This window comes from Talpa europaea (assembly GCF_964194135.1).
Source record: "Talpa europaea genome assembly, chromosome: 5".
In the NCBI taxonomy this organism is placed as follows: domain Eukaryota; kingdom Metazoa; phylum Chordata; class Mammalia; order Eulipotyphla; family Talpidae; genus Talpa; species Talpa europaea.
This window is the reverse complement of record NC_140071.1, coordinates 90006838-90078926: the sequence shown is the minus strand read 5'-3', so window position 1 is coordinate 90078926 and position 72089 is coordinate 90006838. Positions and strand designations below refer to the sequence as shown.

Genomic DNA, 72089 nt, shown 5'->3' with positions numbered 1-72089 from the left:
GATATACATAAAAATTCACTTTCCCTTCTAATTTAGAATGTTTGCCTGATAGTAGGAAAAAGCATGAACTTGATTTGTTAATAGATACCTCACCAGAACAGCCTCAGGGAAAAACATAGCATCGTTTTAGAAAGTGGAGGACTGAAAATTTATTTTATTCACTGTGTAACTTTTGGAAAATCATTTCACTTCTTTATACTGTATATCTCCAATTTTAAAGTGAAAATGACAATAACAATCTGAAACTTGTTGATAATGGGAGGGTAAACAAGAAGACAAAAACAAACTTCCAAAGTGCCACATATCTTCACAGCTTACATCCCAGAATCAGCCAGATGCCATTTTCCCAGATGGAGAAGGTGTTGAGTCCTAGTCACAGCCATCGGGTCCTGGTGACCACAGTGATGAACATAGCATGTTCCTAACTCTCCCCAATTCAGAGTCTAACAACCTACTTGGGAAAGGTAGACACTATGATAACACAAACAGTAACAGTAAAGCATGGCAAATCCTATAAAAGAATGTCTTGGAACATTATGAAGACAGATAAATTTGTAAATTATCAGATAAGGATTCAAATAATAGTTTTATTTGATCTGGGACTTGAACAATGAGGTACTTGACAGCGTATGTTTCTTTCTTAGTATTGTTTGGTTAGTTGTTCTCATAACAGCTCTCATCCAAAAGCTTTTTAAAACAAAATATTTAGGAGAAATAAAAGTCACCAAAAAACAAGATAATAGCTAGAATGAAGAACCCAGACAAATGGCAGTAGCAGTCCTTTAATATCTATAACCACTCTAAATATAATGGACTAATTCACCAATCAAAAGACACAGAGAGATAATAGCTAGAATGAAGAACCCAGATAAATGGCAGTAGCAGTCCTTTAATATCTATAATCACTCTAAATATAATGGACTAATTCACCAATCAAAAGACACAGAGTGACTGATTGAATCAGAAAACAAAACTCAACTCTTTTCTCTCTCCAAGGGATCCATCGAAATCTCCAAAAGTAAACATAGGCTCAAAGTAAGTGGTTGGAAAAATAATCTTACAAGCAAATTGGATCCCATAAAAAGAACAGGACAGCAATAGTTATATGAGATAAAATAGACTTTCAGCTAAAAAAGGTAATAAGAAACAGGCACTGACATTATATAATGATCAACACACCAGGAAAACACAATACTCATCTATATACATATACATCAAATTAACTAGAATAAAAATGTATACAGCACATATTAAGAAATGTGAGTACAAATTTTGGAGACAACATAATAGTTATAGGGGACTTTAGTACCCTACTCTAATCAATCAGACAGAAATTCTAGAAAGTTTAACTATAGCCTTACACAAGGTAATAGACTATATGGACTTAATAGATATTTATACGACATTGCTTCCTCAAAAGAACTAAGAACATGGTCTTCTCAGTTGAACGTGGACCACGTTGAGTCACAAATCAAGTGTTAATAAAGTCATATCAAATATCATATCATAATGGTATCAAAGTGGAATTGAAACACACACACACACATACACACAACAGGAAACCTCCAATATGTGGAAACTGAACAACATATTATTGAATGATTATTGGGTTAAAAAGGAAATCAAAAAAGAATTAAAAAATTCCTGAAGATGAATAAAATTAAGACATAACCTATTAGAACCTACGGGACACAATAAAAGCATACAACAATACAGGGAAGTATATAACAATACAGGTACAATCAAGACACAAGCGAGTTCAAACAAGTACTCAAACTGTATGCCTTAAGGAACCAGAAGAAGAAGAACATTTTAAACCAAAAGTTAGTAGAAGAAAGAAAATAATAAAAAAAGACCAGAAATAAATGAAAGAGATATTAAAAAGTCAGTCCAAAGCAGCAATGAAACCAAAAATTGTTATTTTTTTTTTAAATGGACAAACTTTCAACCTGGCTCACAAATCAATGGGAAAAAAACATTAACAAATAGAATCAGAATAAAAAAGAAGTAGCAATAGACACCTCAGAAACACAAAGGATCATGAAAGACCACTGTGAACATCTATCTGCCAACAAATTGAATAACCTAGAAGTAATTCTACTCTTAGCACTATTGTTGATGTTGAAAATCCATATAGTCCTCATTATAAAAGTCCATAATATATCCTGTTTCTATATTTTTAAGAAAGAAAACCTGTTCTTGGGGAGTTTAAGCAACTTGCTTAAGGTAATACAATTAAGAAACGGACACAGCTGGGATTCTCCAAGCAGTCCAACATGGATGTCTTTTCAACCAGTAAGTATATTTGGTTTGTTATTATGACTATGCAACAAAGTTCCCGAGGAATTTGTGAACAGGAAATAACTACATAAAATGATTCATGATGACAAAAATTACGGTGCTTTCTAGAGAATATTGGGAAAACTAATCTTACACAGCAGAAAAATAAAACAATTTCTTATTATAATTAATAATTTCCTGAGTTAAGAGAAAGGTCCTTTCTTGGTACATACATCTTAGATTTTATTGGTAGCATGCAAACCCAAAATCTTCCATATTAAGTCTCTTTGAAAGTACGTTTTGAGTGAAATCTTTGAGTTCTACTTGCAGAGCTCAATAGACTTAGAGATACTTATTTTACTTTGAAGTGGAAGCTAGAGAAAAACAGGATGAGGCATTTTGCTCTGACAATTAACAAGGGCTGAGTTTCTTTTAACACTGCCAACTCCAGCACTCAGTGAGGCTTGTTGCTGAAAACTGCTGTTAACAGTGGGATTCAGTTCTTACTAGTGAGCCTGGCCATGGTCCACTTTGTCTTTGCACAGAGGGGAGCACTTCAGAGCAAGTGAGGGCTAATTCTCTGGCATGCCAAGATTACTCTGCTGTGAGTTCACTAATGTTCATTATCAAGAATCCTGAAAAGAAGGTTGTTTTCTATTCCAAAAAGAAGTGTTTAGCAGGAAGTATCTGTGTCCCATGTAATCAATGATAATCTTCAACATGGAAAAATCTTCTTGTGAAGTCATCAGTGAGGGATGTAAAATTAAGGACAGTGCCTAAGTATTGGAGGATGCAGTGATTCTGTTTTCACTCTTGTCTACTATAATCTAATACCCACAATATAGTCAGAATGAGAATGAAGTCCGAAAAACCTGAGTTCACAATAGTTTATTTTCCTTTATTTTATTTTTAATTTTTAAAATAAATTAATTTTTTAATTGTTTACATCATTGTTCATTTTTAAACAATATTTGCTTGTCCCGACCCCCTCAGGTGTAGTCCCCATAGAGTTTCCTTCACCAATGTCCCCGTGCACCATCACCTCATTCCCCTGTGCTCCTCCCTTCCTCCTTCTGATCCCTCTCCCGCCTCCCCGCCTGCAGTTTGTCTCTGATTTATTGGGTCTGTTTTTGCTTTGTTGGGTTTTGTACTATTATTATTTTTATTTTTTTACACTGATGTCTTATTTGGTCCCCCTATATTCCTGCTATAAGTGAGACAGTGTGATATTTTTCTTTTTCCTTCTGGCTTATTTCACTGAGCATAATTCTTTCTAGCTCCATCCACATTGCTGCAAATGGCATGAGTTTATCTTTTTGGATTGCTGAATAATATTCCATTGTGTATATATACCACATCTTCTTGATCCAGTCATCTATTTTTGGGCATTTCGGTTGTTCCCAACTTTTATCTATTGTAAATAGTGCTGCAATAAACGTAGGGGTACAGGTGTTCTTTTGAATCAATGTTTTTGTGTCCTTTGCGTATATCCCTAGGAGTGGAATTGCCAGGTCATATGGTATTTCCATTTTTAGTAGACTGAGGAATCTCCAGACATCTTTCCATAGTGGTTGGGCCAGTTTGCACTCCCACCAGCAATGTAGGAGAGTTCCTTTTTCACCACATCCTCATCAACATTTGTTGTTGCTTGTTTTTTTGATATGTGCCATTCTTACTGGTATAAGGTGTTATCTCATGTGGTTTTGATTTGCATTTCCCTGATTATAGGGGAAATTGAACATTTTTTCATATGCCTGTTGGCCATTTGCATTTCCTCTTTGGAGAAATGTCTTTTAAGTTCTTCTGCCCATTTCTTGACTGGATTGTTTACTTTGTTTTTGTTGAGTCATGTGAGTTCTTTGTATATCTTTATGATCAGTCCCTTATCAGTTGTATGAGTACAAAGATTTTTTTCCCAATCAGTGGGGTGTCTCTTTGTTTTGGTTAATGTCTCTTTTGCTGTACAGAAGCTTTTCAGTTTGATGTAATCCCAGGACATTATCTTTTCCTTGACTTTCTTTGCTTTGGGTGATGAGTCTTTAAATATGTTTTTGAGATGTATGTCTTGTAATGTTTTACCTGTATTTTCTTCTATATATTTTATGGTTTCAGGTGTTATGTCCGTTCTTTTATCCATTCACAATAGTTTATTTTCCTAATGGATTTCTGTTACAGTTGAAATCCAGTGTTCTTACAATGGCATATAAGGTACTCCAAAACTCATCCATTGGCTGCATATATGGGCCCCTTTCCTACTTCTAGTTTCTTCAAGAACAAATTGTAAAGAAAAAAAAAGTTAGAGAACTATAAGTTTGAAAGAACTTAAGAGACCTCCAGACTTCATGCCATGCTGGATTCTAAATTGAAAAAAAAAAAAAAACAACAAAACATAACAGACAATTGGAGTAAACTAAACAAAGATTGGGTATTTGTATTAAGAATTATTGTTAATTTTTGGGCCTCCCTTGTGGCACAAGGGGTTAAGTCTCAGCACTATGACACTGTTAGCAGCCACTGCAGCACAGTTCGATCCCCAGCCAGGGAACTAACTTACATGGTACAGCTGACATCTTCTGTCTCACCCGCTGATCCCCTCAGCAGTGTATTTCAGTAAATTTGCTTGTTCTGCTCCCCACTCTATCTCTGGTGAATCCTCTCACCTCCACACCTCTGGCTTGCACCCAGCTCTTGTATGAATAAATAAATAAAATAAATCTTTCAATAAAAAGAATTATTGTTAATTTTCAGGTGCCTTTTAAAATCCAGGTGAAACAATACAATATTTGGGATTCACTTCAAAATAATTTAATGAATGGGGCGAGGAGTGTGGAGGTATAAATGAAACATGCTGGTTAAGGAGACAATGATTAGAGATGGATGATGAGTATGTTGGACTTGATTATATTATTTTCCTTTCTGTCAGACAGATTTCTTGCCCATTGGTAATTTCTATTTGTTATCTCCAAACACAGGCATATCATTTTTCATTTTAATGACTCAGAAGCTGTATAAAAGCCAGTTGATTGGGATTACTGAAAATTTCTACTTGACTGTTTTCATATCTTAAGTTATTCTATGTAATTTTCTAAAATGTTCTTACAGTTACAGACCCTAGGATTTTGTGATTCTCCTACTCTATCATATAATATGGCTTTCTACTTTACCATGGAAGAATTTAGTCATCCACAAAATCTCTTGCTTACCCTTTTTCTTCTCAAAATCTCTCTTTCACCATACTCTCTTGCATTATACCATTTTTAATTCTTGGATAAATTTTACTTTGGATTTTTTCATTTGATTGAACTTTACTACATTTAGTTATGCCCATTTCTAACACAATTCAGATACTATCAAAGTCTAAAATTCAAGGATAAGAAGTATATAACATTAAGTTTTTTATATACTTATCATGCAAATGTATCAAAGATCATAAAACCAGAACAAAATTAAAAATTTTCTTGAGTCTGTGTCTCCTGAGCTGCAGTCTTGAACCCCTCCTCTCACAAATAAATGCTTATGTTTTGTGTAAAAAAAATCAGAAACTAAACCCACACATAAATGGACAGTTAATCTTCAACAAAGGGGTCAAGAGGATACATTGAAAAAAAGGAAAGTCTCTTCAACAAATGGTGTTGGAAAAGCTGGACAGCCACATGCAAAATAAAGATCTAGACCATTGTCTCATACCATTTAGAAAAATTAAATCAGAGTGGATTAAAAACTTGTTGGACATATGACCTGAAACTAAAATACATAGAAGAAAACATAGACGAAATATTCCATGACATTGACTTCAGGAATATCTTTGGGAATTTGTTCACATCATTAAAGTAACTACAGAGAAAATAAACAAGTGTGATATCAAACCAGAAAGAATTTGTACAGTGAAAGAAACTATCATTAAGACAAAAAGACACCCTACAGATTGAGAGAAAATACTTGCATACCATACATATGACAAGAGGCTGATATTCAAGATCTACAAAGAGCTCATATAACTCAACAGGAAGAAAAAAACCCAATCAAAAAAATAGAAGAGCTAAATAGGTAGTTCTCTAAAAAAGCATACAGATGGCTAAAAGCACGTAAGAAAGTGATCATCACCACTTCTATCAGGGAAATGCCAATCAAAATCACAGTGAGATACCATCTCATACCTGTGAGAACAGCCCATATCAAAAAAGACCAGAAATTGTAAGTGTTGGCAATGATATGGGGGGAAAGGAACCCTCAACATTACTGATGGGAATGCAGTCTGGTCTTCCCCTGGGAAAAGTGTATGGACCTATATAAAAATTTTAAAAATAGGTATACCATATGGTCCAGCAATTCCATTCCAGGTATCTACTCAAGGAATGCAAAAACACTAATGTGAAAGAAGATATGCACTCTTGGGTTCATTGCAGCACTATTTATAATAGCCAAGTTATGGAAATAAACTAAGTACACAATATCAAATGAGCAAATTAAGAAGATATGGAATAGTACTCAGCTGTTACAAAGTATGAGGTCTTGCCATTTGTAACAACCTGGATGGAACTGGAGAGTGAATAAGTCAGAAGGAAAAAGACAAATACTGAATGGTTTCACTCATATGTGGAATATGGAGAAATAAAGCAAAGTGTTAGACAAAACCAAACCTATAACAAACCCTACACATCAGACTGCAGAATTGAGATTAACAGTGAGGGAGGTGGAAGCTGCAGAGCAGAGTGTAGAGGGCAGCCAGTGGCCTGGATGACTATGGGTGCCTTGGTGTAGATGTGGTGTTACAACATACATCTCAAGGGGTGTGCTTTTATACCTCTGAGTCATATCCAGTGTTGTAAACCAAGTAACCTCGATAAAAAATAAAAAGAAAAAAAGATCATAAAAATTTGTTTTGTTAGCAGATGTGGAGTATGGTCACAATACTTTCCCAAAAGAAGAAAACACTTGGGAAATTGCATCAGGAAAAAAAAAATCAATAAGAGGGGAAAAAATCAGTTTACACAATGGGGAAGTATCTTTGTATTTAAGTTTTGTTGTTAATTTGGTTCCATATTGGTTTAAATTTTGATTTAACAATTCTTTTCTGAAGATGGTATTTCCAAGTTGGTACTTGAAGATTTTTGTAAACTTGAAAACAACAGTCCTTTGTTTGAGATGAAATTAAGGCTGTAACTTAACTTATGTTCATTTTTGTGTCACCAATGTTTAGCATATAGTAGATGAGAAGAAAATACTAGCTGCATTAATTAATATTTGACCAGCTCTAATATTGGCCACATTTTTCTTTATTCATTTAGGAAATATTTATCCTATTATGTTCTAATTTATTGTGGAAAAGGGTTGGAGTGAGGGAGTTGGAGAGTTGAAAGTGTTGGAGCTAGTGGGCAATGCACATTTAAAGAACTGCTGGTATGAAGAAACTTGATGTGCTGAGCAGCAGAAAAAAAGGCAAATTTAACTGGAAGGTTAACACAGTAAGAGTGAAGCAGGAGAGGAAGTCAGATACATATTCAGGGGCCAGATTCTGTGTGACTTTATAAGCCATTGTTAAGATGAAATTTTATGGATATTGGAGTGTCATTCAGAAGCAAAATATTATGATCTAGCTTTTTTCTACCCTCATTTACTTTCTCCTGTGTAGACAGTAGATTATTATGGGACAAAGTGGAAGAAGGCAGAATTCTTCCTGCCTCCAGTTAGGCATTGACCTTAATCTTGTGTCCTTCTTATTTAACGTGGTGATTTTCCTGTTCTCAAAATAAACTTGAGTCATAGAGAAAATTATACCTGAGGGAGTTAAGAATGCTTAACTATACATAACACACAAGCCAGGGGAAAAGGAAAACCCAGGAGAGGCAAGAAGAGTTGAAATATGAAGTAAATAGTATGTCTCCATTCATTAGTGTTTAATTTGGCTGGGTCTTCTTTGAATCAAATTAGTCCCTTCTAGAAATTTTGTAATAGTCCCAAATTTTATAATTCTAAAGCGTTTCCTTGGCTCATTGTTGGTTATGATAATGTCCCACTCCTTAAACTGTTAGATTCAAACTTCCAATTGTAAGTAGTTTTTTAAGAAGTTCCACTGGTTTTATTTTCTGTGTCATAATCCAGTTTGTTGAAAAACTGGCAAGGTCTTTGATAAAACATTAAAGAGCTGTGAGAATGAAGTGAAAGTCTGAAGTTAAACCACATGTTTAAGGTATATGTGACAAAAGAAATGAAGGCTCTGAAAGTAGTGTAGTCCGAACTTTTTAAAGAACATTACAACTAGGATCTTTTTAATTAGTAATAATATTTTAGTTAATATTAAGTATTTGGAAAATTCTATAGACTATTGTAGAATTGAATATTTGGTAAACATATAACTAGATTTCTTTAGAAATGAAATATATATTGACAAGATTCTGTACTTTTAATTATGAATCAATGAGCAATAAGCAGGATAAACTTATAGTGAACTGTAACTATTTTACAGTTCATTTGTATTGTCAAAGACTTAAACAAAATGGTAATACTTAGTGTTTATGAAAGTATAGGAAAACTAAGCTTGCACTTAAACACTGTCAATTGGGAAATTGCTACAACCTTTTAGGAAACACTTTAGCATTATAGATTAAAAGATTAATGTACCTAGTCTTTGATCTTATAATTCCGCTTCTGGGACTTGAACCCATAAGTGTTCCTCTGCAGAAACACATCCTTATTTTTGCAGCATTATTTACAACAGTAGAGAAACATAGCAAGTAATTTTCAAGACAAAATTTGATAAGTAAATAATGATATACAAACATAATGAAATAGCATGCAATGACTAAAACACAATAAAGCAAGTCTGTATACAATGACATGGAATTATACCTGCAATCTATTTTTGAACTGAAAAAAGCAGTGTCAGAATGTAATGTATGTGTAAAAGTAATAATTACACATACACACACACACATATATATATATATTTGGATTTATATAGATAATGACTCTTCATCCAGGCCTACTCTGGACACCCTGTTTAAAACTGAACCTCACCCAACTTTGCATTTCTAAACACCCCTTGCTCCTCTTAAGATGGTTTTTCCACAGCACTTAGCACCTTCTAATATTCCACCTTACTTAAATATTGATTATTTGTGGCTTTTCTACCTCTACAATGTAAAATCCATGAAAATAAAGATATCTGTCTGTTTTGTTCATGGATTTCACATAGCCTGATGCAAGTAGGCACTAAATAAATATTTGTTGACTAATGAATGAATGGAAGGATCCTAGGAGAGTAGCATGAAAAATGGGGTGCTTTTACTTTAAATGTATTTTTATTGCTAGAATTTTTACATGATTATGTCTTAGCTTTTTTTTTTTTTTTTTTTAAATTTATACAAGCACTGGGTATATCAGAAGCGCAGGAGGGAGAGAGAATTCACCAGAGCCAGAGTGGGGAGCAGGCAGACTGAAGTACACTGCTGGGGGGAGCAGCGGGCAGCAGGAGAGGTCTGCGCGCCATGTGGGACCCTCCTCTGGTGGCTGGGGAGCAGCCGGGGATAGAACCAGCGCTGCAGAGGCTGCGGACAGCTTTGCAAGCCAGCGCTCAACCGCTGGGCCACCAGGGAGGCCCTGTATTACCTTTGTTATTTAAAATATGTATAGGGCCTCCCCAGTGGTGCAGGCGGTTGAGTGCCACACTGTGAAGCTGTCCATAGCCTGTGCAGCACAGGTTTTATCCCAGCCAGCCGGCCAGAATCACACATTGAGAAGCAGACCTCTCCTGTCTCGCCCACTGCTCCCCTCAGCAGTGTATTTCAGTCAGTCTGCCTGTTCTGTTCCCCACTCTGTCTCTGGTGAATCGTCTCATCCTCCCCGGCATCTGACCTGTACCCCAGTTCTTGTATAAATAAATAAATCTTAAAAAAAAATATGTATAACAGAATTGCAAATATTGTATTTAGTTTTGAATAGATATCTACAGAAGTATAGTATTACTGATCTTTTGGGTTATTAGAACACTAGTTTACAATTCCCAGGAAAATGAAAGATATGTTGAATATGATCATAGCCATCCTTAGGATCTTGCCTGAGGTCAAACATGACTAACTATAGAACCCATATTTCAGATATGTAAAGGAGGGAAAAACTAGTTAAATTCTAAATGTCTGTAACATGTATAAATGTCCATTAATTTACATCTTTTTTTAAAGATTTATTTATTTATGCATACAAGAACTGGAGTACAGGCCAGAGGTGTGGGGGTGGGGCGGGGAGTGAGAGGATTCCCCTGAGACAGAGTGGGGAGTAGAACAGGCAGGCTGACTGACTGAAATACACTGCTGAGGGGAGCAGGAGAGGTCTACTGTGGTAGCTACCTCACAGGAGAGGTCTACTGTGGTAGAGGCCATGTGGGTAGCTCTCTGGCTGGCTGGGGATCAAGCTTGTGCTGCAGAAGCTGCAGATAGCTTCATAGTGCTGTGCTTAACCCCTTGTGCCAACAGGGAGGCCCCAATTTGCATCTTTCTCCCTTGATCAACTGTTAGCAACTTGAATAGAAGGGTTGAATCTTACTTCATTTTAGATTCCTCAAGTTATGGTTAAAACTCCTGCCTTCCATGAAAGTTCCCTGCCCATCTTTAATTAACCCTTCATCCTTTAACATGCACACTGAACAGTGAGCACAAATTTTCCTGAGTAATCCATATTTGAAATTCTTGGACCACTTATTCCTCATAAATTTCTCAAAATGTCCCAGTAATTCCAGAATTTCATTATCTAAGCTACATTTCCTAAATAACTCAGGGGCCTCCCTGGTGGTGCAAGGGGTTAAGCACAACACTGTGAAGCTACCTGTGGCCTCTGCAGCTGAGTTCGATCCCCAGCTGTCCAGGGAGCTGTTCCCCTCAGTAGTGTATTTCAGTCAATCTGCCTGTTCTGTTCCCCACTCTGTCTCTGGTGAATCCTCTCATACCCTGCACCTCTGGCCTGTATCCCAGTTCCTATATGCATAAATAAATAAATCTTTAAGAAAAAAAGGAAGAAAGCATATGATCTTTGAAGTAAAAAAACAGGAATCCTAAACTCTGGCTTTAACTAACAATATCACCTTGAGTAACATCTCAAAATATCTGCTTTATTTTCTGTAAACCTATGGATTATAAACCTAACTTGAAGCAAAATTGTGAATCCTAATGAAATAATGTAAATAAATTACTTACAACAATGTCTAGCACATAGAAGCAGTTTAATAAATGGACTATTTTGCTCTTTATTAAGAGACAGTAAGTATAGTAATTTACTCCTGTTATAAGCTTCTCGGTTCCTATCTCTCTGTTCTGTTATTTAATTTCTCCTGTTTATTTTTTCCCCTTGCAGACCAGAACAAAAGTTTCTCAAAGAAGTTTTAATTTTTTTTGTATTGTTTCCTGTACCTGGAACAGTGATGGGCATAATAGATAATTAATGACTGATTGAACAAAGTAAAAGAAGAGGTTTAGCTTCTGCATTTGGGTATCAAGAACTACATTGAGGGCCTCCCTGGTGGCGCAGCGGTTGAGCGCTGGGTTGCGAAGCTGCCCGCAGCCTCTGCAGCGCCGGTTTGATCCCCGGCTGCAACCCGGCCAACGGAGGAGGGTCCCACATGGCGTGCAGACCTCTCCTGCCGCCCGCTGCTCCTCTCAGCAGTGTACTTAGGTCCTTCTGCCTGCTCTGCTCCCCACTCTGGTTCTGGTGAATTCTCTCACCTTCCCGTGCTTCTGACTGTACCCAGTGCTTGTATAAATAAATAAATAGATAGATAAATAAATAAATAGATAAATCTTTAAAAAAAAAAGAACTACATCGAATTATTAACATTAATAATGTCCATGAAACATCAGTGCTTTTAAAACTCATGTTATTAAACACTTATTGAGTGCTCAATATGTGCCAAGCTCTGTTCTAGGTACAAAGAAGTACTGAAAGTTGGAGGGAGAGAATTTTTAAATACTGGTTAAGATTATGAGATTAGTTGTATTAACTGTATTCTATAATTTTTGTTAATATAAATAGTAACACTTTCTAATTTTTGCTGCAGTTCTTTCATGTTTTGTATTAAGAGCAATTTACTTGACATTGTATGTGCTTGGCATTAAAAACAGGGTGAGAATTCTGTTTTCAAAAGGGGCATAGTTAACTGTTAGATTCTTTGCCAAAGCAATGTTCCCTTCCAATTTAACCTCCCAAGGAGACAATTGGTTACATTCTAAGCAGATGCTTGCTCAGAGAGTGGGCAGCAAGCAGTGGGCAGCCTGCTGGATTAATTTTAAACAAGATCTTTGTAGTTTTTATTATATTAATTAGTGTATCAATGGGGTTTTTAAACCAGCAGGGGTTTTGCTGATCCCTTAATTTGCAATTTGCAATGGTTCTTTTGTTTTTGTTTTTATTTTTCCACTCCTTAAACACTTAAGTCTACATTAGCTGTAACTCCCTGTAATTCTAGATCTTTTTTTAAAAAAGATTAATTTATTTATGCATAGAAGAACTGGGGTGCAGGCCAGAGGTGCATGGGGGTGAGAGGATTCACCAGAAACAGAGTGGGGAGCAGAACAGGCCAACCTACCGAAACACACTGCTGAGGGGAGCAGCAGGCAAGACAGGAGAGGTCTGCTACGCCATGCGGGTCACCTCCCTGGCTGGTTTTCGAACTCGAGCTGCAGTGGCTACGGACAGCTTCACAGTACTGATGCTCAATCTCTTGTACCACCAGAGAAGCCCTCATTCTAGATCTTAAGGGAGTGATATATGAAGATGGTTGGAAGCTCTGGTGAGGAAGGCAAAGTGCACTTTCTCTTTGGTACTGCTTTGGAAGTGGGCAGCTCCACTTGTTTTCCACACACAAGCATTTAGTTATAGGAATGAACTCTGAGAAAGATGACACTATCTCCTATGTGCTTTTTAGTGAAGTGTGGAACAATTCTTCATCCTTTTATTTAAGCTTTAGATTATTCAAGTGAAAAGCACCTGATTTATATATCCTGGATAGGCCGAGAGAAGACTTTAGGAAACACATCAGGAAGGGATGTTTGAGGGTTTGTGTACTGGATGTTTGAAAAAATGCTAAGGGTCAGTGCCCAGGTGGGGGACAGGTCTCTGTCAGAGGGTTCACACCCATGCATGCAGTTGAAAGATCACTCAGACTCAAAGTCGAGCAACAACAGGGTTTATTTAATAAACAGGAGATTGAGGAAAAGGAGAGTTTCTAAGGCCACAAGTGGCCAATTATTTCAACCTAGATAGTGTCTACAGTGTCCAGAAATCCCAACTACGGGCCACTTGTGGAAGATGAGGTGACACATCACTAGCTCAGCGCAGCAGACTAGTAGCCACGCTGCATGCCAGAGCAGACAACGATGGACTCAACAGCACCAGGAAGTGGTGCCGGAGAACAAGAGGCTGTGGTTAGCTTTTTGAGAGACTGGGCCAAGCCCAATGGTGCTCCTTGCAGGTGATGTCAGAGGCAGGGCCAAAGGCAGGTGCAATGGCTGAGTCTCTGCACAGAGCTAAAGTGTGGAGGCCTGGAGGTGTGGAAATTATCTAGAGTCTATGGAAGTCTACTGAATCCCACAGAGGTCAATTGCTCAATGCTTCTCTCCCTTCAGAGGTTGTCTGTTCAATCCTTCTTCTGTCTTTGGAGACCATAAGACTTCTTTCTTTGATGGTGGACCAATAAATGCTTTCTTTTTGAATGCCGGCTGCTGACTGACTCAAGCTGACTCTTGCTCTGCCTTATATTCTCTGCAGGGTTCCCTACCGTATACAAGCCTGATTGGACCATTTTCAATCCAAAGTGTCAGATTGAACCATTTAGTGCCAATCAGCTTATTTTCCATTTTCAATCTAAATAAATTAACTCAAAGCTGAGTAACATCTGGAGAGCTGGAACCTGATTGGCCCATTTAGGATCCATTTAGAGTCAGATATAAAAAGGGTGAAAGCCCAGCCTTTGTCTGGACAGGTCTGCTCTCCTGTCAGGGCTGGCTTGTGTGCCTTTTGGCTCCAGAGAGCCATGGCCATATGGGATTCCAGGTCTGCTGAACGAGTCGAGTTGGATGCATTTAAGAATTTATCTCCCTCTTTTCTCCCTGAGTTGTACATTTCCTCATTCTCCCTCCCTTGTAAATAAACCTTCTGTTAACCTTTTGTGCATGCCTGCAGGGTAAGTCCCTTTAAAACGCGCAGGTTGAGGACCCACAGTAAGGCAACCGGATTTATATTGGGGTTGCTCTGTAACAGCTGGAGAAGAAGGGATACTTAATCATCATTGTTATTTTCCTATATTTGTTTCAAAGTCAGTAGGAAGGATTGGAGATCTTCGTTCTAGTCCAGGAAATCACATATCCTCTAAAATAAAATTAAAAACAAGTTATTAATCATGATTTTAGTAAGTGAAAATGAGGACAAACTATTAATAGATTCTGTGGCCAAGAATGGATTATAAAGAAATGCATTCCCCACCCCCATTTTTATTGCATTATTAATCATGGAAGGGAGGATAGGCGGTCCTTTCTTCCGTTCATTCCATTATTCCTGTTGGAGAATCTGTGTGTCTTACTTATTTTGTCAAAATGTAAATGAAGGCATTTAAAGAACACATTTTTCATAAAAATAGAGAATTTACTGACTTGTTTTCTGTCCTGGTATTAAATCCATCCCAGGTGGGACTTCAGAGAGTGATTTACTCAAGGTTTATATAAAAATATAACAAAAATTGTCAAGTGTAAAAATTATGTTTAAAGCACATGCTTTCTCTGTGTGTTTATAATGCTTTGCAAATATTTAACTTTGCTTCTTCTCATTTCTTTGACACCATAAATTTTATACCATTTCCCTTTTAGAAAGGAAGAGAAATATGAATACTAATCCTGCTGCAAAATGATTCAGATTTTTCTTGCAAACATGAATTCCAGGAAAGCACAGTGTGCCAGGAAGGCACATAGCAGGTTTTCTATGATCTGAGCAGACCAAGTAAAGGAGAGTCCTGGAGCCCTCGGTGGCTTTCTCAGGTTTTTATTGAGCTTTTACGTGTAGTGCAGCAACCAAGCACATGGAAGGCAGGAGTGCCGGGGGCGGGGGGAGGGGAGGGCAGGAGGCTGGTAGGCCTCCCAGCCTCTGGCGAACCTTCACTCTTTACTGGGCTCTCTGGCATTCTCTTGCCTCTTCTCTCTCTTGTTCTCTCTCCTGTTTTGCTTCTTGCCTCTGCTTCTCTTGGCCAATATATTAATACTGCAGCCATGGCCTACAGAAATAAACACCACCACTAAAAATAACAATGTAACAAAATGCGGTGCTGGCCATCAGTCATGCAATCCTAATGGCAGGAGGGCAGAAAAGCCTGAAAATCATTTACCCTGCACATGAGAATTAGAAACCATGAACAGTAGGCCTATCAAAACCTTAAACTATGATGTACTGTAGATCCAAGGTCTTTTTTTTTTTTTAATAGAGGCATGTTTTTTATTTGTTTGTTTGTTTGTTTGTTTTGTTTGTACATGCACTGGGTACAGTCAGAAGCGCGGGAGGGTGAGAGAATTCACCAGAGCCAGAGCGGGGATCAGAGCAGGCAGAAGGACCGAAGTACACTGCTGAGGGGAGCAGCGGGCGGCAGGAGAGGTCTGCGCGCCATGTGGCCGGGGAGCAGCCGGGGATCAAACCGGCGCCGCAGAGGCCACGGGCAGCTTCGCAACCCAGCACTCTACCGCTGCGCCACCGGGGAAGCCCTATATACATTTCCTAACATGACAATTGGTACTCACTGCATCATAGAGGTAATAGATGCCAACACTACCACTGCTGAAAGTCACCAGAGCACATTTGTTTTAGAAGTGCTGGGCTGGCACTGTGACTGTTTAGCCCTTGTCACCACTTTTTCCTGTGGACTCAACTGGATTTTTATTCCTGAATGCCCTCCAGATGGTAACTGAGTGGAAAATCTCTGTTACTGGCTCACTGAGACAAGGACCCATGGTTCTCACCTCAATATCATCATTGTGGCTGAAGATGCAATTGATAAAATAAATATGGAAAATCAATCACCTCAGAAGACCCTGAGAACACTATAGTAAAGCATCTGGAGTGTGACATATAGGTTACTGTCTTGCGAATGTGTAATGGGTGGGACTCCATCAGCCTTTGTCTCAATCCTAGACAAGAGGATGGTGTGGAGGCAGTGATGGCATTATTGGAGGGGCCCAGACACCCCAGCGTGTGTGGTGAGCCGCTCTGGTAACCTGGCTGCATGCCTGCCCCTCATGAAATGTGTCCATGTGAACAAAGGTGTGCCCATAGTGACAGATTAGAAGAAATTTGACTGTGATTGCTATTACTATAAAAGATTTCTGCTACAGACTGAATGTTTGTGTCCTTCCGAAATTCTTATCTTGAAAACTATACTTCAATGTGATGGTATTTGGAAGTAGGTCCTTTGGGAAATTGATTAAGGCAGGTCATGAAGACCTGCCCTCACAAATGGGATTAGTAAGGGAAAATTACGAGGGGAAAAATATTCCTTTCTTTTTCATGTGTCAAGGAAATAAGACATATTTTCATTTTGGGGCCTCCCTGGTGGCACAAGGGGTTAAGATGCAACCTATGGAGCTATCCGCAGCCACTGCAGCAGCATGAGTTCGATCCCCAACCAGGGAGCTAACCACATGGCACAGCAGACCTCCCCTGTCTAGCATGCTCTTCTCCTCAGCAGTGTATTTCAGTTGAGCTGCCTGTTCTGCTTCCCACTCTGTCTCTGGTGAATCCTCTCACACACACCCCCATCTCTGGCCTGTACCCCAGCTCTTGTATGCATAAATAAATAAATTTTTACAAAAATATTTTCATTTTGCCCACAAAGAATAAACTGAGAGCAACATGAACATCCTCCATCAGAGCATAAATCATAATAAATATTTTTTCGATGACAACTTGTCAGTCTTTTCTTAAAATTTTAATGATTTTATCCTTTGACCCAGTCTAACTACATTAAGTGCTTTTATAAAATATTTGCACAAAATTTCAAATATATATGTGAAAACATGTTTGTTGCATTTCTACTTGCTTGTCTAATAGGCATCTCAATAAACATATCAGAATCACATTCTTGATTTCCCCCCATCTGATTCCCAAACACTGCCCTTTCAAAACCCACTTACTCTTTGTCTTTCCTCAACTCGGTAAATAGCAACTCCGTTTTTTAGTTGCTTAGGACAAAACTAGAACTTACCCTTAACGTCTTTCTCCATTACCCCATTTTCAGTCTATCAGGAAGCTCTGCTTGTTCTGATTTAAAAAATATGTAATTTATACAAATGTTTATAACACTTCTATAGATATCTAATTGGGTCACCATCACCTATCATCTATACTATTAAAATAGCTTTGAACTGATCTGTTTTCTCACTTGCCACTTTACTGTAAGACAGAAGAGTCTTTTCTTAAATGTAAAAGCCAGTTTTATTGCTCTGCAACTCCTCTTTTTTTCCCTATGTGATTTTAAGGACAAATGTTTGTTAAAGACAAACAACAATCATAAATCTGTGTTAATGAGCACACAATGCATAAAGATGTAATCTGTGAAAATAACAATATAAAGTAGGAAGGAAAAGAGTGTATACTATTGAAGATGAGTTTATATTAATTCAAACTTGGTTATTATAAATTGAAGATGTCTTGGTTTTATAAACTCCAGAGAGAACACTAACAGAATAACTCAAGCAGGGGCCTCCCTGGTGGACTAGGGGTTAAGTCTCAGCACTATCACCACTATGTTGGGTTCGATCCCCAGCCAGGCAGCTAACCCACATGGCAAAGAAGACCTCTCCTATCTCTCTGGCTGTTCCCCTTTGCAGTGTATTTCAGTAAATCTGCCTGTTCTGCTCCCCACCCTGTCTCTGGTGAATCCTCTCACCCCCTGCACCTCTGGCCTACACCCCGGTTCTTCTATGCAAAATAAATGAAATCTTTAAAAAAAAATAACTAAAGTACATGCAGAAAAAGGAAGGGAATTAAAAGAGTATTGTCCAAAATCAATTAAACACAAAAGAAGACAGTAATGGAAGACTTTCAGGGAGAAAGAGATGTATAATATATAGAAAACATTGTGCTCATCATATCTTGTCTATAATTACATCAAATATAAGTGAACTAAATTTTCCAATTAAAGGGCAGAGATGGGCAAAGTGAATTAAAAAAGATAAAAGCAAGATTGGACTATATGATGTCTACAACAAGAGGATTCTTTTTAAAACATAAATCAGATAAGGTCGCTCTTCAACTTAATTTACTTAGAATTCTCTCACTAGAGAAAAATGAAAACTTTTTTTTTAAAAGACTTATTTATTTATACATACAAGAGCTGGGGTGCAGGCCAGAGATGCAGGGGGGGGGGAGAGGATTCACCAGAGACAGAATGGGGAACAGAACAGACAGATTGACTGAAATACACTGCTGAGGAGAGCAGCGGGCAAGACAGGAGAGTTTTTCTGTGCCCTGTGGGTTACCTCCCTGGTCGGGGATCAAACTCATGCTGCAGTGGCTGCAGATAGCTTCATAGTGCTACGACTTAACTCCTTGTGCCACCAGGGAGGCCACTCCCCCAAAATAAAAACTTCTTACTTCTCTTAGTGTAGTATCTACAACCCTGGCCACTCAATCCTCCACTCTGGCCTCAGTAACCCTCATACAGTTCTTTGGAGAAATTTGATTCTTCATCAAAAAATTTGCACTGTCCTTTTCTCTATATATTTGCATGGGCTGTGCCTTCCTTCCACACTTTTTTATGACAAAATGTTCCTCTCTCAGCGAGTTCTTCCCTGACTTTAGAGTTTAAAACACTCATAATATTTACTATCTTTTTATTGTTTACTAGAATGCAAGCTCTAGTAAAGCATGGAGTGTGCCTTAGTCACTGATGCTTTTCCTAGGCCTGTAACTGTGAATGACAACAAGTATTTTTTAAGTAAATAAATAAGGTGAGAAAAACTGTAAACATCCTAAATGTTTATCATGAAGGCATAGTTAAATATAGTATAATTCAGTACTGTGTACCCATGAAAAAGGATGAGGTTAAACTCTACATACTAAAAGAAAAGACTGGTAAGTTTGTAAATTAAAAGAACAAGTTACAAAATATAATGCATGTTATAATCTTCTTTATGCAATACAAGAATATAACGTATTTGTCATATATGTGCTTACATTTGCATTAAAAATATTGGAAGATTTTATATTAAAATCTTGATCTCTGAGGACTTGGTAGATGGGGGGTAGGCTTATATTTTTACATTACACATTTCTTTTTCAAAAATTTATTTTATTTTATTTTTTATTTATTTATGCAAGCACTGGGTACAGTCAGAAGCATGGGAGGGTGAGAGAATTCACCAGAGCCAGAGCGGAGAGCAGAGCAGAGCAGACAGACTGATGAAGTACACTGCTGAGGGGAGCAGCAAGCACTGCAGGAGAGGTTTGCGGCCAAGTGGGACCCTCGCCCGGTGGCTGGGGATCAAACCGGCGAACCTGCGTTGCAGAGGCTGCGGGCAGCTTTGCAACCCAGCGCTTAACTGCTGCACCACTGGGGAGGCCCTCTTTTTCAAAATTTTTAACGAAGCTATTAAAACATTTTAAATTTTCATATAGTTTTTAGTTTTAAGGCAAGGAATTAAGAGTATCATGAACACAAATTATTGCCAAGTAAGTAGGATAAAAAAAATCTCAAAACAATAGTAATATGTGTGGTGCCATTCATGTTTCAGTTGAAATACCAACATTCCTACAGTCAAAAAAGCCCCAGAGGACTCCAGAGCCTCCTGAATATCTGTAAGATCTAGCGTTAGCATCTAGGTCCTTACCTCTCGAAGGAGATTCACAGAGACTCCGAAATTAGAAATGAAACCTTTTTATTTTATAACTACAGGAAGCTATTTTTAAAGGCATAACATATTTACCATATGTTCTTAAGAAATTGTTTTTATTAGTAGTTTTAAGTAAAAACAGGATTGATAGCTGATGTAAATGTAGTCTATATTATCCATGAAAAACACACAAAACAAGATTAGTCTTGATGGAGAGGGAGTCGGATTTTTCTTTCTATTGAGAAAAGACAGGGCCTCCTCGGTGGCGCAGCGGTTGAGCGCTGGGTTGTGAAGCTGCCCGCAGCCTCTGCAGCGCCCGTTCCATCCCCGGCTGCTCCCCGGCCACCAGAGGAGGGTCCCACATGGCGTGCAGACCTCTCCTGCCACCCGCTGCTCCCCTCAGCAGTGTACTTTGGTCCTCTGCCTGCTCTGCTCCCCATTCTGGCTCTGGTGAATTCTCTCACCCTCCCGCGCTTCTGACTGTACCCAGTGCATGTATAAACAAACAAAGAAATAAATAAAACATGCCTCTATAAACAAACAAACAAACAAACAAAACCAACACTCTTCTCCCTTTCTGTCTTATATTTTTTTGACCAGTACTAGGTAGCCAGCCTGGTTCCTTTTTCTGTGCTAGTTTTCATTTTTGGAGTTCAAAACTAAACAGCCCTGGGCCCAATGATTAGTGAAAGCATAAACTTCAAAGACAGAGGTTATCATGTAGGTGAAATCTCAGACACACTTCAATTTAAGATTTACTTTTTTGCAATGCATTAGTATTTTAAGAGATTATGAAAAGGGGTGAAAGCATGTGGGGGCCACTGTTGGTGAAATAAGGGCTACACAAAAGATAGATGAGAAAATTCAAAATACCACAGCCCTGTTAGGAGCTGATGACAAAGAGAGCGGTTAGAGAAAGCTTCCATGTGTTGAAGTTGATAGAAGTACGCTGCCTGCCCTCTGGAGTGAAGCTTTCCTACTTAAACTTTGATCTCAAATTGTTAACTCACACTGTGTATTTGTTGATATTCTGTAGTCTGGCTACAGAGTAGAAGGATACTTAAAAAAAAATTATTTATATGTATTTTACATCATTGCTCATTTTTGTACAATATTTGCTTTCTCCTCTCAGGTGTAGTCCCGGTAAAATTCCCACTACCAATTCACTTGTGCACCATCACCGTAGTCCCTTGTGCTCTTCCCTTCCCTGTTTTGCTGCCTCTCTCTAGCAAAGTGTCTCTTTTTTATAGTTGCCTATTAATTTTGTTTATTTATTATTGTTATTATTTTTTTCTGATCCCTTACTGGGTTCCCCAATATTCCTCCTTTAAATGAATGAAACCATCTGATATTTTTCTTTTTCCATCTGGCTTATTTCACTGAGCATAATCCCTAGTAGGCTACTTTTGAAAGCAGTCTTAAATCTTCCTTGTGAAAGTAAGTTCTCTTTGTATTTATTCCCCAAAGGTAGCTTTGTTCACCTTTGATGGAAAGAAATAGACTATATTAAAGAAAAATGACCTTTTAAATATATTTATGTAAGCTTAGACGCTTTTAAGAAGCACGGAATGAAAAATGGACGTGACTATTAAAATTACATTAGTATTCTTGAGAAGTAGAAAAACAAGTAATTAGTCTTGTTTGGCTGCTGCTAATGCCAAACCAATGTTTTCAATATTAATAACACTGAAAAATGTGAAATAAAGTTTTGAAGCATTAACTCTAAACTTAGATCCATATAATTAAGGTACATGTATCTCCAACTGGAGCTCATTAATTCATTTCATTTTTGTTTTGTGGCCAATAACTGCTTCAAACTGAATATTCTGTACATGATTTATAGCTGCCAAGGCACGTTCAGGAAGAAATGTGTATAAGGAAAAAAAAACTTTTTAATTTAAAACTGTTGATTGATGTGTAAAGCTATACTCCTGAAATAACATACTTTGTTAGTGAATGGTAAACAAACTTTGCTTAAAAATAATTATTGACACCAGAGGTTTTCTTTGTTATCAGTTCAAACACCCTGCAAGCTATCCGATTTGCATTTTCTTTTCTTTTTTCTTTATTTCTTTTTAAAGATTTATTTATTATGTATACAAGAACTGGGGTACAGGCCAGAGGTGTGGGGGTGAGAGGATTCACCAGAGACAGAGTGGGGAACAGAATAGGCTGATTGAAATGCACTGCTGAGGGGAGCAGCAGGTGAGTCAGGAGAGGTCTGTTGTGCCGTGTGGGTAGCTCCCTGGCTGGAGAGCGAACACATGCTACAGTGGCTGCTGATAGCTTCATAGGTTACGTCTTAACCCCTTGCGCCACCAAGGAGGCCTGCATTTAATTTTCCTCTCTTCTTCCTTTCTTTCTTCATATTCATTCACTCTCTTTTTTGTGCATGAATTTTAATACTCATATTTCAAATTGTATGCAAATATAAAGAAAGCACGAGAACACACCAATCTTTCCTTCCTTTTATATAAATAAAATCTTAAATGAGTGAAGATCTAATACTGAAAATCTGCAAATAAAACTGTTTGAAACTGTTGAAACTGTCAATTAATGCTGATACTAAGAGCTCACAAAGAAACACCACCAAAATCCGTCCTTCAGTATTCACTGAACATGTAATATGCATTCTATAAAAAGGTAAATGAAAGTACTTTTTAAACAGTTACTGCCATAGATGAGCTTATTGTTTAGCTCATCTTAACAGGTTGAGATGACTATCTTGAAACAATTATTAAGAAATATTACCATTTCTAATTCAGGACTACAATTGAGGAGGGCTAATGTGGACTAGAATTCTGAAGAAAGCTTCAAAAGGACAGTAGGGTGTCAAGCATGCTAAGATTCTAGTAGGCAGATGACTGGAAGAGAGCAAGAATGAATGTAAGGGGGACAGACATAAGACAGTCAGTTTGTTAACAAGATTGACTTCCTCCTTGTCTTTGAGGGGAAGTAGTGGGAGGAAGATGGAAGAATCAGCAAAGGGGCAGGAAAGATGTAGCTCAGAGAAAGACAAGAACAAGGAGACAGCACGTACAGGCTTTTAACCATCCTCCCAAAGAAACCTTCATGTTAATAGTTGCATTCGCTCACTAAATTGCCTATCTCCTTTTCGGCCACTAAAGGCCCAAAGAACTAGGCAGCATTGGCCATGCAGGGAGGGTGATGGTGCCAGCAGGACCATTGCTGGGCTCTTGGATGTGAAACAGAGCCTACGAATTTTGAAGATGTATGAAGGTCGTGATGAATCTTTTCCAAAATTTGTCAAAGAGGATAATGGAAATCAAAACAAAACAAAACCCAGTAGGAAAACAGCTACATGCAATGAGGTAACCACCTGCCAATGAAAGTTCTAATCCCTAGCTGTGGTGTTTAAAAATTCTCCTTTGCCTCAAAGGCATGGCATGCAACATTTGGGAAAGAGAATGAAGAAGTAGTCAAGAAAACTTGAAGCAAATGACAAAAGTTAATATTTTATCTGATGCTGATCATCTCACAATAATTATGTAGAAAAAAATTAAATTTCTGTCTCTACAAAGGGAATTAAATACAAAGAGGATTAAAAATAAGTCCCTGTTGGGGAGTAGCAAATAGCCATGACATCTCCACAATACCAAAGATATTGGGACTCTGTTTGCTATACAGGGATACCTGTTTTCCAACTTTGGCAAATATTATGTTCATTATGGGTTTTTTTAAAGATTAATTTTATTTATACAAGAGCTGGGGTACAGGCCAGAGGCCCCAGAGGGTGAGAGGATTCACCATAGACAGAGAGGGGAGCAGAACAGGCAGATGGACCGAAAGCACTGCTGAGGGGAGCAGCGGGTGAGACAGGAGAGGTCTGCCCTGCCATGTGTTGATCACACACAGTGTTATGATTTTAGATATTTGCAACATTCATACAAGAGCACATATACACTATGAGGGTAAGAGGGTGCACAGTTGGTGGTTAGAACAGAGGATGCATGACTGGAGAACTACAGGGCTAGGGGCACAAAATGATGATTACTGACTTGAGCCTGAGGTTCCCAATATATTAAAAAAAAATTCAAAAATTGAAAATAGTGGGTAGCCCAAAGAAAAATGACATCAGTACCATAGGGTTCTCAGAAGGAAAAAAGAAAGATGTGAAAAATGTATTTAGTGAAATAATTGCTGCCAACCATCTCAATCAGATATTCTGATCGAAGAATTTTAAATAAGAAAATGCCAGATTGACACACCTCAAGACACATTATAGTTAATCTGTTGAAATCCAGGGACAAAGCATCAAAAAGAAGAGAATAAACTATGAGAGAAGACCTGTTAGACTACTGATGGACTCTTCAGTGAAAAGTTTACAGGCAAGTTTACAGAGAAGGGCAGATGATATTCAAAGTACTCAGGGAAAATAATTCCAACCTAGAATGTTATTCTGAAAGATTATCATCCAAGACAGAAGAAAAGGCAAGGAGATTTACTGAAAAATAAAAAATTAAAAGAATATATCAACACAAAGCAGAATATGAATGAAGTATTGAAGGGGTTATTATAAAGATGCCAAAAAATTAAATACAGAAGTAACAGGCACACATACTATACAATCCAAGAAGGAGCGGAGGAAAATGTGGCCCATAAGAATCAATTTCAGACCAAACCATCCAATGGGCTACACAAGTAGTCCCTCATACACTGGCCTCAATATATCCTTCCAACAAAAATCAGAAGATACTGGGCTTCTCTGGTGGCCTAAGGGTTAAGTTTTAGTGCTATCACCACTATGGCCTGAGTTTCCTGCCAGGGAGCTAACCTACATATGGTGCAGCAGACCTCTCCTGTCTCTCCTGCTGCCCTCCTCAGCAGTGTATTTCAGCAAATCTGCCTGTTCTGCTCCCCATTCTGGTGAATCCTCTCAATCCTCCCCACCTCTGGCCTATATGCTGGCTCTTCTATGCAAAAAACAAACAAACTAACTGACAAAAAACAACAGAAATAACACATAAGACAATAGAAATGGGACCTAAACAAAGCATAAAAAGATGACAAAAAGTAAGGGCCTCCCTTGGCACAGGCCATGCTACCCACGCGGGCATGGGGGAAATTTCTGGAAAGTCAGAAAGCTCCATAGCTGGCTCCTGCTGCTTCCTTTTATTTGTTTGTGCCAGTTATTGAAACCATGGAAATTTTCTATAAGTTTTAAACTAACACAATGAGTGTTGGCATCAATGCCAGTTTCGGTAATGCACACCTCAGTAGTTTGAGAAAAGTACCTTCTAACATGATTGATAGTGAAATGGTTCCCAATTTTCTTCCACGTCCTCCAATTTATAATTCTGTTACTTTGAGTAACACTGAGTTCTTTAGCAAGCCACGCTTGACAAAGCTCTCGGAATCGAGCCCAGCAAAAGTCCCTCACTAGACAAGGCCCTGAAACCCCCTGGTAGGCGAAATGGCCTAGGAGAAACACACCACATACTGTTCCCATGGCACCGGGACACTTTGGTTCTATATAGAAAATAGAAAGCCGCCTTCGATTTCACAATGCCTGCTTAGCTTTGTTTTAGTTACCTAGCTTGACTGCATAAAGCACCTGTTTCTATTTTCTGAATAATATACATCACCTAGGAAAATATGTACCCAAGTTAATGTAACCAAGTGACCAAGTTAATCATAGACTAGGAAAAATAGAAAAAGGACTGTGCACTGTTAATGATCATTAATAATTTCTGAAACAACGTAAAAGTAAAATCAATCATGATTGCATGATGTAATGATCACATAACAATTTCTGATGTTATAAATAAAGCTCCGCTGACGCTATTAGTGGGAGATGTCTGCACCCTGATCAAGTGTCAGTGTCTCCTCACTACCTCATTTACCTTATCCCCCTCCCCTCATCCCTCCACGACGCCTCTGGTGGCCGGGGAGCAGCCGGGGATCGAACCGGCGCCGCAGAGGCCGTGCGCAGTTTCGCAACCCAGCCCTGGTCAGAGCTGGACTCCGGCACTCCCTGGTGGTGCAAGGAGTTAAGCACTGCACTATGAAGCTGTTCGCAGCCTCTACAACATGAGTTTGATCCCCGGCCAGCAAGGGAGCAACCCACATGGCGAAGCAGACCTCTCCTGTCTCACCCACTGATCCTTTTAATAGTGTACTTCAGTCAGTCTGCCTGTTATGTTCCCCACTCTGTCTCTGGTGAATCCTCTCACCCCCCCCCCCGCAGTTCTGGCCTGTACCCCAGCTCTTGTATCCATAAATAAATAAATCTTTTAAAAAAACACTTAAAAAAAGATGACAAAAAGTAAAAAGACAAACTAAAAAAGCAAGCAAACAATAAAACAAAATGGGAAGAGGTACTTAATATTTCAATAGTTACTTTAAATGTAAATGAGCTGATGGGCCTCCCTGGTTCTTGTATGCATAAACAAATAAATCTTTAAAAAATGTAAATGAGCTGTATTCACGAGTTAAAAGGTATATGAATGAATTTCAAAACAAAGACCAACCATCTACTGTTCATAAGAAACCCATATTGTTAACAAAGACAGAAGACATAGATTTAAAGATTGGAAGGCAATCCTACAAGCGAATGGCGATTTAAAAAAAAATAGCCAGGAACAGCTTTACTTACACCAGATAAAATAGACTTCAAATTAAAAAAAAGGTAATAAGAGATTGAAAGAGATAGAGATGGACGTAATACTATGATTGAAGGTCTAATAAGAAGAAATGACCCTTTTAAACATATATGAACTGAATGATAGAGAACCAAGATATATAGGACAGTTACTAACAGAACTAAAGAAAGATATTGATAACAACATAATAATACCAAGGGATTTTAATAGTCCATTTATAACTATGGATGCATCAGCAAGATAGAGAATAAATAAGGAAATGATAGGCCTACATGAGGAGCTGGACCAAACAGACTTAACAGATATTTGCTGCTGCATATACTTATTTTTTCAAGTGCACATGGAACATTTTCAAGAATAAAGTATATGTTGGGACACAAGACAACTGTTAATAAGACTACAAAGATTGAAATCATTCCAAATACTCTTTCTGGCCATAATTCCATAAAGCTAGAAATAAACTATATATATGTGTATATATATGAATGATATGGTATAAAAATGAATCATGTTATTTTTATAGATCAAGCAAGGCAAGAATAGAGAGAATGTGACCATTTTTTCCCAGACATGGAGAGTTTCCATGGTAATGCTCACAAGTGAAAGATTCTCTACAATCCTAGCTCTATTGGTGTTTTAGTATTTTAGCAGTTTGGGCAGGACTCACCTCACTAGTGTTAGGCAGATATTGAGATATGATGGGACAAATATCATTTTCTTATTGGTAAGTATCCCATCAATCAAGCTTCTTGCAACTTCATCTGTCTCCAATACAGGCCACAGTCTGTGAATCCAAAGAGAAAAAAAAGTTTGGTTCTAAAGCTGTGGTTAGAAACTGTCTTGCAAAGCTCAAGCCTGTCTCACCAGAAATTGTCAGTACATGCTCATTGTTCTCCTTTTCTGTGTATCTCCCTTTCCGCCTCTACCACAAACATTTGCCAGCTTGTTTTTGCAAGGTCAGCAACGGCTGATGTAGGGGCAGGATGGGCACAGAGCAGGATATCTAGGATCTGAGCAAATGGGGTAAAGGAGAGTCGTGGAGTCTCGGTGGCTTTCTCAGACTTTTATTTTTATTTTTTAATATTTTATTTTATATAATTCTTACATCATTTTTCATTTTTTCACAATGTATGCATTTTCACTTTGGTTATATTCCCCATACAATTGCACCCCCCTTATCGAGCTTTACATGCATTGTAGCAACCAGGTACAGGGCACGCAGGCATGACCCGGGGCCAGGAGGCCAGCAGCCTTCCAGGCCCCAAGCAAGTCTTCACTCTGGGCTTCTCTGGCCTTTTTCTCCCCTTTCTTCTTCCTCTTCCCCTGCCTCTGCTTCTCTTGGTGACTATCTCAATACGCCTCCCATGGCTCACAGAAGTAAAATAAGACAGCTTGCAACAATGTAACAACTACAGGTGCCCCATCAGGCAGGGCAATCCTAATGGTGGGAGGACAGAAAAGCCTGAAAAACCATTTACCCTTCACCTGAAGAAATAGGTAGAAGCTGGTTCTAACAGGTTATGGAGAACCTCTGTTCTAGGGTGCATGGATGAAACCAGAAGAAACAATCCCCCTTAGAGCACATGTAAGCCCCCCAAAATGAAAATGCGACCCATGAAGAGACAGGCGCAGCCACTGCATTTGCACATTGGGAACTTTCCTCCTCCCTTCTTCCTTCTCTCTGACTAATCCAGACATTTCTTTGCCCTCTACTCACCCTTTAACGACCCTAGCCCCACAAGGATTGAGGGGGAGGCAGATTTGGACTACTTCCTGCCTCCATACTTCACCTGTCATGTATTAAATCATCTTTCTTTGATGTAAAGGTTGTCATCGCAGCGTCTGGTTGTCAGTTTGCAATGGACAGTGAGCCCAGATTAGATCTGATTAATTATTTTTGTTGTTGTATTAACCTATCTTTTTACGAAATTAGGATTTAAAATATTCTGGCTTCACTGCACAGATGCCACATCCCATATTGGTACATTTTTAGCATAATCTGATACTTTCTTATCTAGTAAATTTGCTTCATGGCTTCTTAAGTCAGAGTATCAAAACGGCAGAAAGGAATTAGATGGCAGGGGAGGAGAGGAGCCAGCTGCTGCAGAGAAGTGCTAGGATTGATTATGAAACAGAAAGGAACCATCTGGCTTCTCTCCTCAGTGCTTGCTGGCTGCAAGGAGAGAGCTCCATGGCTAAGTATACTTTCTTGTGAAGGCTTCTCATAAACTGGATTGTTTTGAGGGCATTCAGGACACGGGAGTCACCTCTGACTCGTCTATGCTGTAATATAATGAGAGTTCAAGATGCTCATGGACTCTATTGCTGTACAACTGGAGGGATGACCTGGTTTATACCGAAGACTGTGTACATGGTTCCTGAGAAATATTCATAACCACAGGGCACATAGAATGCCTATTTGTGCAAAATGATGACAGAAAATTAAAATGTAAATGGATTGACAGTGTTGCACTGACATTAAGATGGATGACCTGTGAATGAAAAGGTTGTGTAGAGGAGTTAAGCAGCCATTATTAAAACCTCTTTCTCTAAGCTATGCTGTCATTTACTGCAAATTATTATGCATTTGAGATTTCAGTAGCATAGAGTAGCAGATCAGCAGAGACAAGTGCAAATGACCACTTTCTAATTATTAGGTTCTGTCTCTGATTTCTCTCACCTGGATCTATAATAGACTCAGTCAAGCCTGACTTTAGCATATGATCATTTAAGCTGTTGCCAAGGAAATTCAGAATCCAGCAGCCAGGGAGACCAATCACAGGCATCCACACTACTCACTGCCCAGGGTCATATTAGCCCTTTTTTTTTTTCTCAGTTATTGTGCTTTCCCCACTGGGTGGCCTGGTACTCTTGGCGCACACTGAGCCTTATTGAATAAAATTGGGCCACAGTAATGAGTTACATGTTATGTACTTGTTAAGTACCGTTGATCTAACATTGTTAAGGGATCCCTAGAGACATACAATACCACTGATTCAGAATTTCAGAGTTGATGGATTCAAATGAGGCCAAGGCTAAAGCTAATGTGTTCTTTTGCATTATAATATATTTAGAACTAATTTCTTTCCACCTCAGATTAGCAAATTTAGTGTTTTGTTGACATGCAGTAGCACACATACTTGATTAAAGCAAATTTGTGAAACAAGTGGCTTAATTTTAATGCCCTGTCCTCACCTTTTAGTTTCTCTCCTCTCATTCCAGGAACAATTTTTCCTCTCTTACTGTCACAAATCCTCCCTCACAAGAGATAACGTTCTTGCATAAATTCACTTTGACTAAGGGATTAGGGATTCAAATTATTGTTGCTTCTAGTAATATTGCATTTTTAAGGAGGACAAGTGGCTACTAATGATTAAATGCAAGTGGTTATATTTACTTTATCAATGTTTTCCAGATCTGTGTCCCTTCCCACCTGGCTTGCTTTTAACAAAACTAAACAATTCATTCTTACTGAATCAGATTCTTTAAGGAATCAGATTCTGAGAACATTTCTTTTTTATGCAAACTGACTTTAGGATTAGCAAATTTGGAAACTATTGGAATCCATTGTGGCCAGTACCATGGAAGATAAAAACGGGGCATACACCTGTACCTCTCCATGCTGAGGGGAATGAACCACTAACTTGAGAGAGGGATCATAGGTATCATTCATTTTAGGAGTGTAAATGGATTAAAATGGCTTACAGGAGGGGACACTCTAAAGAGAGGACATGATTCTCAGGCTATCTTGCCTCCACACCCTTTTTTAAAATTAATTAATTTATATTTTAATATATATTTTTTAAATTTTTATATTCCCCATGCAATTGCGACCCCCTTATTTTGACCCCAATCTCTCCCGGCCCCGCTCCCTACCCCCCACAGAGTGTCTCTGGTTCATAGTTGTTGATTTTTTTTTTTTTTTTTTTTATAGAGGCATGCTTTATTTATTTGTTTGCTGGTTTGTTTGTTTGTTTTGTTTATACATGCACTGGGTACAGTCAGAAGCGCGGGAGGGTGAGAGAATTCACCAGAGCCAGAGCGGGGAGCAGAGCAGGCAGAAGGACCGAAGTACACTGCTGAGGGGAGCAGCGGGCGGCAGGAGAGGTCTGCGCGCCATGTGGGACCCTCCTCTGGTGGCCGGGGAGCAGCCGGGGATCGAACCGGCGCCGCAGAGGCCGTGCGCAGTTTCGCAACCCAGCGCTCAACCGCTGCGCCACCGGGGAGGCCCCATAGTTGTTGATTTTGATTTTTACTTTCTTATAGTTATTCTTTTTCCTGGTCCCTTATTTAAGTTTTCTAGATTCCTGCTATGAGTGAGGTCATCCGGTATTTTTCTTTTTCTTTCTGGCTTATTTTGCTGAGCATAATTCCTTCTAGCTCCATCCATGTTGCTGTGGATGACATGAGTTTATCTTTTTTGATTGCTGAATAATATTGCATTGTGTATATATACCACATCTTCTTTTTTTTTTTTTTTTAAAGATTTATTTATTTATTCATACAAGCACTGGGTACAGTCAGAAGCGTGGGAGGGTGAGAGAATTCACCAGAGCCAGACCGGGGAGCAGAGCAGGCAGAAGGACCGAAGTACACTGCTGAGGGGAGCAGCGGGCGGCAGGAGAGGTCTGTGGCCATGTGGGACCCTCCTCCGTGGCGGGGGAGCAGCCGGGGATCAAACCGGTGCCACAAAGGCTGCGGGCAGCTTCGCAACCCAGCGCTCAACCGCTGCGCCACCAGGGAGGCCCTATACCACATCTTCTTGATCCAGTCATGTATTTTTGGGCATTTGGGTTGTTCCCAGCTTTTACCTATTGTAAATAGTGCTGCAATAAACATAGGTGTACAGGTGCTCTTTTGAATCACTGTTTTTGTATCCTTTGGGTAGATCCCTAGGAGTGGAATTGCTGGATCATATGATAGCTCCATTTTTAGTAGACTGAGGAACCTCCAGGCAGCTTTCCACAATGGTTGGACCAGTTTGCACTCCCACTGGCAATGTAGGAGAGTTCCTTTTTCACTGCATCCTCGCCAACATTTGCTGTTGCTTGTTTTTTTGATATGTGCCATTCTTACTGGTGTAAGGTGGTATCTCAGTGTGGTTTTGATTTGCATTTCACTGATTACAAGGGATGTTGAACATTTTTTCATATGCCTGTTGGCCATTTGCATTTCCTCTTTGGAGAAACATCTTTTGAGTTCTTCTGCCCATTTCTTGACTGGATTGTTTATTTTGTTTTTGTTGAGCCGTGTGAGTTCTTTGTATATTATTGTGATCAGTCCCTTATCAGTTGGATGGAGTGCAATCAGTGGGGTGTCTCTCTGTTTTGGTTAATGTCTCTTTTGCTGTGCAGAAGCTTTTCAGTTTGATGTAATCCCAGGTGTTTATCTTTGCCTTCACTATCACTGCTTTGGGTGATGAGTCTTTAAAAATGTTTTTGAGATATAGTTGTTCATATAAGTGCAGCTTTATTTCTGGGATCTCTATTCAGTTCCATTGGTCTGTGTGTCTGTTTTTGTTCCAATACCAAACTGTTTTAATTATTATGGCTTTGTAGTATAGCTTGAAGTTTGGAAGTGTGATACCTCCTTTCTCCTTTGTTTTCATCAGTAGGGCTTTAGCTATTTGTAGTGTTTGTGGTTCTGTTAGGGGGAAAAGGATGTCCTAAAGCTAATTCCATACAGGCTTTGTGGACTCCACCCCCAATCCAGACCAAAGCCAAAAGACACTGGGAACTACAAATCCCATCACCATCAAAGGGAAGGTTGCTGGAACCTGAGGGTGAGGTTAAGCAGCCAGGTTTGGTATAAAACCAGACACGTGGGCTTCGGGGGCTTCCCTTTTTGGCTCTACACCAGCTCGCAGCACTCAGCCAGCTCTGAGAGTGCCTTTGGGTTTCCAGGTTGGTGGATCGGGTAGGACGCATTAAAGACTTTATTTCCCTATTTTCTCCCTGAGTTGTACATTTCCTCAATTTCCTTTCCCTTGTAAATAAACCTTTTATTAACCTTTTGTGTGTGCCTGCAGTGGAGTATTAATAAGTCCCTTTTAAGCACGTGGGTGAGGACCCACAGCCAGGCAACCCATTTTATATCGGGGCTGCTCCGTAACAGTTCCATATGAATTTCATCAGTATTTGTTCTATTTCTTTGAAGAATATCATTGGGATTTTTGTTGGAATAGCACTGAATCTGTATATTGCTTTTGGGAGGATGGCCATTTTAATAATGTTGATTCTTCCAGTCCATGAGCAGGGGATGTCTTTCCATTTCTTTGTGTCTTCTTCAATTTCTTTTAACAGTGTTTTATAATTTTCTTTGTATAGGTCTTTCATCTCTTTTGTTAGGTTTATTCCCAAGTATTTGATTTTTTTGGTTTCAATTATAAAAAGGATGTTTTTTTTTTTTATTTCTTCTTCTTCCAATTGACTGTGTACAGGAAGGCTACTGATTTTGTGTGTTGATTTTGTATCCTGCTTCTTTACTGAACTGGTTGATTTTTTTGAGTAGTTTTTCTGTGGTGTTTTTAGGGTTCTCTATGTATATTATCATATCGTCTACAAATAGTGATACTTTTACTTCTTCTTTCCCTATCTGGATTCCTTGTATGTCTTTCTCTTGTCTTACTGCCCTGGCTAGGACCTCCAGTATTATATTGAAGAGCAGTGGTGAGAGAGGACATCCTTGTCTTGTTCCTGACTTAAAGGAAAGGCCTTCAGCAAGAATAATGTTGGCAGTGGGTTTGTCGTATATGGCTTTTCTCATGTTAAGTATTTTCCTTCCATCTCGAGAATTTCAAGGGCCTTCAGTTGGGTGTATAATTTACAAGTATCTTCTCCCATTCAGTAGGTTGCCTTTTTGTGTTAATGATGGTTTCTTTACATATCAGTTTTCATAATTTATCCTAAACTTCTATATAAATCCTATAAATCCAATGTGCCCTGCTATGGGGATTGGAATATGAAGTCTAATAAAACCCTAGACTTATATAAATAAGTAACAGTGCAACAATATAATACCCACCAATATGGAATAAGGTAAGGAATCACTCCATGGCACACTGAAGCCACAGTGACAATGTGGCCATGATTTCTTTTCATCATGAGGGAAGAAGTGCCTTTGTAATCCTAAGGATCATTGTCAAAAAGTACAAAAAAACAAAACAAAACATGTAAACAATGACATTGATGCTGTTCCCAAATCAAGTAATGTTGTTTGTGTTAGGATAGATGACATTTGAGACAATTTATGGGATAAAAGGAGATAGATGCCAAGATTTCATGATTACTTGTATGCAGGTGATAGAAATGAAAAATATTTGCTCTGTATGTCACCTGCCACAAACCACCCTAATATTTCTCCTATCCCCTTCAGTGGGAATCAAATACCTCTTTTTTTGAATATGTCATAATTGAAAAAATTACTTAAGGTAATCTAGTATATAATATTTTTGGTTTAGAGCTTTTTCTTTCAAATGAAAAGACTTGAAATCTTGTGTAGCTATATCAAGACAGAGGAGTAGGGCAAGCTAAGAGTTCTGCAATATTGTGCATCATATGTCTTTACAGGGAACAAAAAGTGTTTATCTCCAAAAAAACTTTATTATTTTGCAATAAATATTAACACTATTTTATGAGAATTACATAGACCCACCTTATGAGACTTATGCAAATTATGAGTCAAAAATGTCAAATCAAAACACCCCCAAAACAAGACACCCTCTCATAGAAGTTGTGAGAGGAAAATGAACATTTACTGTTGCTTTAAAATTTTGGTATAATTCATTATGTAACTACATGAGGTTCTACATAGTTTGGAAGGCATAACCAGTTCTTATTTGCATGAATGAGGGTCTGAGCAAGATGGGAGGGGGACTCATCTCTTTTCTTCTCTCTTCCAGAATCATGATTTTCCCTCAGTTCTAAGTTAATGTTGAGGCATTGGAAGATGAATTCATACAAATGCTCACTACAAGGGCATATTTCAGTCTTCCAGAAGACTGGAATGTAGACTTCTAAAATGAAGAGCCATTTATTTCTAAGTTCCAGCATGTGCCTAGAGCTGTCTCAGAGTCCCATCTAGAAGAGTTCCCAATTTCTATGTATATCCAATATTGATTTCTGTTGTCCTTTCAGTTCTACAATCCATAACATGAGGTCACAAGTAAGGTAGACTGTATATATTTCTCTAAAACACTGAAAAGATGTACATTGATAATACTTAGCAAACCCTCACAAATATTTTTTTAGCACCTGGTACTGCCAGGTCTTATATTAGATACTGGTGGATAAGACCAGCCAGCTCCTCGCCTATTTTCTGTGAGTCTCATGTCCTCTTGAACTCTTTGCTCTTCTGTCAGAGATGTTTCTACTTAACTAGTTTCCTAATTCTTCATTTAAGGCAAAAATAATGACAATCTCTTACTCAGAAGATTGTGAATTCAGTTATGAACTTCATGTCATTAAGAGGAAGTGCCATAGAATCACAAACCAGAGTATTTTCTGACTCACCCCAAAATGTTCTAGGATGTTGATTTCAAATGTTTTCTTAATTTTCATTCTTGGTGCTAAGATCAGCTGGATATATTGCCCCAGCATTATTCACAAGGATGGTTATATCACCTACTTCTTTCTTTACCTTTGAAATGGAATGAGCACATACATTATGTGTGTTAGAGAAACTCAAAGTTTGGAGGTTGATATCCAACAGTTAGATCCTTTATTCTATGTGATGAGATATCTGAGTTCAGGCAGGATAGAGCTTTGGGCCAAATAGTGGCTGCAATAAGAACACTGCCAGAAAACGTGGACAAAATTATTTTTTTAACATCTAAATTTCAATACTTAGCATATCATGAATTTTTTTTTGAAGATTTATTTATTTATTTATACAAGCACTGGATATAGTCAGAAGCACGGGAGGGTGAAAGAATTCACCAGAGCCAGAGCAGGGAACAGAACAGATAGGCCGATGAAATACACTGCTTAGGGGAGCAGTGGGCATGGCAGGAGAGGTCTGCATGCCATGTGGGACCCTCGCCGGTGGCCAGGGATCGAACCGGTGCTGCAGAGGCTGTGGCAGCTTCTCAACCCAGCGCTCAACCGCTGCGCCACCAGGGGAGGCCCCATATCATGAATTTTTAAAGTGAAATTAATATTTGGGTTAACTTAATGATATATAAGGTCTGACTAAACATTTTAAAAGTGTTGATTGAATAGTCCTGGTTTTGCCACCTACCAGCTGTATTGCCTTGGTCTAACATGATCTCTCTGAGCCTCAATTTGCTCATCTGTCAAATGAGGTTAATAGGGTTTTTGTAGGGAATTTAAGAATGCAATCATTTATCAGAACACTTATTTCAATGTTTGTTATTTATCTTTATAAATGTTATAATTATTAATCTTACATTTCCTATAGAAGACTAGATTAACACAAATAGAAATAAAATTGCAAAAAGGAAATACTTAAAGATAAAAAAAAATTACCACAAAGTAATTGGACTAAAATGAAATTAGTGATGCTTTTCCTGGTGATAATTCTTTTCTCTGTCACTCTGTACCACTGCTTAAACTTGTGATGAAAATGAAATTGATTAATAATATAAAACAGTAGTAATAGGCAGAACTGAGTGGGTTTTATGCAACGAAAAAGCATATGCCCCACTTTGTTCACACAACTAACTCAGCAGAAGGTAAAAGTCTAATTTAAATCAAGCAATCATAGAGAAACATTTAATGTTCCACATCAGTGGGTACAAAATTATTTGAAGAAATTTGTATCGTGAAGTCTCACCTGGCTTACAGATTTGTAAATCTCCGTTGCTGCAGCCTACCACATATGCATGCTCCTTCGCCCCCAGTTTTCCACATTCGATGGCAGTTTCCTCAACACCATGCTGTCATGGAAAGCACATTCAGAAAATGTAGGTCAGCTAGGGGGTAAGGGTCGGGAGAAAAGCATTGGAGCAGACAATTGTTTTAAAGATTAAAATTCAAGTTCTAAACGCCTCCTTATTTGTAAGAAAATTTCATGAGAGACATTGCTTGCCTAATCCACCTAATTCATGGAGATTATACTTGGTTTTTCTGCCAGGCAATGCTTCAGTGTTTTTCACTATGCTTTGCTACATTTCAAAAGCTATTCTGGACCAAAGCAAATTTCCAGCTTTCAGGGGTGGAAAGCAGGCTATTATTTAGCCATTCTTTTCACTCCTTGAAGAATATGCTTGAAAGATGTTCTTCGTGGTCATGGAAGGAAATGTTTAAGTATGGACAGGGAAACTCAACAATTCATTTAACATACATTTTATAGTATCACGGAATATAAGAGGCAGTAAAACACTAAGTAGCACTTATAGTGGTAATTTTAAACTACATACCTCGGTCCATCCTACTTTTCTTAATCTCAATGATTTTGATTTAACTCACTAAGAGGGAAGGGAAAAGAGGTTTTTATTCGAGGAAGACTTTCATAGGGACACATTGCTAATACCCTTGGGGATATATTATATATATATATATATATATTTTTTTATTTTTATAGAGGCATGTCTTCCTTCCTTCCTTCCTTCCTTCCTTCCTTCCTTCCTTCCTTCCTTCCTTCCTTCCTTCCTTCCTTCCTTCCTTCCTTCCTTCCTTCCTTCCTTCCTTCCTTCCTTCCTTCCTTCCTTCCTTCCTTCCTTCCTTCCTTCCTTCCTTCCTTCCTTCCTTCCTTCCTTCCTTCCTTCCTTCCTTCCTTTCGTTTATACATGCACTGGGTACAGTCAGAAGCGCGGGAGGGTGAGAGAATTCACCAGAGCCAGAGCAGGGAGCAGAGCAGGCAGAAGGACCGAAGTACACTGCTGAGGGGAGCAGCGGGCGGCAGGAGAGGTCTGCGCGCCATGTGGGACCCTCCTCCGGTGGCCGGGAAGCAGCCGGGGATCGAACCGGCGCCGCAGAGGCCGCGGGCAGCTTCGCAACCCAGCGCTCAACCGCTGCGCCACTGGGGAGGCCCGGGATATATTATATTTTTAAAAAATACTCTGGAGTGAAAATGGGTAAGGGCGGGCCTCCCTGGTGGTGCAAGGGGTAAAGACGCAACCTATGAAGCGATCGGCAGCCACTGCAGTACGAGTTGATCCCTGGCCAGGGAGCTACCCACATGGTGCAGCAGACCTCTCCTGTCTCACCTGCTGCTCCCTTCACCAGTGTATTTCAGTCAATCTGCCTGTTCTGTTCCCCACTGTTGTCTCTGGTGGATCCTCTCACCCACCCACCCCCACACACCTCTGGCCTGTATCCCAGTTCTTTATTTATGCATAATAAATAAATCTTTAAAAATAAATAAATAAATCTCTGAAAAAATTAATAAATCTTTAAAAAATAAATAAATCTTAAAAAAAACCCAACAGGTAAGGGACCGTGAGTGGAATTTTATGTGTGTAGAAATATTGTACTTGACTCCAGAACATGGAGACAGAGAAACTCACTTTTTTTTTTTTTAAGATTGAAGTAACTTCACTTTATAACATTGGATAAATTTCAGGTGAATCACTATGTGTATAAACCACATTAAGCTCACAGCTAAAAATCAAAATCTGTCTTCTCACACCATTGTCCCCTTTTCTGGATTCACTCATCCACCTTCCCCTCTGACAATCACCACCTGGTCTTATAGTCCATTTTTGTTTTCTTTAGTTAATTTCTTTGTTTTCTCTATATCCTACACATGACTTTAATCATATGATATTTATTTTCTCTGTCTTGCTTATTTCACTAAACATAATTCCCTCTAGGTCCATCCATGTTGTTGCAAATGACAGTATTTCAACTTTTTTATAGTTGAATAGTATTTCTTTGTGTCTGTATACCACATCATCTTTATTCATTTGTCAATTGATGGACACTTTATATTATTTTCTATATTATTTCCAGCTTTTGGTTATAGTAAATAATGCTGCTATAAACATGGGGATACATATAGTTTTTGAATGCATGTTCTCATATTTTTTTTTGGTAAATATTCAGCAGTGAGGTAACTGGACTGTATGGGATTTCTATTTTTAATTGTTTGAGGAATCAAAATTGGCTGCACCAATTTACATTCCCACCAAGAGTGTATGAAGTTTCTCTCCTCTCCATGTCCTCTGTTAACATTTGTTGTTTCTTGTCTTTTGGATACTAGACATTCCCACAGGAGTAAGGTTTTATTCTCATTCTCTAATAATGAGAGATGATAAACATCTTTTTCAATGCGCCTATTGGCCATCTATATATCTTCTTTTGAGAAATATGTATTCAGATCCTTTGCCTTTTGGTTTTTTGTTGTTGAGTTTTATGAGCACTTTGCATATTTTGGATATTTGCTCCCTTTTGGATGTATGATAGGTACATCTCCCATTCAGTAACTTTTTAAAAAATATTTATTTTATTTATTTATGCATATAAAAACTGGGGTGTAGGCCAGAAGTGTGTGGGGGAGGGAGTGAAAGGATTCACCATACAGAGTGGGGAGCAGAACAGGTGGATCTACTGAAATACACAGCTGAGGGGAGCAGCGGGTGAGACAGGAGAGGTCTGCTGTGCCATGTGGTCACCTCGCCAGGGATCGAACTCATACTGCAGTGGCTGCTGAGAGCTTCATAGTGCAGAGACTTAACTCCTTGTACCACCAATGAGGCCCCATGTCTTTTTTTTTTTTTTTTTTAAAGATTTATTTATTTATTTTTTACAAGAACCAGGGGCACAGGTCAGATGTGCGGGAGGGTGAGAGGCATCATCAGAGACAGAGCGGGGAACAGAACAGACAGACTGATGAAATACACTGTTGAGGGGAGCAGTTGGCGAGACTGGAAAGGTCTGCCGCGCCCTGTGGGACTCTGGCCGGCCGGCCGGGATCCAAACGGTGCTGCAGAGGCTGCGGGACAGCTTCATAGCATGGCGCTCAACCGCCTGTGCCACCAGCGGAGGCCCTTTGTCTTTTTGTTTTGATACAAGTTTCCTTGCTGTGAAACAACTCATTTTAAGCCTAAATGCAAAGATTTCTTTCCTATAATAAAATTGATCTTATGTTTCCACATTTCTGAACAATTAGAATTCTTTGCATGTTTTGACATCTGTTGACTTTTATAAAGGTTACAAGTCTTCTAAAAATTACACTTTTTCCTTTCACAATTTGTAAAGTCTTCTCTGTGTTGAAGAGGCCAGACACCTGAAAACTCTTTTTACACATTGGGGTGTTAGTGGTGTGAATGAATGAGTGGTCAGTCAACTGGTTTCCCTTAGCGGGCGCTGTCTCCCTAAAGTCCTTTGATTTTCACTAGGGCTACACTCAGGACCCTGAAACCCCAAGAACAGACCCTAAGAGATTAGGATTCTTAATGTTAGAGCCATTGTTCCCTCAAAGCCATTTGTGAGGTTACAGAGTAAAAGAGGGAGAATGGGCGCCTCTTTCACCAATTCAGGCTTCAGCTGGTAGCTTGTTCATCATGAGATTACAAAGAACCACTATACATCCTCTTTTGTCTTTAGATTCAATTGAGAACATATGGTTAGAGCTTTCATCCCATCCTTTGATTGAAGAATTAAAAATTATTCAGTTTTATAACTTAGTGGAAGCACCACAAAATGTAGTGCCCTGTATTCTTGCAATCAAAATCCTTGCTTTGGCTTTAATTCCAATATGCTTCCTCAGGTAAAAGAAAAGTGTGTTACATGTTTAGCCTTAGATGGAATCATTTAATACCTTGAATGTTTAACCATAAAATTCAAAGAGTAAACAACATCCTATGAGGTTTGGCGACCCATCCTTCAGGCAGAATCTTAATTAAGTCATGTTTATTTCTTGTCACTGGAAAGTTTAAAATAAAATAAATAATGAATATTATATTTCTCCCCAAAAATACATATCTGGAAAAAGATGAAATGGTTAAACTTCATCAAGACTTTTTTCAAGAATTTTTATTATTTATATTTTTTGATAAATGCCTGAGAAAGGTAGAGAATATTTTTTCTCAATTTGTAAATTCTTGTTCTCTTCTAGAAATCTCATTGGAATCTCTTCAAGTACCAAATCGATACCTAATCACCTTCAAGTATATCAATTCATGTAGTAGATAAATGCATACATCTGTTATATAAAAATGTAACAGATGCATACATCTGTTATATAAAAATTTTTTCTTGCGTAGCAGTCTTCATTTTCTAAAAAGATTTTTTTAAAGATTTATTTATACATGCATACAAGAATTGGGGTGTAAGTCAGACGTGTGGGGGGTGAGAGGATTCACCAGAATGGGGAGCAGAACAGGTAGATCTACTGAAATACACTGCTGAAGGGAGCAGTGGGTGAGACAGGAGAGGTTTGCCACGCCGTGTGGGTTGCTCCCTGGTCAGGGATTGAATTAGTGCTGCTGTAGCTGGTGATAGCTTGATAGCGCTGTCTTTAACCCCTGCACCAACAGGAAGGCCCTCTAAAAAGAATTTAATTTTCCAAGTTCAAGAGACATTTTTGAACACTGTAATAAAAAGGTGCCAACTAGATATGACAGCAAGGAGTATGAGGGAATGATAATAAAATGGCAGTTAAAATCTTACTATGATTTGTGGAAAATACAATTCTCAAAAAAATTTCATTAATTTTTCCATCTTAAGGTCCCATAAATATTTTTATATAGAGGGCCTCCTCTGGTGGCGCAGTGGTTGAGCGCTGGGCTGCGAAGCTGCCCACAGCCTCTGCAGCGCTGGTTTGATCCCCGGCTGCAGGGGACGGTCCCACATGGCACGCAGACCTCTCCTGCCATGCCTGCTGCTCCCCTCGGCAGTGTACTTCGGTCCTTCTGCCTGTTCTGCTTCCCGCTCTGGCTCTGGTGAATTCTCTCACCCTCCCATGCTTCTGACTGTACCCAGTGCTTGTATAAATAAATAAATCTTGAAAAAAATATTTTTATGTATATATTCTCATGGTCTTACTGGAATTAATAAGTTTAGGGAAAATAAAAATTTTCTGTAACTTTAGTTTTATTTTGATAAGTTAATTTAGTTTTACAACTAACAATACAAGAAAAATATGAATGCCCAAGAGAAAGCCTGATTCACTGACTGTAGATTTTATGAATATAACTAATATTTATATAGATAAACATTGTTCTTAGCATTAAAAATTTTCACTCGTTTCGGGAGCCTCCCAGGTGGCACAAGGGGTTAAGGCTCAGTATAATGAAGGTATTGGCAGATACTGCAGCACCAGTTCGATCCCAGCCAAGGATCTGATCCACTTGGCACAGCAGAACTCTCCTGTCCCGACCAATGCTCCCCTCGGCAGTGTATTTCAGTAGATCTGCCTGTTCTGTTCCTCTGTCCCTGGTGATCCTCTTACTCCCACCCCACACCTCTGGCCTACACACCAGCTCTTGTATGCATAAATAAATTAAATAAATCTTTTAAAAAAAATATTCACTCATTTAATCCTCTTGCCCAAGAGTCAGCAAACTTTCTTTTCAAAGAGCCTGATAGTAAATATTTTAGGATGGTGTGTGAGGGGAAATTTCTGTTGCATATTCTTAGTTTTTTTGATCTTTGTGTTGCCAACTCTTTTTTTTTTTAAGATTTATTTATTTATTTATACAAGCACTGGTACAGTCAGAAACACGGGAGGGTGAGAGAATTCACCAGAGCCAGAGGGGAGAGCAGAACAGGCAGACTGACGAAGTGCACTGCTGAGGGGCCAGCGGGTGGCAGGAGAGGTCTGCGTGTCATGTGGGACCCTTGCCGGCAGGCGGGGATCAAACCAGCACTGCAGAAGCTGTGGGCAGCTTCGCAACCCAGTGCTCAACCGCTGCGCCACTGCGGAAGCCCCAAGTATTGACAACTCTTTAAAATGTAAAAATATTCCAGGCTGTGTCTCAGTGTTCTCATTTGTGAACTCAGTTCAAGAACACTATTTTGCAAGACTGTCTATTTGGTGTGTAATGATTGTTCAATAAATGATATCTCCTTTCCCTTCAAAAAAAGTTTATTCCAGGCTACCCATGGACCAGGTTTGGTCCCAATAGTTATAAATTGCTATCCCCTGTTCTTTTTTTTAAGATTTATTTATTTATACAAGAATTGGGGTACAGGCCACAGGCGTGGGAGGTTGAGAGGATTCACCAGAGATAGAGTGGGGAACTGAATAGACAGACAGGGCCTCCCAGGTGGCACAGCAGGTTGAGCACCACACTGTGTTACTGTCCACAGCCTCTGCAGTGCAGGTTTGATTCCCACCCGCAGGTGATTCCCACCCGCTTGTATAAATAAATAAATAAATAAATCTCTTTTTTTTTATAGCTTTTATTTATTTTATTTTATTTTATTTTTTTAAATAATAAATTTTATTTTTATATTCCCCCATACAATTGCAAATGCCCCATTCTGACCCCAATCCCTCCCTCCCGGCCCCCACCCCCCAAAAAGTGTCTCTGGTTCATAGATTTTTGTTGATTTTGATTTTCACTTTCTTATAGTGATTCATTTTCCTGGTCCCTTATTTAAGTTTTCTAGATTCCCGCTATGAGTGAGACCATCCGGTATTTTTCTTTTTCTTTTTGGCTTATTTCGCTGAGCATGATCCCTTCCAGCGCCATCCATGTTGCTGCAAATTGCATGTGTTTATCTTTTTTAAATGCTGAGTAATATTCCATGGTATATATGTGCCACATCTTCTTGATCCAGTCATCTATTTTTGGGCATTTGGGCTGTTTCCAAAGTTTAGCTATTGTAAACAGTGCTGCTATAAACATAGGGGTGCAGGTGTTCTTTGGAATTGATGTTTCTGTGTCCTTTGGGTAAATCCCTAGGAGTGGAATTGCTGGATCATATGGAAGCTCTATGTTTAGTAGGTCCAGAAATCTCCACACAGCTCTCCATAGTGGTTGGACCAGTTTGCACTCCCACCAGCAGTGCAGAAGAGTTCCTTTTTCTCCACACCCTCGCCAGCATTTGTTGTTGCTAGTTTTTTTAATATGTGCCATTCTCACTGGTGTAAGATGGTATCTCATGGTAGTTTTGATTTGCATTTCCCTGATTACAAGTGATGTTGAACATTTTTTCATATTAAAAAAAAAAATCCCACAGAACCAGTCTGCTTTTCCACTTTGCAAATTCATAGGCAGTCAGTCTGCCTATTCCATGGCCAGCTCCTGTAATCCCACATGGTGCGGCAGTCCTCTCCTGTTGCGCCTGCTGCTCTCCTCAGCAGTGTATTTTGGTCATCTGCCTGTTCTGCTCCCTGCTCTGCCTCTGGTGAATCCTCTCACCCTCCCAGGCCTCTGGCCTGTACCCCAGCTCTTGTATAAAAATAAATAAATCTTCAAAAAAAAAAAAAAAGAATAGACAGATAGACCAAAGTCACTGCTGAGGTGAGCAGCGGGCGATACAGGAGAGGTCTGCTGCGTCATGTGGGTATCTCCCTGGCCGGCCTGGATTTGAACCCACAATGCAGAGGGTGCAGACAGCTCCACAATGCTGCACTCAACCTGCTGTGCCGCCAGGGAGGCCCTGCTAACCTCTGTTCTTAACCAGCCCATGAGGTAGTATTCCCATTCCCAACTCAGACAAGGAAATAGACTTTAAACAGTTTGGAAATATCCTGGCTTCTGAGTCTGTGTATCAACCTGCAAATCTCGACAAAAAGACTTCTGCTTAGGTGTCAGTTTTGTTCACCAAACCATTCTCATGCACATGATAAGGCTCCAGGGAATTTAGTCATCAATCTTTAAAAAAGAAAAATATGAAAGTTAGCAGATGCTAAGACTCATCCCTCCCCTATCAGGTAATTTTTAAAACATGTGCCTTACTTTGTGACTTTAAAAGAAAAATAAACAGGGGCCTCCCTGGTGGCGCAAGGGGTAAGCACTGCACTACGAAGCAATCCACAGCCTCTGCAGCATGAGTTCGATCCCTGGCTGGCCAGAGAGAGACCCACATGGTGAAGCGACCTCTCCTGTCTCATCTGCTGCTCTCCTCAGCAGCATATTTCAGTCAGTTTGCCTGTTCTGTTCCCCACTCTGTCTCTGGTGAATCCTCTCACCCCCCCCCCACATCTCTGGCCTATACCCCAGCTCTTGTATGCACAAATAAATTAATCTTTAAAAAAAAAAAAGAAAAGAAAGTAAATTCATCACCATATTAATATCCCACAGAACCAGGTACTCCCTGGTGAGCGCTGGGCTGCGAAGCTGCCCACAGCCTCTGCAGCGCTGGTTTGATCCCCGGCTGCAGGGGACGGTCCCACATGGCACGCAGACCTCTCCTGCCATGCCTGCTGCTCCCCTTGGCAGTGTACTTCGGTCCTTCTGCCTGTTCTGCTTCCCGCTCTGGCTCTGGTGAATTCTCTCACCCTCCCATGCTTCTGACTGTACCCAGTGCTTGTATAAATAAATAAATCTTGAAAAAAATATTTTTATGTATATATTCTCATGGTCTTACTGGAATTAATAAGTTTAGGGAAAATAAAAATTTTCTGTAACTTTAGTTTTATTTTGATAAGTTAATTTAGTTTTACAACTAACAATACAAGAAAAATATGAATGCCCAAGAGAAAGCCTGATTCACTGACTGTAGATTTTATGAATATAACTAATATTTATATAGATAAACATTGTTCTTAGCATTAAAAATTTTCACTCGTTTCGGGAGCCTCCCAGGTGGCACAAGGGGTTAAGGCTCAGTATAATGAAGGTATTGGCAGATACTGCAGCACCAGTTCGATCCCAGCCAAGGATCTGATCCACTTGGCACAGCAGAACTCTCCTGTCCCGACCAATGCTCCCCTCGGCAGTGTATTTCAGTAGATCTGCCTGTTCTGTTCCTCTGTCCCTGGTGATCCTCTTACTCCCACCCCACACCTCTGGCCTACACACCAGGTCTTGTATGCATAAATAAATTAAATAAATCTTTTAAAAAAAAATATTCACTCATTTAATCCTCTTGCCCAAGAGTCAGCAAACTTTCTTTTCAAAGAGCCTGATAGTAAATATTTTAGGATGGTGTGTGAGGGGAAATTTCTGTTGCATATTCTTAGTTTTTTTGATCTTTGTGTTGCCAACTCTTTTTTTTTTAAGATTTATTTATTTATTTATACAAGCACTGGTACAGTCAGAAACACGGGAGGGTGAGAGAATTCACCAGAGCCAGAGGGGAGAGCAGAACAGGCAGACTGACGAAGTGCACTGCTGAGGGGCCAGCGGGTGGCAGGAGAGGTCTGCGTGTCATGTGGGACCCTTGCCGGCAGGCGGGGATCAAACCAGCACTGCAGAAGCTGTGGGCAGCTTCGCAACCCAGTGCTCAACCGCTGCGCCACTGCGGAAGCCCCAAGTATTGACAACTCTTTAAAATGTAAAAATATTCCAGGCTGTGTCTCAGTGTTCTCATTTGTGAACTCAGTTCAAGAACACTATTTTGCAAGACTGTCTATTTGGTGTGTAATGATTGTTCAATAAATGATATCTCCTTTCCCTTCAAAAAAAGTTTATTCCAGGCTACCCATGGACCAGGTTTGGTCCCAATAGTTATAAATTGCTATCCCCTGTTCTTTTTTTTTAAGATTTATTTATTTATACAAGAATTGGGGTACAGGCCACAGGCGTGGGAGGTTGAGAGGATTCACCAGAGATAGAGTGGGGAACTGAATAGACAGACAGGGCCTCCCAGGTGGCACAGCAGGTTGAGCACCACACTGTGTTACTGTCCACAGCCTCTGCAGTGCAGGTTTGATTCCCACCCGCAGGTGATTCCCACCCGCTTGTATAAATAAATAAATAAATAAATAAATCTCTTTTTTTTTATAGCTTTTATTTATTTTATTTTATTTTATTTTTTTAAATAATAAATTTTATTTTTATATTCCCCCATACAATTGCAAATGCCCCATTCTGACCCCAATCCCTCCCTCCCGGCCCGCACCCCCCAAAAAGTGTCTCTGGTTCATAGATTTTTGTTGATTTTGATTTTCACTTTCTTATAGTGATTCATTTTCCTGGTCCCTTATTTAAGTTTTCTAGATTCCCGCTATGAGTGAGACCATCCGGTATTTTTCTTTTTCTTTTTGGCTTATTTCGCTGAGCATGATCCCTTCCAGCGCCATCCATGTTGCTGCAAATTGCATGTGTTTATCTTTTTTAAATGCTGAGTAATATTCCATGGTATATATGTGCCACATCTTCTTGATCCAGTCATCTATTTTTGGGCATTTGGGCTGTTTCCAAAGTTTAGCTATTGTAAACAGTGCTACTATAAACATAGGGGTGCAGGTGCTCTTTGGAATTGATGTTTCTGTGTCCTTTGGGTAAATCCCTAGGAGTGGAATTGCTGGATCATATGGAAGCTCTATGTTTAGTAGGTCCAGAAATCTCCACACAGCTCTCCATAGTGTTTGGACCAGTTTGCACTCCCACCAGCAGTGCAGAAGAGTTCCTTTTTCTCCACACCCTCGCCAGCATTTGTTGTTGCTAGTTTTTTTAATATGTGCCATTCTCACTGGTGTAAGATGGTATCTCATGGTAGTTTTGATTTGCATTTCCCTGATTACAAGTGATGTTGAACATTTTTTCATATTAAAAAAAAAAATCCCACAGAACCAGTCTGCTTTTCCACTTTGCAAATTCATAGGCAGTCAGTCTGCCTATTCCATGGCCAGCTCCTGTAATCCCACATGGTGCGGCAGTCCTCTCCTGTTGCGCCTGCTGCTCTCCTCAGCAGTGTATTTTGGTCATCTGCCTGTTCTGCTCCCTGCTCTGCCTCTGGTGAATCCTCTCACCCTCCCAGGCCTCTGGCCTGTACCCCAGCTCTTGTATAAAAATAAATAAATCTTCAAAAAAAAAAAAAAAGAATAGACAGATAGACCAAAGTCACTGCTGAGGTGAGCAGCGGGCGATACAGGAGAGGTCTGCTGCGTCATGTGGGTATCTCCCTGGCCGGCCTGGATTTGAACCCACAATGCAGAGGGTGCAGACAGCTCCACAATGCTGCACTCAACCTGCTGTGCCGCCAGGGAGGCCCTGCTAACCTCTGTTCTTAACCAGCCCATGAGGTAGTATTCCCATTCCCAACTCAGACAAGGAAATAGACTTTAAACAGTTTGGAAATATCCTGGCTTCTGAGTCTGTGTATCAACCTGCAAATCTCGACAAAAAGACTTCTGCTTAGGTGTCAGTTTTGTTCACCAAACCATTCTCATGCACATGATAAGGCTCCAGGGAATTTAGTCATCAATCTTTAAAAAAGAAAAATATGAAAGTTAGCAGATGCTAAGACTCATCCCTCCCCTATCAGGTAATTTTTAAAACATGTGCCTTACTTTGTGACTTTAAAAGAAAAATAAACAGGGGCCTCCCTGGTGGCGCAAGGGGTAAGCACTGCACTACGAAGCAATCCACAGCCTCTGCAGCATGAGTTCGATCCCTGGCTGGCCAGAGAGAGACCCACATGGTGAAGCGACCTCTCCTGTCTCATCTGCTGCTCTCCTCAGCAGCATATTTCAGTCAGTTTGCCTGTTCTGTTCCCCACTCTGTCTCTGGTGAATCCTCTCACCCCCCCCCCCCACATCTCTGGCCTATACCCCAGCTCTTGTATGCACAAATAAATTAATCTTTAAAAAAAAAAAAAGAAAAGAAAGTAAATTCATCACCATATTAATATCCCACAGAACCAGGTACTCCCTGGTGAGCGCTGGGCTGCGAAGCTGCCCACAGCCTCTGCAGCGCTGGTTTGATCCCCGGCTGCAGGGGACGATCCCACATGGCACGCAGACCTCTCCTGCCATGCCTGCTGCTCCCCTTGGCAGTGTACTTCGGTCCTTCTGCCTGTTCTGCTTCCCGCTCTGGCTCTGGTGAATTCTCTCACCCTCCCATGCTTCTGACTGTACCCAGTGCTTGTATAAATAAATAAATCTTTAAAAAAATATTTTTATGTATATATTCTCATGGTCTTACTGGAATTAATAAGTTTAGGGAAAATAAAAATTTTCTGTAACTTTAGTTTTATTTTGATAAGTTAATTTAGTTTTACAACTAACAATACAAGAAAAATATGAATGCCCAAGAGAAAGCCTGATTCACTGACTGTAGATTTTATGAATATAACTAATATTTATATAGATAAACATTGTTCTTAGCATTAAAAATTTTCACTCGTTTCGGGAGCCTCCCAGGTGGCACAAGGGGGTTAAGGCTCAGTATAATGAAGGTATTGGCAGATACTGCAGCACCAGTTCGATCCCAGCCAAGGATCTGATCCACTTGGCACAGCAGAACTCTCCTGTCCCGACCAATGCTCCCCTCGGCAGTGTATTTCAGTAGATCTGCCTGTTCTGTTCCTCTGTCCCTGGTGATCCTCTTACTCCCACCCCACACCTCTGGCCTACACACCAGCTCTTGTATGCATAAATAAATTAAATAAATCTTTAAAAAAAAAAATTCACTCATTTAATCCTCTTGCCCAAGAGTCAGCAAAGTTTCTTTTCAAAGAGCCTGATAGTAAATATTTTAGGATGGTGTGTGAGGGGAAATTTCTGTTGCATATTCTTAGTTTTTTTGATCTTTGTGTTGCCAACTCTTTTTTTTTTTAAGATTTATTTATTTATTTATACAAGCACTGGTACAGTCAGAAACACGGGAGGGTGAGAGAATTCACCAGAGCCAGAGGGGAGAGCAGAACAGGCAGACTGACGAAGTGCACTGCTGAGGGGCCAGCGGGTGGCAGGAGAGGTCTGCGTGTCATGTGGGACCCTTGCCGGCAGGCGGGGATCAAACCAGCACTGCAGAAGCTGTGGGCAGCTTCGCAACCCAGTGCTCAACCGCTGCGCCACTGCGGAAGCCCCAAGTATTGACAACTCTTTAAAATGTAAAAGTATTCCAGGCTGTGTCTCAGTGTTCTCATTTGTGAACTCAGTTCAAGAACACTATTTTGCAAGACTGTCTATTTGGTGTGTAATGATTGTTCAATAAATGATATCTCCTTTCCCTTCAAAAAAAGATTATTCCAGGCTACCCATGGACCAGGTTTGGTCCCAATAGTTATAAATTGCTATCCCCTGTTCTTTTTTTTAAGATTTATTTATTTATACAAGAATTGGGGTACAGGCCACAGGCGTGGGAGGTTGAGAGGATTCACCAGAGATAGAGTGGGGAACTGAATAGACAGACAGGGCCTCCCAGGTGGCACAGCAGGTTGAGCACCACACTGTGTTACTGTCCACAGCCTCTGCAGTGCAGGTTTGATTCCCACCCGCAGGTGATTCCCACCCGCTTGTATAAATAAATAAATAAATAAATCTCTCTTTTTTTTATAGCTTTTATTTATTTTATTTTATTTTATTTTTTTAAATAATAAATTTTATTTTTATATTCCCCCATACAATTGCAAATGCCCCATTCTGACCCCAATCCCTCCCTCCCGGCCCCCACCCCCCAAAAAGTGTCTCTGGTTCATAGATTTTTGTTGATTTTGATTTTCACTTTCTTATAGTGATTCATTTTCCTGGTCCCTTATTTAAGTTTTCTAGATTCCCGCTATGAGTGAGACCATCCGGTATTTTTCTTTTTCTTTTTGGCTTATTTCGCTGAGCATGATCCCTTCCAGCGCCATCCATGTTGCTGCAAATTGCATGTGTTTATCTTTTTTAAATGCTGAGTAATATTCCATGGTATATATGTGCCACATCTTCTTGATCCAGTCATCTATTTTTGGGCATTTGGGCTGTTTCCAAAGTTTAGCTATTGTAAACAGTGCTGCTATAAACATAGGGGTGCAGGTGTTCTTTGGAATTGATGTTTCTGTGTCCTTTGGGTAAATCCCTAGGAGTGGAATTGCTGGATCATATGGAAGCTCTATGTTTAGTAGGTCCAGAAATCTCCACACAGCTCTCCATAGTGGTTGGACCAGTTTGCACTCCCACCAGCAGTGCAGAAGAGTTCCTTTTTCTCCACACCCTCGCCAGCATTTGTTGTTGCTAGTTTTTTTAATATGTGCCATTCTCACTGGTGTAAGATGGTATCTCATGGTAGTTTTGATTTGCATTTCCCTGATTACAAGTGATGTTGAACATTTTTTCATATTAAAAAAAAAAAAATCCCACAGAACCAGTCTGCTTTTCCACTTTGCAAATTCATAGGCAGTCAGTCTGCCTATTCCATGGCCAGCTCCTGTAATCCCACATGGTGCGGCAGTCCTCTCCTGTTGCGCCTGCTGCTCTCCTCAGCAGTGTATTTTGGTCATCTGCCTGTTCTGCTCCCTGCTCTGCCTCTGGTGAATCCTCTCACCCTCCCAGGCCTCTGGCCTGTACCCCAGCTCTTGTATAAAAATAAATAAATCTTCAAAAAAAAAAAAAAAGAATAGACAGATAGACCAAAGTCACTGCTGAGGTGAGCAGCGGGCGATACAGGAGAGGTCTGCTGCGTCATGTGGGTATCTCCCTGGCCGGCCTGGATTTGAACCCACAATGCAGAGGGTGCAGACAGCTCCACAATGCTGCACTCAACCTGCTGTGCCGCCAGGGAGGCCCTGCTAACCTCTGTTCTTAACCAGCCCATGAGGTAGTATTCCCATTCCCAACTCAGACAAGGAAATAGACTTTAAACAGTTTGGAAATATCCTGGCTTCTGAGTCTGTGTATCAACCTGCAAATCTCGACAAAAAGACTTCTGCTTAGGTGTCAGTTTTGTTCACCAAACCATTCTCATGCACATGATAAGGCTCCAGGGAATTTAGTCATCAATCTTTAAAAAAGAAAAATATGAAAGTTAGCAGATGCTAAGACTCATCCCTCCCCTATCAGGTAATTTTTAAAACATGTGCCTTACTTTGTGACTTTAAAAGAAAAATAAACAGGGGCCTCCCTGGTGGCGCAAGGGGTAAGCACTGCACTACGAAGCAATCCACAGCCTCTGCAGCATGAGTTCGATCCCTGGCTGGCCAGAGAGAGACCCACATGGTGAAGCGACCTCTCCTGTCTCATCTGCTGCTCTCCTCAGCAGCATATTTCAGTCAGTTTGCCTGTTCTGTTCCCCACTCTGTCTCTGGTGAATCCTCTCACCCCCCCCCCCACATCTCTGGCCTATACCCCAGCTCTTGTATGCACAAATAAATTAATCTTTAAAAAAAAAAAAAGAAAAGAAAGTAAATTCATCACCATATTAATATCCCACAGAACCAGGTACTCCCTGGTGAGCGCTGGGCTGCGAAGCAGCCTACAGCCTCTGCAGCGCTGGTTTGAACCCCGGCTGCAGGGGACGATCCCACATGGCACGCAGACCTCTCCTGCCATGCCTGCTGCTCCCCTCGGCAGTGTACTTCGGTCCTTCTGCCTGTTCTGCTTCCCGCTCTGGCTCTGGTGAATTCTCTCACCCTCCCATGCTTCTGACTGTACCCAGTGCTTGTATAAATAAATAAATCTTTAAAAAAATATTTTTATGTATATATTCTCATGGTCTTACTGGAATTAATAAGTTTAGGGAAAATAAAAATTTTCTGTAACTTTAGTTTTATTTTGATAAGTTAATTTAGTTTTACAACTAACAATACAAGAAAAATATGAATGCCCAAGAGAAAGCCTGATTCACTGACTGTAGATTTTATGAATATAACTAATATTTATATAGATAAACATTGTTCTTAGCATTAAAAATTTTCACTCGTTTCGGGAGCCTCCCAGGTGGCACAAGGGGTTAAGGCTCAGTATAATGAAGGTATTGGCAGATACTGCAGCACCAGTTCGATCCCAGCCAAGCATCTGATCCACTTGGCACAGCAGAACTCTCCTGCCCCGACCAATGCTCCCCTCGGCAGTGTATTTCAGTAGATCTGCCTGTTCTGTTCCTCTGTCCCTGGTGATCCTCTTACTCCCACCCCACACCTCTGGCCTACACACCAGCTCTTGTATGCATAAATAAATTAAACAAATCTTTTAAAAAAAATATTCACTCATTTAATCCTCTTGCCCAAGAGTCAGCAAACTTTCTTTTCAAAGAGCCTGATAGTAAATATTTTAGGATGGTGTGTGAGGGGAAATTTCTGTTGCATATTCTTAGTTTTTTTGATCTTTGTGTTGCCAACTCTTTTTTTTTTTAAGATTTATTTATTTATTTATACAAGCACTGGTACAGTCAGAAACACGGGAGGGTGAGAGAATTCACCAGAGCCAGAGGGGAGAGCAGAACAGGCAGACTGACGAAGTGCACTGCTGAGGGGCCAGCGGGTGGCAGGAGAGGTCTGCGTGTCATGTGGGACCCTTGCCGGCAGGCGGGGATCAAACCAGCACTGCAGAAGCTGTGGGCAGCTTCGCAACCCAGTGCTCAACCGCTGCGCCACTGCGGAAGCCCCAAGTATTGACAACTCTTTAAATTGCTATCCCCTGTTCTTTTTTTTAAGATTTATTTATTTATACAAGAATTGGGGTACAGGCCACAGGCGTGGGAGGTTGAGAGGATTCACCAGAGATAGAGTGGGGAACTGAATAGACAGACAGGGCCTCCCAGGTGGCACAGCAGGTTGAGCACCACCACTGTGTTACTGTCCACAGCCTCTGCAGTGCAGGTTTGATTCCCACCCGCAGGTGATTCCCACCCGCTTGTATAAATAAATAAATAAATAAATAAATAAATAAATCTCTTTTTTTTTTATAGCTTTTATTTATTTTATTTTATTTTATTTTTTTAAATAATAAATTTTATTTTTATATTCCCCCATACAATTGCAAATGCCCCATTCTGACCCCAATCCCTCCCTCCCGGCCCCCACCCCCCAAAAAGTGTCTCTGGTTCATAGATTTTTGTTGATTTTGATTTTCACTTTCTTATAGTGATTCATTTTCCTGGTCCCTTATTTAAGTTTTCTAGATTCCCGCTATGAGTGAGACCATCCGGTATTTTTCTTTTTCTTTTTGGCTTATTTCGCTGAGCATGATCCCTTCCAGCGCCATCCATGTTGCTGCAAATTGCATGTGTTTATCTTTTTTAAATGCTGAGTAATATTCCATGGTATATATGTGCCACATCTTCTTGATCCAGTCATCTATTTTTGGGCATTTGGGCTGTTTCCAAAGTTTAGCTATTGTAAACAGTGCTGCTATAAACATAGGGGTGCAGGTGTTCTTTGGAATTGATGTTTCTGTGTCCTTTGGGTAAATCCCTAGGAGTGGAATTGCTGGATCATATGGAAGCTCTATGTTTAGTAGGTCCAGAAATCTCCACACAGCTCTCCATAGTGGTTGGACCAGTTTGCACTCCCACCAGCAGTGCAGAAGAGTTCCTTTTTCTCCACACCCTCGCCAGCATTTGTTGTTGCTAGTTTTTTTAATATGTGCCATTCTCACTGGTGTAAGATGGTATCTCATGGTAGTTTTGATTTGCATTTCCCTGATTACAAGTGATGTTGAACATTTTTTCATATTAAAAAAAAAAAATCCCACAGAACCAGTCTGCTTTTCCACTTTGCAAATTCATAGGCAGTCAGTCTGCCTATTCCATGGCCAGCTCCTGTAATCCCACATGGTGCGGCAGTCCTCTCCTGTTGCGCCTGCTGCTCTCCTCAGCAGTGTATTTTGGTCATCTGCCTGTTCTGCTCCCTGCTCTGCCTCTGGTGAATCCTCTCACCCTCCCAGGCCTCTGGCCTGTACCCCAGCTCTTGTATAAAAATAAATAAATCTTCAAAAAAAAAAAAAAAGAATAGACAGATAGACCAAAGTCACTGCTGAGGTGAGCAGCGGGCGATACAGGAGAGGTCTGCTGCGTCATGTGGGTATCTCCCTGGCCGGCCTGGATTTGAACCCACAATGCAGAGGGTGCAGACAGCTCCACAATGCTGCACTCAACCTGCTGTGCCGCCAGGGAGGCCCTGCTAACCTCTGTTCTTAACCAGCCCATGAGGTAGTATTCCCATTCCCAACTCAGACAAGGAAATAGACTTTAAACAGTTTGGAAATATCCTGGCTTCTGAGTCTGTGTATCAACCTGCAAATCTCGACAAAAAGACTTCTGCTTAGGTGTCAGTTTTGTTCACCAAACCATTCTCATGCACATGATAAGGCTCCAGGGAATTTAGTCATCAATCTTTAAAAAAGAAAAATATGAAAGTTAGCAGATGCTAAGACTCATCCCTCCCCTATCAGGTAATTTTTAAAACATGTGCCTTACTTTGTGACTTTAAAAGAAAAATAAACAGGGGCCTCCCTGGTGGCGCAAGGGGTAAGCACTGCACTACGAAGCAATCCACAGCCTCTGCAGCATGAGTTCGATCCCTGGCTGGCCAGAGAGAGACCCACATGGTGAAGCGACCTCTCCTGTCTGATCTGCTGCTCTCCTCAGCAGCATATTTCAGTCAGTTTGCCTGTTCTGTTCCCCACTCTGTCTCTGGTGAATCCTCTCACCCCCCCCCCCCACATCTCTGGCCTATACCCCAGCTCTTGTATGCACAAATAAATTAATCTTTAAAAAAAAAAAAAGAAAAGAAAGTAAATTCATCACCATATTAATATCCCACAGAACCAGGTACTCCCTGGTGAGCGCTGGGCTGCGAAGCAGCCTACAGCCTCTGCAGCGCTGGTTTGAACCCCGGCTGCAGGGGACGATCCCACATGGCACGCAGACCTCTCCTGCCATGCCTGCTGCTCCCCTCGGCAGTGTACTTCGGTCCTTCTGCCTGTTCTGCTTCCCGCTCTGGCTCTGGTGAATTCTCTCACCCTCCCATGCTTCTGACTGTACCCAGTGCTTGTATAAATAAATAAATCTTTAAAAAAATATTTTTATGTATATATTCTCATGGTCTTACTGGAATTAATAAGTTTAGGGAAAATAAAAATTTTCTGTAACTTTAGTTTTATTTTGATAAGTTAATTTAGTTTTACAACTAACAATACAAGAAAAATATGAATGCCCAAGAGAAAGCCTGATTCACTGACTGTAGATTTTATGAATATAACTAATATTTATATAGATAAACATTGTTCTTAGCATTAAAAATTTTCACTCGTTTCGGGAGCCTCCCAGGTGGCACAAGGGGTTAAGGCTCAGTATAATGAAGGTATTGGCAGATACTGCAGCACCAGTTCGATCCCAGCCAAGGATCTGATCCACTTGGCACAGCAGAACTCTCCTGTCCCGACCAATGCTCCCCTCGGCAGTGTATTTCAGTAGATCTGCCTGTTCTGTTCCTCTGTCCCTGGTGATCCTCTTACTCCCACCCCACACCTCTGGCCTACACACCAGCTCTTGTATGCATAAATAAATTAAATAAATCTTTTGAAAAAAATATTCACTCATTTAATCCTCTTGCCCAAGAGTCAGCAAACTTTCTTTTCAAAGAGCCTGATAGTAAATATTTTAGGATGGTGTGTGAGGGGAAATTTCTGTTGCATATTCTTAGTTTTTTTGATCTTTGTGTTGCCAACTCTTTTTTTTTTTAAGATTTATTTATTTATTTATACAAGCACTGGTACAGTCAGAAACACGGGAGGGTGAGAGAATTCACCAGAGCCAGAGGGGAGAGAAGAACAGGCAGACTGACGAAGTGCACTGCTGAGGGGCCAGCGGGTGGCAGGAGAGGTCTGCGTGTCATGTGGGACCCTTGCCGGCAGGCGGGGATCAAACCAGCACTGCAGAAGCTGTGGGCAGCTTCGCAACCCAGTGCTCAACCGCTGCGCCACTGCGGAAGCCCCAAGTATTGACAACTCTTTAAAATGTAAAAATATTCCAGGCTGTGTCTCAGTGTTCTCATTTGTGAACTCAGTTCAAGAACACTATTTTGCAAGACTGTCTATTTGGTGTGTAATGATTGTTCAATAAATGATATCTCCTTTCCCTTCAAAAAAAGATTATTCCAGGCTACCCATGGACCAGGTTTGGTCCCAATAGTTATAAATTGCTATCCCCTGTTCTTTTTTTTAAGGTTTATTTATTTATACAAGAATTGGGGTACAGGCCACAGGCGTGGGAGGTTGAGAGGATTCACCAGAGATAGAGTGGGGAACTGAATAGACAGACAGGGCCTCCCAGGTGGCACAGCAGGTTGAGCACACCACTGTGTTACTGTCCACAGCCTCTGCAGTGCAGGTTTGATTCCCACCCGCAGGTGATTCCCACCCGCTTGTATAAATAAATAAATAAATAAATAAATAAATAAATAAATAAATCTCTTTTTTTTATAGCTTTTATTTATTTTATTTTATTTTTTTAAATAATAAATTTTATTTTTATATTCCCCCATACAATTGCAAATGCCCCATTCTGACCCCAATCCCTCCCTCCCGGCCCCCACCCCCCAAAAAGTGTCTCTGGTTCATAGATTTTTGTTGATTTTGATTTTCACTTTCTTATAGTGATTCATTTTCCTGGTCCCTTATTTAAGTTTTCTAGATTCCCGCTATGAGTGAGACCATCCGGTATTTTTCTTTTTCTTTTTGGCTTATTTCGCTGAGCATGATCCCTTCCAGCGCCATCCATGTTGCTGCAAATTGCATGTGTTTATCTTTTTTAAATGCTGAGTAATATTCCATGGTATATATGTGCCACATCTTCTTGATCCAGTCATCTATTTTTGGGCATTTGGGCTGTTTCCAAAGTTTAGCTATTGTAAACAGTGCTGCTATAAACATAGGGGTGCAGGTGTTCTTTGGAATTGATGTTTCTGTGTCCTTTGGGTAAATCCCTAGGAGTGGAATTGCTGGATCATATGGAAGCTCTATGTTTAGTAGGTCCAGAAATCTCCACACAGCTCTCCATAGTGGTTGGACCAGTTTGCACTCCCACCAGCAGTGCAGAAGAGTTCCTTTTTCTCCACACCCTCGCCAGCATTTGTTGTTGCTAGTTTTTTTAATATGTGCCATTCTCACTGGTGTAAGATGGTATCTCATGGTAGTTTTGATTTGCATTTCCCTGATTACAAGTGATGTTGAACATTTTTTCATATTAAAAAAAAAAATCCCACAGAACCAGTCTGCTTTTCCACTTTGCAAATTCATAGGCAGTCAGTCTGCCTATTCCATGGCCAGCTCCTGTAATCCCACATGGTGCGGCAGTCCTCTCCTGTTGCGCCTGCTGCTCTCCTCAGCAGTGTATTTTGGTCATCTGCCTGTTCTGCTCCCTGCTCTGCCTCTGGTGAATCCTCTCACCCTCCCAGGCCTCTGGCCTGTACCCCAGCTCTTGTATAAAAATAAATAAATCTTCAAAAAAAAAAAAAAAGAATAGACAGATAGACCAAAGTCACTGCTGAGGTGAGCAGCGGGCGATACAGGAGAGGTCTGCTGCGTCATGTGGGTATCTCCCTGGCCGGCCTGGATTTGAACCCACAATGCAGAGGGTGCAGACAGCTCCACAATGCTGCACTCAACCTGCTGTGCCGCCAGGGAGGCCCTGCTAACCTCTGTTCTTAACCAGCCCATGAGGTAGTATTCCCATTCCCAACTCAGACAAGGAAATAGACTTTAAACAGTTTGGAAATATCCTGGCTTCTGAGTCTGTGTATCAACCTGCAAATCTCGACAAAAAGACTTCTGCTTAGGTGTCAGTTTTGTTCACCAAACCATTCTCATGCACATGATAAGGCTCCAGGGAATTTAGTCATCAATCTTTAAAAAAGAAAAATATGAAAGTTAGCAGATGCTAAGACTCATCCCTCCCCTATCAGGTAATTTTTAAAACATGTGCCTTACTTTGTGACTTTAAAAGAAAAATAAACAGGGGCCTCCCTGGTGGCGCAAGGGGTAAGCACTGCACTACGAAGCAATCCACAGCCTCTGCAGCATGAGTTCGATCCCTGGCTGGCCAGAGAGAGACCCACATGGTGAAGCGACCTCTCCTGTCTGATCTGCTGCTCTCCTCAGCAGCATATTTCAGTCAGTTTGCCTGTTCTGTTCCCCACTCTGTCTCTGGTGAATCCTCTCACCCCCCCCCCACATCTCTGGCCTATACCCCAGCTCTTGTATGCACAAATAAATTAATCTTTAAAAAAAAAAAAAGAAAAGAAAGTAAATTCATCACCATATTAATATCCCACAGAACCAGGTACTCCCTGGTGAGCGCTGGGCTGCGAAGCTGCCCACAGCCTCTGCAGCGCTGGTTTGATCCCCGGCTGCAGGGGACGATCCCACATGGCACGCAGACCTCTCCTGCCATGCCTGCTGCTCCCCTCGGCAGTGTACTTCGGTCCTTCTGCCTGTTCTGCTTCCCGCTCTGGCTCTGGTGAATTCTCTCACCCTCCCATGCTTCTGACTGTACCCAGTGCTTGTATAAATAAATAAATCTTTAAAAAAATATTTTTATGTATATATTCTCATGGTCTTACTGGAATTAATAAGTTTAGGGAAAATAAAAATTTTCTGTAACTTTAGTTTTATTTTGATAAGTTAATTTAGTTTTACAACTAACAATACAAGAAAAATATGAATGCCCAAGAGAAAGCCTGATTCACTGACTGTAGATTTTATGAATATAACTAATATTTATATAGATAAACATTGTTCTTAGCATTAAAAATTTTCACTCGTTTCGGGAGCCTCCCAGGTGGCACAAGGGGTTAAGGCTCAGTATAATGAAGGTATTGGCAGATACTGCAGCACCAGTTCGATCCCAGCCAAGGATCTGATCCACTTGGCACAGCAGAACTCTCCTGCCCCGACCAATGCTCCCCTCGGCAGTGTATTTCAGTAGATCTGCCTGTTCTGTTCCTCTGTCCCTGGTGATCCTCTTACTCCCACCCCACACCTCTGGCCTACACACCAGCTCTTGTATGCATAAATAAATTAAACAAATCTTTTAAAAAAAATATTCACTCATTTAATCCTCTTGCCCAAGAGTCAGCAAACTTTCTTTTCAAAGAGCCTGATAGTAAATATTTTAGGATGGTGTGTGAGGGGAAATTTCTGTTGCATATTCTTAGTTTTTTTGATCTTTGTGTTGCCAACTCTTTTTTTTTTTAAGATTTATTTATTTATTTATACAAGCACTGGTACAGTCAGAAACACGGGAGGGTGAGAGAATTCACCAGAGCCAGAGGGGAGAGCAGAACAGGCAGACTGACGAAGTGCACTGCTGAGGGGCCAGCGGGTGGCAGGAGAGGTCTGCGTGTCATGTGGGACCCTTGCCGGCAGGCGGGGATCAAACCAGCACTGCAGAAGCTGTGGGCAGCTTCGCAACCCAGTGCTCAACCGCTGCGCCACTGCGGAAGCCCCAAGTATTGACAACTCTTTAAAATGTAAAAATATTCCAGGCTGTGTCTCAGTGTTCTCATTTGTGAACTCAGTTCAAGAACACTATTTTGCAAGACTGTCTATTTGGTGTGTAATGATTGTTCAATAAATGATATCTCCTTTCCCTTCAAAAAAAGATTATTCCAGGCTACCCATGGACCAGGTTTGGTCCCAATAGTTATAAATTGCTATCCCCTGTTCTTTTTTTTAAGATTTATTTATTTATACAAGAATTGGGGTACAGGCCACAGGCGTGGGAGGTTGAGAGGATTCACCAGAGATAGAGTGGGGAACTGAATAGACAGACAGGGCCTCCCAGGTGGCACAGCAGGTTGAGCACCACACTGTGTTACTGTCCACAGCCTCTGCAGTGCAGGTTTGATTCCCACCCGCAGGTGATTCCCACCCGCTTGTATAAATAAATAAATAAATAAATCTCTTTTTTTTTTATAGCTTTTATTTATTTTATTTTATTTTATTTTTTTAAATAATAAATTTTATTTTTATATTCCCCCATACAATTGCAAATGCCCCATTCTGACCCCAATCCCTCCCTCCCGGCCCCCACCCCCCAAAAAGTGTCTCTGGTTCATAGATTTTTGTTGATTTTGATTTTCACTTTCTTATAGTGATTCATTTTCCTGGTCCCTTATTTAAGTTTTCTAGATTCCCGCTATGAGTGAGACCATCCGGTATTTTTCTTTTTCTTTTTGGCTTATTTCGCTGAGCATGATCCCTTCCAGCGCCATCCATGTTGCTGCAAATTGCATGTGTTTATCTTTTTTAAATGCTGAGTAATATTCCATGGTATATATGTGCCACATCTTCTTGATCCAGTCATCTATTTTTGGGCATTTGGGCTGTTTCCAAAGTTTAGCTATTGTAAACAGTGCTGCTATAAACATAGGGGTGCAGGTGTTCTTTGGAATTGATGTTTCTGTGTCCTTTGGGTAAATCCCTAGGAGTGGAATTGCTGGATCATATGGAAGCTCTATGTTTAGTAGGTCCAGAAATCTCCACACAGCTCTCCATAGTGGTTGGACCAGTTTGCACTCCCACCAGCAGTGCAGAAGAGTTCCTTTTTCTCCACACCCTCGCCAGCATTTGTTGTTGCTAGTTTTTTTAATATGTGCCATTCTCACTGGTGTAAGATGGTATCTCATGGTAGTTTTGATTTGCATTTCCCTGATTACAAGTGATGTTGAACATTTTTTCATATTAAAAAAAAAAAAATCCCACAGAACCAGTCTGCTTTTCCACTTTGCAAATTCATAGGCAGTCAGTCTGCCTATTCCATGGCCAGCTCCTGTAATCCCACATGGTGCGGCAGTCCTCTCCTGTTGCGCCTGCTGCTCTCCTCAGCAGTGTATTTTGGTCATCTGCCTGTTCTGCTCCCTGCTCTGCCTCTGGTGAATCCTCTCACCCTCCCAGGCCTCTGGCCTGTACCCCAGCTCTTGTATAAAAATAAATAAATCTTCAAAAAAAAAAAAAAAGAATAGACAGATAGACCAAAGTCACTGCTGAGGTGAGCAGCGGGCGATACAGGAGAGGTCTGCTGCGTCATGTGGGTATCTCCCTGGCCGGCCTGGATTTGAACCCACAATGCAGAGGGTGCAGACAGCTCCACAATGCTGCACTCAACCTGCTGTGCCGCCAGGGAGGCCCTGCTAACCTCTGTTCTTAACCAGCCCATGAGGTAGTATTCCCATTCCCAACTCAGACAAGGAAATAGACTTTAAACAGTTTGGAAATATCCTGGCTTCTGAGTCTGTGTATCAACCTGCAAATCTCGACAAAAAGACTTCTGCTTAGGTGTCAGTTTTGTTCACCAAACCATTCTCATGCACATGATAAGGCTCCAGGGAATTTAGTCATCAATCTTTAAAAAAGAAAAATATGAAAGTTAGCAGATGCTAAGACTCATCCCTCCCCTATCAGGTAATTTTTAAAACATGTGCCTTACTTTGTGACTTTAAAAGAAAAATAAACAGGGGCCTCCCTGGTGGCGCAAGGGGTAAGCACTGCACTACGAAGCAATCCACAGCCTCTGCAGCATGAGTTCGATCCCTGGCTGGCCAGAGAGAGACCCACATGGTGAAGCGACCTCTCCTGTCTCATCTGCTGCTCTCCTCAGCAGCATATTTCAGTCAGTTTGCCTGTTCTGTTCCCCACTCTGTCTCTGGTGAATCCTCTCACCCCCCCCCCCACATCTCTGGCCTATACCCCAGCTCTTGTATGCACAAATAAATTAATCTTTAAAAAAAAAAAAAAGAAAAGAAAGTAAATTCATCACCATATTAATATCCCACAGAACCAGGTACTCCCTGGTGAGCGCTGGGCTGCGAAGCTGCCCACAGCCTCTGCAGTGCCGGTTCGATCCCTGGCCACCGGTGAGGGTCCCACATGGGGCGCAGACATCTCCTGCCACGCCCGCTTCTCCCCTTAGCAGTGTTGCTCGGTCCCTCTCCCTATTCTGCTCCCTGCTGTGGCTCTGGTGAATTCTCTTACCCTCCCGCGCTTCTGACTGTACCCAGTGCTTGTATAAATCAATCAATCAATCAATCAATCAATCTTAAAAAAAAAAAATCCCACAGAACCAGTCTGCTTTTCTGCTTTTCAAATTCATAGGCAGTCAGCCTGCCTATTCCATGGCCGGCTCCTGTAATGAGAACAATCTCCCCAGGCACAGATTTTCTCCTTTGGGGAATGAACAACTTCACTAAGGACTCCAGGTAGGAGTAGATGATAGTGGTCAGAAGCAGAAGGAGATCCAAAATGGTGTTTGTGGCTTTGCTCTTTGTCTTCTCCTCTAGATCAGACCTGTCTAGTCCTTGGAAAAAGCTGTCATCTGCGTGGTTCTCTAGGAGGGGCTGTGCTGTGCTCCAGGTGTTGAAGGCATTGGTAAAGGTAAGCTGAGTTTACAGGCGGTCTTTGTCTACGTGTTCTAATGGGTTGGATACACCTCCAGTTTTTGTAGTGATGCCAATTGCTAGTAAGAGAAAGCACAGTCTGTACCTGATTAGATGGGAAACAGTTCTTTACCCTGTTTCACCATGAAACTTCACCTTTAGAAATAATTCTACAGATATTGCATCAGCTAATGGTTTCTTGCTATCTTTTTGTAAACAGTTTTTTTTAAATGGGGAAAAAGGGAAAAATAGAGATATTTTCAGTAAACTTAAAGTGTGAGTCAACAAAGCTTAGCTGTTTGATTCATTTATTCATGAAAGCTCAGCATCAGTAATTCAGTTAGCTAAATTTTTCATGAGATGCCCATGTCACTGAAGATCTCTTGAGTTAGGAACAGATTGTAGGTTATATAGAGTTCTCTATAGGTTGTAACAGTTCTCTCTGTTATAATCTGAGAAAAAGCATTAGCCCAAGAGCCAGAAGTTTCCACTTAAAAGTGGTATGACTTTCAATAGCCAAAAAATGGAAAGAAATTAAATATCCATCTATGCATGTTGGATAAACAAAACTTGTATACAGGCAATGGAATATTATTTAGTTTAAAAAAATGCAATTGTGATACATGCTACAACATGGATGTACCTTAAAAACATGCTAAGTGAAATAAGCCAGACACAAAAGGACAGACATTATATGATTTTACCTATATTAGTTACCTAAAATAGTCAAATACCAGGGACAGAAAGTAGGATGCTGATTACCAGCGACAGGGGGGAGAGAAAATGCAGAATTAAATGAATATGAAGTTTCAGTTTGAGGTGGTGAAAATGTATGGATTGAGGACTGCATTACAATGTGAATGTATTTAATGCCGCTGACTGTACATGGAGGGTGGGTGGAGCACAATGGACTTTGGTGGAGGACTATGTGCCTTGATGGTGGGAGAGCTACAGTGACCACACCTGAGGGGAGAAATCTTATACTGTCAAAAAATAAACAAAGATGTAAGAAAATAGTACTTCATTAAAAATAAATAAATAAAATACATAAAATACATAAACAAATATGGTTAAAATAGTAAACCTTACGTTATGCAAATTTTACCAAAATTAAAAAAATAATGTGATTTCAGTCAATCTTATTTACTTTGTTTATGCTTCACTTTCCTTATCTGGAAAGTAGAGATAAAACTAGCGTATGTGCTTAGGTGACATAGACCTTCTCATACGTCACAAGCTCAACCTTCACTACAAACCCATTCACAAATGGGCTTTAAAGATCAAAGGAGAGGGCCTCCCAGGTGGCGCAGTGGTTGAGCGCTGGGTTGCGAAGCTGCCTGCAGCCTCTGCAACGCCGGTTCGATCCCTGGCTTCTCCCCAGCCACTGGAGGAGGGTCCCACATGGCGCACAGACCTCTCCTGCCGCCCGCTGCTCCCCTCAGCAGTGTACTTCCGTCCTTCTGCCTGCTCTGCTCCCCGCTCTGGCTCTGGTGAATCCTCTCACCCTCCCGTGCTTCTGACTGTACCCACTGCCCACTGCTTATATAAATAAATAAATAAATATTTTTAAAAAAGAATTAAAAAAATAATAAAGATCAAAGGAGAGAGCATGTATATGAAATTACTTTGCAAAAGGAAAATGGGTGTACAAATCAAATAATAATAATAGTTACAATTTAAATTTATTAAGCACTTAATATATGTCATGAGCTGATTTAAAGGTTTTATATGCCAACTTATTTAAACCTCACAAGAAACATTTGATATGATTAAAATCTGCATTGTGCAGATGAAGAAACTGATTTATAGTTAAGCAACTTGCCAAAAGTCATGCCATGTGTAAGAGGATGAGGATTCAAACTAGGAAAGTCTGATTGTAGAGCCCTAACTCTTAACTTAGACCAACTAGGCCAGCTATGTAAAACCAGCCAACCAGCTGGTTCTCAACTCCTCAGGGAACATCTTGCCATGTCTGGTGAAGTTTTGGTTTTCATAACTTGGACATGCCACTATCATCTAGTAGGAAAGGTAGCCATTAGACACCTCACAATGCACAGACAGCTCTGTGTATTGAATTCAACCCATATCAGTAGTAATGAGTTGATCTAGGTTATACCATATTGTATTGGAAAGAGTATTGGATTGGTTTGACCCTTGAGTGTACTTATAAAAAGAAATACTTGACCATTTCTTTCAGCATGCAAATTTGCAAGGATATTTAGTGGAGTCATATAAATGTTAATATATTAACATAGATGGATTAGATCAGATTTCATGCAGGTCTGCAATGTCAGGAATGTGTTCTCAGGTTGAGCATCTGTAACTTCAATATTCACACTTCTCAGAGTGGGCCAGACTGGAGATCCTCACCATCCAAATTCATATGCTACTGATATCCTTTTTTTAAATTAATACTGATGACATATCATTATTGCTACTGATATACTTTTGAAAGGCAATTTTTAAATTTATAACAGGATCTAAATGCTTTTGTCAACTGGATTACTTGTATCATCCAAAAATTAAGAAAGTTTAAGGATGTGAAAATTATTTTGCTAAATTTATGGCCAAATCATTTGTTTGGGTGCTGAGACATTTCATTCAGTCTGAGATTACCTGACAAACTACCTTCTATTTGTTTATTTTTTTCTATACTGGTCAAACTATTCATGTTCCTCAAATACAGTGTTCTACTTTCTTAATAAAGAGAGAAGCATAGACTCTGTCCTGTGTTTTTTCCCTTAGATTTTGGAGACTTTTGTTTGTATGTCTTTATGACATCATTGACTTTACTTCAACAGATATCTATAAGAAGTAAACATAGTTTATTCTGATCACATTTTAGGACAGTTATTTCCTACTGACTTTAATGAAGTCACCTCACGTTGATCATTAATTTGTTTTCACATCACATTTTAGGATGAGTTGCTTTGGGGAAAATTTTCTCATCTAAACTAACACCATCCCTAGCATTTGGATTCTTACTGAACTGAAATATCTTCTGAATTTTGTGTGCTTTTTTTCCTTCCTCTCATTAATGCCCCTAGTGAGAGCCCACCCCCGACTGCCAATTTCAGAAATGGAATTATTTTTACATAGGTGATAAGAATGAGAAAAGGAAAAAGATAGGGCAGAATAACTAGGAAAAAGAGGACGTGCAAGAGAACTGTTGGCAGAGGGGTCATCTATGCTGGATTTTCTCTTCTGTGCTGAGCGAGTCTGTCCTATCACCCACTAGAAGACTCAGAAGAGTTGATATATTGTGATTTATGGGGATAAAGAGTATGATATGGAGAAAAGACAGGTAAACATTAAGTCATTGTATAGAGGCCATAACATGAGGAAGCTGTGGGATTTATACACATTGCTTATCCGCTGTTATTTTAGCTAAACCATAATAATCTCTTCAAATGAAAATTATTTTCTTTCCTGGTTCACTAGTTCATTGTCAAGGGTTCTGTGTATTGCCAAATTGATAAAACAGTGTTAGGTAGCCTTAAAGGTCATATAAACTTCTCCTTGAGGCACCGAAACCTGTCTATCCAAACAAACAAATCCTAAGTTCACATCTCATAGAGACTGTCAGCATATTTTTGGCTTATAAAATCCTTCTCCTTATGGGCCTCCCTGGTGGCGCAGGTGGTTGAGTGCCGCACTGTGAAGCTGTCCGCAGCCTCTGCAGTGTGGGTTCGATGCTGGCCAGCCGGTGATGGTCCCACGTGGTGAGGCAGACCTCTCCTGTCTCGTCTGCTGCTCCCCTGAGCAGTGTATTTCGTCAGTCTGCCTGTTCTGCTCCCCACTCTGTCTCTGGTGAGTCCTCTCACCCTCCCGTGCATCTGGCTGGTACCCCGTTCTTGTATAAATAAATAAATCTTAAAAAAAAATCCTTCTCCTTATTCTATATACAAGTCTAGTGTGTGCTCATCAGTCTGCTTCTCAGCCTTTCTTTTCTTATTCCTCTAATTATTCTTCTTTCCCTATTAATTCCAATCTTTTCCTGCCTATAGCATATGTCTCTTAAGCTTTCAAATATACATTTTTCCCATCATAAAAATATTCAGTGAAACTTTTTCTCCACCCCATCCCCATTTGCCACCCTGTCTATAATATCTTAATGTCAAATTAATTTATAACAATTACCCCCATTTCCTGGCTACCCGTTTTCTTGGGAGAACAGAAATCTTTTGCCTCTTTACTCTCCACCTGGTACAAAGTGCTCTGACAATCCTAAATATAGGTGCTCTGGGAGCTCCCAGAAAGGGCAAATCACCCAGTTCTGAAGATAAGGGTGGGGGCTGGGAGGTGAGCTGTAAATGGAAACTACTAGGAGCAGTTTTAGACAGACGATGAAGTGATAAAGGTGTAGGAAACTGTGTGTGCAGGCACTGAAAGGTGAGAAATAAAGGTATATGCAATGATAGGAAGTTCTGACTTGAAGACCAGAGTGTGAAGTAGAGAGGAGAGAGAATTTAGCAGAGGTGCAATCACTCAGAGTCTTAGGACCAGAGAAGGCAGGTGAAAGTTTCAGACCAGGGGACTGCTATCTTTATATTTAGAAAAGCTGCAGTATGGAGAATGCACTGGAAAAAGGACAAGAACTGATGGAGGGAGATCAGCTACAAAGCTTTTCAGTAATCCAGGTGAGAGCTAATGGTGGACCAAATGAGGGTGGTGGTTGTTCAAAAGAGAGAAAAACAGGTCCAAAATGTATTCTTTCATGCTGGGCCCACCAATACTTATACCTAACCAATTGCAGTGTTATCTCTTCCAAAAGTGAAATTTTAAACCAATCTGTCTGGAGTTTCCTGATCAGTTCTACTGAGGGCAATGTATTTTTTTTTTTTGTACCATTGTTTTGCATCTTTATCAGTGTTCTGTCAGTATAGGATTTCCCCTCTCAGATGTAGTCACCATAGCACTCCCGCCACTAAGCACTCACAGTTAGTGAGGTAATCTTCATACAACTCTCCCTGCCCAACCTTCTCCTAATAGAAGATAGCTTTGCCTGAAGTAATGTTTGTTCTTCTTTTTTTGTTGTTTTTAAGGATTTATTTATTTATGCATAAAAGATCTGGGATATAGGCCAGAAGTACGGGAGGGTGAGAGGATTTACCAGAGACAGAGTGGGGATCATAACAGGCAGATCGACTGAAATACACTGCTGAGGGGAGCAACAGGCAAGACAGGAGAGGTCTGCTGTGCCATGTGGTTTAACACCCTGGCTGGGGATCAAACCTGTGATACAGTGGCTGCGGATAGACTTAACCCTTTGAGCCACCAGGGAGGCCCTTCTTTTTTGTTTTTGCATGGCTAATAGCCTTATCCTACCCTCTTTCTAACTATAATGACCTCTCATTTTATATGATTTTTTTTCAGCACCTTTCACTTGCTAAATGGAATGCTGCCTGATTCATGAATCATCAAATAAAGTCAACAAGACCTTTAAAATAAACTTGGTTGAATTTTTGTCATTTAATATGGCAAAGGAGATATTGAGTAGATAAAATAATAGACTAAATAGGCATTTAATAAACCTATATTAAGTACCTTGTATGTTTCAGTGAGTGCTGGCGCTGAGATACAACAGTGAACAAAATTAAAAAGCACTTCCCCTGGAGTAGCTTTTACTCTAAGGGAAATGTAGACAATAAAGAAGGTAAGGTTTGCTTTAAGGGTCATGTAGACAATAAAGAAAATAAGCCAAGAAGATAAGAAATGCTCTGTAGCATAAATTCCAAGGAGAAAACAGAGAGTAGAGGGAGAAATGGAATCTTGTCGGTTATGGCTGTATAGGCAATTGCAGTTGGAGGTACGAGGTGAGAATATATGAAGAGACGTAAGGAAAAAGAGGAAACTAGTCAGGCAGATACCAGGAGAAGGAACATTCTAGCGAGGGACAGTAATGTATTGAGATGGGAACATGTCCAGTAGGTTGAAGAACATCAACCAAGGAGCAAATGTGGCTGGAGTGAACTGAAAGAGGAAGCGGGTCATGTTGGTCCAGGATGTATCTCAGAGGTTGGGGAAGAGCACACACTGAGGCCAAGAAAATGCTTGCCATCTTCCCCACCCCACTTCCACACCCCCTACATCTTGGATGCCTTGGGCTACAACTCCCAGCATGCTATGAATAAACCTTCTTGACTGTGAATGGGGAGAGGGGGCTTGCTGGGAACTAAGAGTGGAACATGGTGGTCTGAGTGACCTTTAAAAACCAAATGTGGGCAGGCGCGGTGCGCTCTCCAAGCGCGACGCTATGCCGAGCCGGCACGTCCTGCGTGTCCGGGCCTTATACCGGCGCATCTTGGCGCTGCACCACGTTCTGCCCCCGGACCTCAAAGCCCTTGGCGACCAGTACGTGAAGGACGAATTTAGGAGACATAAGACCGTTGCTTCTGACGAGGCCCAGCGTTTCTTGCAGGAATGGGAGGTATATGCAGCAATGGTGTGGCAACAAGCTAATGAAAACAGACAAAGTTCAACTGAAAAAGCCTCTTTTGGAACCACCCTTGCAGAAGAAAAACTTAATGACTTTCGTGATGAACAAATTGGACAGTTGCAGGAGCTGATGCTAGAAGCCACTAAACCTAGTAGGCAATTTAGTATTACTGAGTCTACGAAAAAAGAAGTTTAGTGTATTACAGTAAACCTAAAGAAAGCATTTAAAGCTCAGAACCCCTTTATCTGTTTCTAAGGTTTATTTCTTAGGCTTTGGAATGCCTGATATTAATTTTTTCTTTTATTTGGGAATGTTCTCTGCAGTATATGGATCAGGATCACTAGTAGACAAAACTTTACTGCAGTACTACCTGCTGCATGGGATTTAACTTTTGGATTAAACCAAGAATGCCTACAAAATGGGCAAAGTTTGTCTCTAATACTATTATTAGGCTCCTGGCTTTACTTTCATTAAGTAACTATCATGAATAAAATAGATGTTGAATTCCAGCAAGGTTTATTATTTAGTTTATTAAATACTTTGTCATCCTGAAGGTTTTCCCTCATTTTTGAATGTCCCTTCTTCTCCAGTCATTGTGTATTTAAAATGATGAAAGGTTAAAAAGAGACTAAGATTCAGTATACTGTCATATTTATGATATATATAAGCAGTAATAAATTTCTGCAGTGTTTCGCACAAATGACCCTTAAAAAAAAAAATAAATAAAAAATAAACCAAATGTGGGCCTCTGCAGTGCTGGTTTGATCCCGGCCGTCCTGCGAGGGTCCCACATGGCGAGCTGACCTCTCCTGTCTTGCCAGCTGCTCCCCTCAGCAGTGTATTTCGTCAGTCTGCCTGTTCCGTTCCCTGCTCTGTCTCTGGTGAATCCTCTCACCCTCCCACGCATCTGGCCTGTACCCCGGTTCTTGCATAAATAAATAAATCTTTAAAAAAAAAAACAACAACACCCAAAAGCCCCCAAACAAATGATTGGAATAAGATGTGGAATAGGGCATCCCTGGTAGCGTAAGGGGGTAAGCACTGCACTATGAAGCAATACACAGCCTCTGCAGCAAGAGTTCGATCCCCAGCCAACCAGAGTAACCCACAGCAGACCTCTCCTGTCTCGCCTGCTGCTCCCCTCAGCAGTGTATTTTAGCCAGTCTGCCTGCTCTGTTCCCCACTCTGTCTCTGGTGAATCCTCTCATCCCCTGCATCTCTGGCCTGTACCCCAGCTGTTGTATGCATAAATAAATAAATCTTTAAAAAAAAAGATGTAGAATATATACACAATGGAATACTATTCACCAATCAAAAAAGATAAACTCATGGCATTTGCAGCAACATGGATGGAGCTGGAAGGGATTATGCTCAGTGAAATAAGAAAGAAAGAGAAAAATATCGAATGGTTTCACTAATAGGAAGAATATAGGGGAATCCAATAAGGGATCAGGTGGAAAAATAATAACAACTAACAACAATAAATAAAAAAAAATGAAAGTAACAGGTGACTATAAACCAGGGACATTCTGCGGGGAGAGGGAAGGAGAGGGAGCAAAAGAGAGGAGGAAAGAGCACAAGGGACTATGGTGATGGTGCACAAGTGAATTGGTGGTGGGAATTTTACGGGGACTACACCTGAGAGGAGAAAGCAAATATTGTACAACAATGAACAATGATGTAAAATACATATAAATAATATTTTTAAAGATTTATTTATTTTATACAAGAACCGGGGTACAGACTAGATGCATGGGAGGGTGAGAGGATTCACCAGAGACAGAGTGGGGAACAGAACAGGCAGACTGACGAAATACACTGCTGAAGGGAGCAGTGGGTGAGACAGGAGAGGTCTGCCTCGCCATGTGGGTAGCTCCCTGGCTGGGGATAGAAGTTGGCTGCAGTGGCTGGCGATAGCTTGATAGTGCTGAGATATTAGCCCCTTGCTCCACTAGGGAGGCCCTTTAATAATGTTTTGGAAAGCAACATTTTGGACTCAGATATGTATTTATATAAACTAAAGTTGACCAGTAACAATTGTATTTGGATTTTTTGTTAATAGCAAAGAGAAATTTATTGTAAGAATGACATCTTCTATGAAATTTTCTTATGTTATAGTCTTAGTATGACCTTCCTTAAACAGATTATCAGATGAGCCTTATAATCTGAGTGGCACTGATGAGAAGACTTAATTTGTAAGTTTAAAATAGTACCTACACATGTTTAATTAATATTAGTTTCTGCTTAAAAATTGGATTAAAATATTTTACTCTGAAATTTCTGTATGTGGCTCATTTGCATTTCAAAAGTGTATGTTTTCTGAGTATGAACTTTGAAAATATTTTTCTTTAGTAGAAGCCCCACCTACTTATTTTTTCAATTTATACATTTCATCTTATAGTCCCATCTCAATGAATCTCACTCATGTCCAATACATTTTTAGACACTAAAAAAATATACATTGCTTAAGCCATGTTCAAGTCAAAAATATGGAAACACCAGAAGTTTACGTTTCAACCATTTTTTTTCATCCATTTATTATTGCCACTTATTGGTGCATTCTCCCAATTCTCTACTTCAAACCCCATGATACAATAATTCTTGCAACATGTGTCCATCTCTAGTTTACTCTAAAATGTTTGGCATTGGAATGTGAGGTATTTGTCAGGAAACAGAGTGGTAATGTGTAGGATGAAATGTTCAAGAATTATTTCTTACATCACAAGAAATTCATTATGAAATGCCACAAGGTATAGTCCTTGTAGCAGTCACTCAGGTAAAGTTATTAATA

The 72089-nt window shown here is 40.2% G+C and overlaps 1 protein-coding gene and 1 pseudogene across 2 annotated transcripts; one reads left to right on the top strand and one right to left on the bottom strand.

Moving 5' to 3' along the window:
* Positions 1-21913: 21913 nt before the first annotated feature.
* Positions 21914-68982, bottom strand: LOC311171211 (17-beta-hydroxysteroid dehydrogenase 13-like; annotated as a pseudogene). Its single transcript has 9 exons — positions 68950-68982; positions 62604-62862; positions 43831-43913; positions 36551-36653; positions 35269-35395; positions 33782-33885; positions 29236-29250; positions 27426-27542; positions 21914-22004 (listed from the first exon to the last, which is right to left on the bottom strand). The product of its transcript is annotated as a 17-beta-hydroxysteroid dehydrogenase 13-like (transcript).
* A 133-nt stretch (positions 68983-69115) lies between these two features.
* On the top strand, positions 69116-69493 carry LOC311171210 (succinate dehydrogenase assembly factor 3, mitochondrial-like; the record flags this gene model as incomplete). Its single annotated transcript, XM_084233869.1, has 1 exon — positions 69116-69493. The coding sequence occupies one exon, from the start codon at positions 69116-69118 to the stop codon at positions 69491-69493; it is 378 nt and encodes a 125-aa protein (XP_084089995.1).
* Between the last annotated feature and the right edge of the window lie 2596 nt (positions 69494-72089).